The 72,089-nt window shown below is 39.4% G+C and overlaps 4 protein-coding genes across 5 annotated transcripts; 1 reads left to right on the top strand and 3 right to left on the bottom strand.

Moving 5' to 3' along the window:
* Positions 1-11,697: 11,697 nt before the first annotated feature.
* On the bottom strand, positions 11,698-36,643 carry LOC135463160 (ras-related protein Rab-13-like). Of its 2 annotated transcripts, none has more exons than XM_064740476.1 (8): positions 36,587-36,643; positions 17,767-17,950; positions 16,528-16,588; positions 16,369-16,429; positions 16,166-16,243; positions 14,739-14,846; positions 13,917-14,036; positions 11,698-11,932 (listed from the first exon to the last, which is right to left on the bottom strand). In XM_064740476.1, exons 1-8 carry the CDS (start codon positions 36,599-36,601, stop codon positions 11,816-11,818), a joined length of 744 nt encoding a protein of 247 aa, XP_064596546.1. In that variant the 5' UTR covers positions 36,602-36,643; the 3' UTR covers positions 11,698-11,815. The 2 variants fall into 2 exon arrangements, with proteins under 2 accessions (XP_064596546.1, XP_064596547.1); XM_064740477.1 differs by lacking the exon at positions 36,587-36,643 and adding an exon at positions 22,231-22,383.
* Positions 36,644-42,416: 5,773 nt separating this feature from the next.
* LOC135463108 (uncharacterized) lies at positions 42,417-52,596 on the top strand. The gene is made up of 4 exons (XM_064740427.1): positions 42,417-42,554; positions 50,158-50,402; positions 51,039-51,417; positions 51,879-52,596. Exons 2-4 carry the CDS (start codon positions 50,211-50,213, stop codon positions 52,253-52,255), a joined length of 948 nt encoding a protein of 315 aa, XP_064596497.1. The 5' UTR covers positions 42,417-42,554; positions 50,158-50,210; the 3' UTR covers positions 52,256-52,596.
* A 3,500-nt stretch (positions 52,597-56,096) lies between these two features.
* On the bottom strand, positions 56,097-59,683 carry LOC135463156 (uncharacterized). The gene is made up of 3 exons (XM_064740474.1): positions 59,396-59,683; positions 57,733-58,132; positions 56,097-56,842 (listed from the first exon to the last, which is right to left on the bottom strand). The coding sequence occupies exons 1-3, from the start codon at positions 59,573-59,575 to the stop codon at positions 56,373-56,375; spliced, it is 1,050 nt and encodes a 349-aa protein (XP_064596544.1). The 5' UTR covers positions 59,576-59,683; the 3' UTR covers positions 56,097-56,372.
* A 5,878-nt stretch (positions 59,684-65,561) lies between these two features.
* LOC135463138 (uncharacterized) lies at positions 65,562-70,352 on the bottom strand. Its single transcript, XM_064740455.1, has 3 exons — positions 69,980-70,352; positions 67,591-67,981; positions 65,562-66,747 (listed from the first exon to the last, which is right to left on the bottom strand). Exons 1-3 carry the CDS (start codon positions 70,145-70,147, stop codon positions 66,017-66,019), a joined length of 1,290 nt encoding a protein of 429 aa, XP_064596525.1. The 5' UTR covers positions 70,148-70,352; the 3' UTR covers positions 65,562-66,016.
* Between the last annotated feature and the right edge of the window lie 1,737 nt (positions 70,353-72,089).

The raw sequence follows: 72,089 nt of genomic DNA, 5'->3' as shown, positions 1-72,089 counted from the left end.
CCAGAGTCAGCATATCGGTCATATATAGTCTTTTTTCTAAGTCGGATTGTGTTTCTGTTTTTTTTCCCCACTTTAAATGTTATTTTACGGAAATTCCTAATGTGAAACGTCGAACGCTACATACATGATTGTATATAAGAAATATAAGAAACATCACAAAAGACAAAAAAATTAACAGGAGACCTTATTTCTAAAAGGCTTCAGAATACCCCAAAAGCAAAGATTGCATTGCGTTATCAAGAATAGAAAATGTGGGTAGAAAAAAGTCAATTTGATTTCTAGATACATACATGTATTTCAACACACTAATCTGTCGGAAATGTTCTAAAATCTAAGAGGAGGCCTTGGTTGTATCTTTGTTGTGTTGTATGTATCTCTGCTTAACGGACATCTCTGTGTCAAGACGGACACTGTGGTATACTTTCACCTGATAATTCCACCCTATTGTTACTATATATAGTCTGTCTTTATACCACAGAAAGAATGGGTTTGTGGCTTTTTATCAGTAAGTGTATTACGAAATGTTCAAATAAATATACATTCCCTGGCGAATACTAAATAAAATTACAAAGAAATAGCGCCAAAATCAAGTACAATTTATGAAAGATTTTGCGAAAATCGCCAAACAAAAAGTTTTATAAACCGCGCAAAAAGGCCACGCTTGATTTTTGTTTTGAGTTTTGTTTATATCTCCCTTAGGGATCTTGTAAGTTTGATAGGTTTATTGTTCAAGTTTCTTCAGTCCTTCCCTGTCAGGATTTTGGGAAGCACTGGCTACGAGGTCCACCGTAAAACATAATATTGAATGACACACAGCAAATTACATATATGAATGTAATTGTTGCAATCAACGAAAGGTTCCAAACAAACAAAAATTAAAAAAAATATGTTTTAGAAAGATGTTTGTTTGGTTTAGGTGAAAATTATTGTTGAACTTTTAAAATGCATCCTCTAAGCAAGTTAATCTAAAAATGACTCTTGTCATTACTTTTTTCTCAAGCTATTATTTGTCGATCCACTATGGCTGAGCCGTTACTCGGCTGAGCGGAGTCCAATTTTTTCACTATTGTTTCTGTAATGATTATTCCCTCACACAAATGCGCAGCTAGTCAGGCGGAATTTTTTTTAACCTGTCAATCCTTCCGCCACGCTGCGCACAAAGCCATTATTCTTGACCGTAAAGTCGCTCAATATTTCCTTGTCTTGAGTGACTCTGTCACAGAAATCGATTAATAGTCTTGTACATATACATACACCTGTATATCCCCGTCTCTGCCTGTAGAATAAGGGTGTTATACGGCCCCTTAACAAGCCTGCACACAGATAGGTCTCCCACCCTTTAGCGCCCTGATCGCTTTTCTTCGTATTGATTGACAAGCCTTGTTACAAATTGTCACACAGCTTTTCAGCATGGTTGTCAACAACGAAGCTAAATAGGTTTGTTCACGTACACACCACATAACCCTCCTATAAAAGCGTCACGGCTGGGATCAATTCGAACGTGTTTCTATTTGCTCGAGTCATCTTTTTTTTTTTTGGTATTCTAATTCCATCATGAAGCACAGACTGCGGTGGCGTAGTGGCGTAAACGTCTTCCGTATGAACTGTAGATACGGTGTTTAATCCTGAATCGAGTCACCCATAAGGCTTTAAAACCATCGGTAATCTTAGGACTAGCTCGATCGGTGGACAGCATAAGAGGTATAGGACAAGGAGCGGTTGGTCAGGTGTAATTACAATGTTACTGAGTGAAATCTCGTATTTAGTGTCTTCCTCATGGGGTTCAAGTGAGGGCAGCATTACAGGTACATGTATGTCGGCATTGGACAATGTTTGGACCTGCTTAATAAGCCTAAAATCTTGATAAACAGTGTGTAATCGAAGTAATGTTGAAACGACGTTAACCCGCAAAAAAATATAAAAAAAACACAAAAAGAAAACCATCATGAAGTTGTTTGTCCTAGTGATTTAAGGCCATTCATATGTGATATCTAACGGAAAATATGCATATGTTAAACGACTCTGTCTTTGTCCTTATTTAATACAGGACTAGAGACAATCGCATCGCATTTCAGAATGTTTGCAGAATATTTCAAGATTGTCGCTAATTAAATCTTTTCTCATGGTGTCTTTTTGTCCTTTCTGTCAATTGGGTGGTTGAATTTGCCACTTTATCACCAAAACTAACACAAAAGGCCATTTATATACCTCTACGGCACCTTATCCACACTGTAGCAATATCTGATACCATAAATATCAAATCAACAATTCAAAAGTGTATTATCACGCGTTTTCATCTGTTCAGTTATATAATTCATTACGTTTTCCAAAAAACAGCGATGGTTTGCCTTAGATAAACATGTAAGCTTTAGTGTGCATGATAATTTATAAATGTATCTGAGGAATTGAAAAAAAACATCTGAAAGATCTGCACATTTTAGCCCACGCCATTGTCTTTGCACATGATTAAGTCAATCTTAACATCCGATGTATATAGATGAAGTTTGGTGAAGAGTGTTCTTAACCTTCAGTTCAGTGCTATTGCAAATATATATATATACGAAGATATTGTCGAATACAAATTTACAGATAACTGACATCAGGCGTGATCGCGTCGACGGTCTAATGGTTTGAGCATCTACCTCTAGGACGCGTAACACCAAAGACTTAAAAAGTGGATCATGTTAGTACCTCGCTTGGCGCTCAGTACTGAGAGGCTACAACAAGGAAACAGGACTGGTGTCAGTATAATTTGACCTGAAGGGGTGTCATGTCTGGTCTCCTCGACATGATGCTTTAGTGGCGCCAGCACCATGGAAGATTGGACCCACCCTGCCACAAAAAGCCACAGTATATGTATAGGCACCTAGTGATTCCTCGTCGTCATATGGCTGAAATATTGTTATTTATTTATTTATTTGATTGGTGTTTTACCCCGTACTCAAAAATATTTCACTTATACGATGGCGGCCTGCATTATGGTGGATGGAAACCAGGCTGAGCCCGGGGGGAATCCACGACCATCCGCAGGTTGCTGCAGACCTTCCCACATTGGTGAGAGACTCCTGGGTCATTACGCTGCGCTAGCGCTCTAAGCAAATGAGCCATGGAGGCCCCGAAATAAAGTAAGACATTAAACCCCAAGCATACACACATACTTATCCCACATGAGACAGAACACTGCGTTTTTCATTGGACAACAACGGTCACGTGGGGTGCAGGTATGTTCTCAAACCCTGCAATCATGACTCGGATCCAAATCAGACTGACCAATTTTATCTCGTAATACACGTGTTTGACAATAAAGTCGACAATGAAAACCTGGTCCGAACCCTGGTCTGAACATCGGATTCACATGTGTTTGAAGTCCAGAATTCTATAACCCTCGAACGCTTTGGTATTACATATAATAAACACTAAAAAGACTATAAATATCGTGATTTACTACCGTTGGGGCGCGTGCTAAACGCTTATCCGATGACGTAAATAGGACGGAAAAGTCTTTTATAAAACGGGACGTTGTTTTCAATAACAGAAAACGAATGGATAGATATCACACGCCAGGTGTAACAGAACAACTCCTCGCGACATTGTTTATTTCATTCCATTCTGGGTTAAAGCTATTGTGTCATGACGTCATAGAAAGGTTAAGCATTGTTTTACTGTTTTTGTGCGTGGGGTGAAATGTGGGAGGACTTCCAGACTGAACAGGTAAAATCATATATGTTCATTGATTTTCATAAAAGTGAAATAACAGAAAATGGCATAAGGAAATCATAAAGCCACGGACAAATCTATTATTATCATGATCTGTCACAGCACCATTTGATTATAACGGAAATTATAAAGCCAGAGACAAATCCAATATTATCATGGACTGCTACATTGTATACAGCACGATGTGTTTTAAACAAGCCACAGTGTACGAAAAAACAATGCGTTTTGAATGCCGAAACATGCCTCAATTCGGAAGCAAACAGTTATAGAAACTACATGAGATTGATTTCCCGATTAGTCCGGGTTCACTAATTAGAGGCGTATCCACGTTCCCACGGCTAAGTTTGCTCTTTGCATCGACCCATGCCATGCTTTAACAATGGCGTCTTATTGACTTTACTAAGAGTCAAAATCAACTACAAATACGTTATGAATACCAAGGTTTAGCTTTTATGAACCGTTTCGATGTTTGCTCTCTAGGGTTATTGATCAGAGCTTAAAGACAGCAGGCAATGGCTGCTCATCAGATCTGTTCTTTGTCTTCGAAATATTTACTTGGGATATATATGGGATTCTCCTAGCGAATGAGTGTTTGCGCGGGTCATACATTGTTTTCAATTGTGTTTTGTTCATTCACGCATTTTGTTGATGGCTCGCTGAAAGAAATTGGGTTTAGTTGGATTGGAATACAGATTATCAGGTCAATCCACCATTCAACAAGACCATCCTTAATCAAGCATCTCATCAATCCATTAGGCAATCCATCATAATCCATCTGCCCGGTTTCCGCCCACCATATAGCTGGCCGCCGCCGTATAAGTGGAACATTCTTGAGTACAGCGTAAAACACCAATCAAATAAATAAATTAATTATTCACCAATCGCCGATTGCGCCGAATAATTCTTCAATGAGTTCATCGATCAATTCATCAGTCAATAAATTCATCGATTTTTTCCTCAATCAGTGCATCAATTAATTCATTAATTAGTTCATGGATCAAGTTATTAATTAATTCATCAATTATTAAATCAGACATTAAATTTATCAGCCGATCAATCAATCTGTCAATAGATCCAAACAACAAAAGAATGAATGGATCACTCAATCCAGTCTGCCAGGATTTCATTAAACCAATCAATCAGTCAATGCGTCCTTTAATCCGTCCGGGACTCGTCCTATTTCAGGTCCACTGTTAGCGGTCAGGTCGGCGAAGCAAAGCAGCACATGGGAGGATCTTGATGCCAGCCTCACTTTGGACCAAAACACCAGCTCGTGCGCCAAAACAGGTTACCACACCTACTCATGGTACGTTCAGGACACGGGCGCCGAGACCACAGTGAATAAAGTCATCATCAACGGTAAGCCGGTATCTTGTCTGTCGAAGATCTTAAGGTAGATAAAGGTTAATAAAGCATGATCAACGGTAAGCGGGTGTCTTGGCAGTCGTAGGTCTTACAGTAGATTAAGTTTAACAAAGTGTTATCAACGGTAAACCAATGTCTTGGCCATCGTAGGTTATACCGTAGAGTATACAGTTTAAGTTTAACAAAGTATTATCAACGGTAAACCAATGTCTTGTCAGTCGTGGGTCTTACAGTAGATTAAGTTTAACAAAGTATTAATAGCGGTAAGCCGGTGTCTTGTCAGTCGTAGGTCTTACAGTACAGTAAGGTTAACAAACTATTACCAGCGCTAAGCCGGTGTCTTGTCCGTCGTAGGTCTTCAGTATATTAAGGTTAACAAAATGTTATTGAGGGTAAGCCAGTGTTTAGTCGGTCATAGGTCTTACATTAAATTAAGTTTAACAAAGTATTATTAGCGGTAATGCCAGTGTCTTGTCAGTCGTAGGTCTTACAGTAGATTAAGTTTAACAAAGTATTATTAACGCTAAGCCGGTGTCTTTTCAGTTGTCGGTCTTACAGTAGATTAAGGTTAACAAGGTATTAATAGGGGTCTTGTCAGTCGTAAGTCTTACGATAGATTATGCTAAATAAATTAATCTTCAGCGCTATTAATCGTCAGTAAACTGTGGTATGAGTGGCAACAATGATTTGGGGTTGAATCGGGAGAATTCAGTCGCGAATGACAGGGATCAAAATATGGCAGCGAATCGCTAATGTGACAGGTAGCCATAGCTCCGCTGTGTCTGGGTCTTAATGTCCCTGTGGAGAGTGAAAGGGCGCGAGTCTACAAATTCCCCGCCCAAGACTGGGATTGATCACCCGTCTTCGTGGTTACAATCGCAAACCTTTCCCTCCGAACTACATCCCGTAGATATGTGACTTGCATATGCGTAATTTGACTTCGTTCCTTCTCGTGGCATACATTGTCGCCAGAGTTCTATTTCACGGCTTCAGTGCAATTTATCATTCACTTTGAAGCATAAGCATTGATAAACAATACCTGTGTGCGTGCAAGTAGGATTGTCACGAAATTCAGTCATTATTCATTATGGAAACATCGTTTGCGAGCTTGCATTTAATCATTATTCTAGTGTTTAGATGTGGTATTGCTTATACCTTTACCTTACCGAATCTACCAAAGAACCTGCTGCCCCGCTTGGCGCTCAGCACTGAGAGTTTAGAGCAAGGAAACAGGACTTGCTGGCTCGGTGTTAGTGTAATGTGATAGGGGGGGGGGTGTCTTGTCTGGTGTCTTCGGCATGATGCTTCAGTGGCTGCAGCACTTTGGTGGCTTGGACTCACCTCGCCACAAGAAGACACAGTCTATGTGCACACACATAACGACTCAAAAGAAATACTGCTGGCATATTTCCCATTTTTATGACGAAGGATTACCGTGTCGCGTCTTCTTTTGTAGGCATAGGGCTCAAGAACATTTTTATCACTGTTGGTGACAATGCCGTCTCGTCCGGATCTTTCCGGGGCTTCTCGGGAAATCACGACTGCAACGTTGTCAAGACGAAGATTGGCGACAATATCAACCAAGAGATAACGTGCTTTGTTCCTGTCACTGGACGATACATCACTTTGGAAGCGCTGAACGAAGAGGATCTACCTCACCAGCTGGAGATATGCGAATTCTCCTTCGAGGCACTTTAAACCACTTTTACACCGACAGAGCAGCGACAAATATGGCTATTTTTACAGCTGACTCTTTTCTCATAAATTGAAATACAACGATTTGCGGATTCTTTCAATTTGTATGTAATCTCGTGAAACCTCGCGAGGTTTAACTTGAACATATAACTCTTTTTGCGATACGATTACGACTGATAAATAGAGTTTTAAAATGACAGATTCAAATCTTTATTTCCAAAGTTATTTTTTATTAAAATTCAAAAACTATATTTTGTACATGTAACAATCAGCCATTCAATGACATTCTACCTTCGTTTGTACTCTGAAATGTATAATGTGGGTGAAACCATGCCAGTCGTTCGTGATTGTATAATTATAGTTATTTCAAGAAACAAAAAATATCTTATGTTAAAAAATATTTGTTGTAGTGTGTGGAATCTGTATCTACCGACATTTTGAATGACAAGGGCGAGATTTCTCTGTGATAGTAATCCATGTGCAGTTCTACGTTTAATCCGTCCAAGGAATAGATTTTTTTATAATGTGATTAAAATACGCAGCTATCCGTTTAATACTGACGGGTAACTTAAATTGGTAAAATATTAACTGATTGTTATAGCTCAGGATTCCCCGTCAAAGTTAGTGGGCAAATAACCAATATATATTCTATCAATTTCGCGTCGTGTGACATGAAGATTTTTCGCGTAGGCGTCTGAACAGAACCGTTACATTTATCACAATTGAGAATAATGTTTTGACAAAAATCTAGTTACTAGCTACTACTCCTGAATTATACAAAACGTACCCAGGCGGTTTCAGTTCAAGAGCAGAACATTTATGGAAAACCAAGAGTTATCTCCCCTTCTACCCCCCTTCTCCCCGACCTTCCCCTCATAACCCCACCCCGTCTCCCGCAACAGTGTTTCCTTTTGACTTAATACACCTAACTGCATTACATTATTACGGTTTTATGGCTAGTTACTCCCGCAACACAATACACCTAACTGCATTACATTATTACGGTTTTATGGCTAGTTACTCCCGCAACACAATACACCTAACTGCATTACATTATTACGGTTTTATGGCTAGTTACTCCCGCAACACAATACACCTAACTGCATTACATTATTACGGTTTTATGGCTAGTTACTCCCGCAACACAATACACCTAACTGCATTACATTATTACGGTTTTATGGCTAGTTACTCCCGCACACAAACTTTCAAAAGATGAAAACGTTGAAGGTTCAGTTTTAACATACAATGATTCTTACCTTTTCACACCGCTATAAACTTGATTTACATCGTTACAAATATACATACACTTATGTAGTTGTTATAACTGTACTAGTTATGAACAAACGTTTACTGTATAGGAACGCACGAATAAAAGCACAGTATACCATTCACCTATATCATTTATGAAATATACAAACCAAAAACCCAATGACACTCGAATTTGAAAATATTTACGTTTATTTTTTTTCCTATAAATTCTTTGCACCTTGATAATGCTCTGAAATGTTGTTTTGTCGTGTTTTTATAAACTTTATTCATTTCTTCTGTAGGGCGTTGTGGTCAAGGTATACAAAACCTTGAAACTGTGTATACATACGATTTTGTGAATTTTTTTTTATATAAACCAAAACAAATATTTCCTTTTTGAAAAGTTAAACCTATATATTAACTGCTTTGTTCCACATTGCACTAATAAACACAGGGTTATAAAAAGTAAAGAATGTTGTTTCTTTTCACCTTGGTTATTGATACATTGTTATTGTTCGTTACTGCTTGTTTTATTTATTTACCTATCTGTATTTGATTGGTGTTTTACGCCCTACTGAATAATATTTCACCTTTACGACCGAGGCTAGCATTATGGTGAGTGGAAACCGAGCAGAGCCCACGAACATCCACAGGTTGCTGGAAGACCTCCTTGTGTACTGCCGGAGAGGAAACCAGCATGAGCTGGATTTGAACTCACAACGACTACAGTGGTGAGAGGCTCCTAGGCCATTGCGCCGCGCTAACCATTTCGGCCACTGAGGCCTCAGTTAATGCTCATGATATATAAGGTACATATATTTGAAGTCTCGAATAAATCAAAGGGGTTTGTTTAATTGTACAGAATTACAGTAAAGGGGCCAATGTTCTAGGTGTTTATGGTCATGCGAATAACGCACATGGTAGTGAACTGGTTGTGAAATGTTAGGCCGTCATATCCACAGTTCTCTGGTGCAACACAATGTTTGGGTATAGCTGATGGATAGCAATGTACTTCAGAGCTTGCTAGAAGTGTACCTGTGGCAAGATATTGGCGCGCCGCTGAAGACTTCTTGCATGGCTTGATGATTTTGTATCTTCAGGGAAACATTCCCTTTTCGACAGCCTTTCAACCACTGACTGAGTAAAGTTGACAAGGTAACCGGACCTTGCAAGTGGCCTTCCAGTAACGTGGCAATGAGGTCACACCTTCGCTAGCCAAGGCAAAAATTTGTATACCGTACCCTTGGCTAGTGAATGTTACTGTGACCGGAGGTCATTTACCCCTTTTTATGTGGGTAAAATAGGTGTAGTGGGTGAGTTATCGGTCCTTGGTCTTGTGCGTGGTTATCGGCCCTTGCCTGTTGTCCCTGTATTTTGTGCGGCCATTGTTGTTCAGATGACTTGACCAGTTTTATACTCATGTATCTGCTAAATCGGATGTATACTTTTATAAAGACGGAGTAAATCTTGGATGGCTTAAGAAAAGAAAGCATGTGCTGCAACTTGTTCCTGTAGTGTGCTGTTTTTCGAGGATTTAGATCGCCAAGTCTTGTACTTTTGTTGACTGTAGGTCGGGCCCTAGGAGAATGTGAGGGTCCAAAGTTGAGAGAATATACAAGGAACTCTGAGGCACACTGGTGTTCTTCTCCACTTTGTTCAGACTTACCCCAGCTCCCTACATATGGGGGGCCAAATTAACATTTAATCGAGAATTATCGATATCACTAATTCATTTATTGATATCGATAAAAGATTTTACTGATATCGATAAACATTTATCGATATCAATAAATATTTGTCGATTTATTCATTTATAGATATAGATTATTCATAAATGAATTAGCGATATCGATTAATGAATTAGCGATATCGATAAATAGTGTTTCCGGTTCAGTTTCGATGGAAATGACTGCTCCCCCTATGTTGTTACGCTAGATAAAACAGAGGCTTATTTATGATGCAACTGATATTGATATATTACATTTAAATTACGTTTGTGTGATCAACCGTTTTCGACATAAAGCTTCATCAGCAAACTTCAGTAACAAGATGAATCTATTTATTTATTTATTTGCTCAAGAATATTTCACATATACATTTGCGGCCAACGGATTATTACACTTTTACACGAACAGGAATTTGTTTTCTACTACTAAAACACACTTCTAGTTTATTTCTCTTTCGTTTGGTAAACCATAAACTAATAATTTACACTATATTAGCCGAAGGACTACACGTACTTTACCAGTAAAGTTAACTTTTCCTGAGAAACGTGTATAATGGCGCGATGGTGCTGACTGGCTTACCTTTGCTTCTACGCGGTGTAGGCAAGTCAGTCTCCCCGCCAACCATTTCTGTAATGCCTACATTTGATGATAATGGTGCAGATCGCAAATGTGTACGGGCCTGTACCTCGCCTTGAAGATCGCAGAGTGTGTCTGTTGACAACGCTGAGCTTATTCGTGTCAAGTTTTCCAAATCCTGGGACAATCTATTGTTTATGTTATCCAAATTACCAATATTTTGTTGTAGTGTTCTTTCACCTCTAGTTATTGTGTTGTTTAGGACACGCAAAACATCGTCCACATCCGAAACACCCGCCATTTGAACTAATGCAAACAACGCCAATATGTCGCGAGTTGTTAGAAGGGAGCTATTATTATCACATCGATAAATAGCCATGTTTATCGATATCGATAAATAAATTAACGATATCGATAATGCATTTATCGATATGGTCAATTCATTTATTGATATCGATAAATATGGCTGTAAATTTAAATGCCTATTTATCGATATCGATAATTCATTTATCTATATCGATAATTCTCGATTAAATGTTAATTTGGGCCCTCATACCTACATCACCTTTTATCAAAACAACTGCACTTGGACACATACTTATCAAACCTTAATATCGATACTTGATAACTTGGTACGGTTTGCTCATTTGTTGTCAATTTAGATACGTTTATATATATTTCTGAGCAGGAAGGAAATGACAACAATACCAAAGTTGTTGTATTCTGCTTTTTGCTCAACGCTGAGCCAGTCCAAAAACCACTGTGAAGGTAGAAGAGAGAAGAGAACGGCAGCAAGAACTGGGTCAGATTTTACAATCCTTTTCCTGCATTTTTGTGAGATAAATGACTTAAACACCTTCATCTTGGTTGTCTGACTCTTCACAAAACGCTGTTCGGACATGTAAGATTACAACAAACCCTTAAATCACATCCAGTGAACACTAACTCCTATTACACGTTCGATATCACATGGGCGAGTATGACCTATGACCCACACATTTTCTGAAGTGATGAAAATTAAACAGCAAACATAAATAATATATAGAATATTGTAAATATGACATTTATTTCTCTCGTAATAGTTGAACCTTCTCCGTTGAGCAATAATCTAGGTATTTAAACGTAGTACTGCAATATCGATCATTTAAACGTATATACGTAAAACAATTTTTTTAGCAACGCATCACAGCATATCAATCACTACCACGCACAGGTGCACCTTGGTGCAAGTGTGATGAATATGTTGGAACTCACTGATATGCAATATGTCGTCAGAACTATATATATATATATATATATATATATATATATATATATATATATATATATATATATATATATATATATATATATATATATATCTTCGTCAAAATTGTCCATAGTATTGTCATGTGAGGAGCTGCTAATTTTTTTTTTTGAGGACATTCCTCATTTCACGGGGATAAATCTCCGGTTTAATGCTCAATGCTACACGTATCAAGCACCTAAGATGTACACGGACATTTCCTCTCTTCCGTTGGTGTTTCCTCCGGCTCTAGCTTGAAGCTAGTTTCCGTCCAGGAAGGTTCAACTTCTTCCTCAACTTTGGGCAACATCTTCAGCTGTAAAGTATTATTTAAAAATGCGAAAGAAATCAACAAGAATACAACAAAAATAAACTACCGGGCAAAACAAACGTATAACCCTGTTCAGCACCACAAGAAAGAAAAAGAAAGACAGACAGTATCAACATGATAAGCATTATAGTGCAATAAAACATTTTCCAAGTTCTGTTCAAAACTTCAAAGCCATATGGATATTACACTTGCTGTCAGGCCGAGTAAAGAAGGCATGGGGTAAATCTGAAAAAATTACACAAATGCAAGTAAAGGGACTCCCTTAAAAAGGTGTACCTAATGTCCTATCATGTCATAAGACAGATCGTTAGTAGCGTGTGTGAGCACACATTGCATCAATTAAAGCCAAAATACGTCTCCTCATGGAAGTCGTCAGCCGCCGGATGACGTCATCAGGAATTCTGTCCCACTCCTCAAATAAAGCCTGTTCGAGCTGTTGCCTGTTTTGTGGGGGAGGGACGCGTTGTCTCAGACGTCGATCAAGATGAGCCCACAGATGCTCTAAGGGATTCATGTCTGGCGATCGCGCTGGCCAAGGCCAGCGTTGACATCAACGGTGTCCAGATAATTTAGTACAACTCTGGCGGTATGAGGTCGTGATACCCCTTTGCTGTTAATGCACGAATGGCACCAGAACAGGTTCCAATATTTCATCTCGGTATCTTTGGCCAGTCAGATTTCCCTGGATGATGACCAATCTCGTTCTCACCTGTCCACAAATTCCGCCCCATACAAGCACCGCACCAGCACCAAAAGGGTGGACATGCAGCTGAATGCAGTTTTGTGCCAATCGCTCTCCCCTGCGTCGATACACACGAATTCGACCATCATTTCTGAAGAGGTTATATCGGCTTTCATCAGTGAACAGCGTCGCTGCCATCGACGTACAACTCTTGCCCAACGCAGCCTGTTTTGACGGTGTAGAGGAGTCAATGCCATTCCACAAAAGGGGCGATAGGCTCTAATACCACTCACGCGGAGTCGTCGTAAGACTGTGCGTCTGCTGATGGGGTGTCCCAGTGCCGTTTCTGCCGTTGACGTCGCCGTCACAAACCGTTTACGCAGGTGGATTGTGCGGATGTACCTGTCTTCGCCAGGCGTTGTAACACTTGGCCTGCCCGATCTTGGACGATCTTGTGTCCTGCCTGTTAGGCGGTAACGACCCAACAGTCTGCTGATGGTGGCTTGACTGCAATTGAATGTTCTGGCAATGTGGTGTTGGCTGGCCCCCATGTCGGCCATACCAGTGGCTCTATCACGTTCTCCTTGTGTGAGTCTCGGCATCTCTTAGATGTTTTTTATGGTATTGCACCCTTACTATGTGCTACATCGGTATTTATACGGCGGTCATTATCGAGAATTTTCAACAGGGTCCGAAACTCTGTTTTTCCGATTTTTCATGATGTCTTACACCAATTTCAATGAATCTCGTTAAAAAGTGACGTGTACACAGGGTGCTTATGTGCAAACGTATTCGCACAACGTTCAAACTTATTCAACTTTTTTTTCCATAGAAAAAACTGCATTTAAAAGTTATACGTTTCTTTTGCCCGGTAGTATATATGCCAAAAAATGTGTTGCAAAAACGCGTACATATAAAAATACCCACCAGAAAGAAAACGTAACCTATATAATGACTTGCGTCAACACCTGATCTCAAGGTATAGACTTTAAACCAACTCAGTCAGACATACCATTGGTCGAACATTAAGATCTAACTAGTTCCCAATACATTATTAACCAACAGTTCTCATATGAAAAAGAACAAAACAACACATCAGTCCAGCCTATCAAAGGGAGATAACCTAGTCAGGGGACAGTTTTGACGTCAGCTGCAAACTACAAGAATATACACGTCTTCCACGTGACAGTTGTTGTCGAATGAAAAGCTAAGTATTTTGTCTGACTCGGAATAATGAATGTCAGGTATACACTATACCACATACCACAAATCACACAAGTTTCTTACCAGTTTTGGATGTAACGTTTCCGTCAAATGTTTGGCGAGTATTTTGAATGCTAAGTAAACGTTGTCCCCAGTCACTGCACTCGTCTCAAAAAATTCCATGACTTGTTGCATTGCCGCTTCCTAGATGTGAAAACGCGTGTAACATTGCAGTGATCCACTCAGTTAAAGAAACAACAATGTATTGCATGTAAAGAATGAAATGCTTAATTTATTTATCACATTGGTGTTTTAACACGGCGCTAAACACATTTACACAATGATAAAACTCAACCAATCAAATTGCTGAAACTTAATATAGTAAGTCTTCGTTTCATTCAGTACCACGTTGGAGGAAATTAATTTCCCCGTGTTTGTGAGATACAGTTTGTTTTATTGTCTTTTTGCTCCCTGAAAATTGGATAATTTATCATCTAAAATAATTTTATAGGGGTGGGGTTATTTCCTTCTTGTTGGCCCTCCTAAAAGAAATCCTCTTTCTTTCAATACAGAGGCATCCGTGGCTCAGTCGGTTAGAGCGCTAGCCCAGCGTAATGACGCAAGAATCTCTCACCAATGCGGTCGCTGTGAGTTCAACTCATTTTATTCAAAGCTCTATGAAACAGATCCCTTGTACGGTTCTATACATCATAGATGTAGTTCAAGTCGTTGTGGTTTGAAAATTTCGCCTGGTTCCATGACCAGATTTTATTTTTGTATTCTTATTTTTATCAAGGGTCTAAAAAACGGATAGCTTTTACGGTTCTATACACCATAGATGTAGTTGAAGTTGTTGTGGTTTTAAGATTTCGCAGATCGTGCGTGGTTTCGCGAGACTGGTCATACCTCTTCTCCCCTATTAGTTGAGACTTTTCTCTGTGTCTGTAGGTCAGCCTTGTTCCCTAGTAGAACAACCGGCAGTGTCGCTGTGGACGAGGCATCGTAACCCAGCTCCTGGAAGGAAAGTAAATATCAGTATACACTATACATTCATATGGATGTAAGAATAAACAGGTAGAGAACAAGTACGAAAGAGTGTAAATCATAAAGAGTAAAATCAGAATAGACAGCGTGATAACTGGTCAATTGTCACGCTTATATGGTGAATAGAGGCGTTTCGAGTTCGAACTCTTTTATCGATGAAGGTAGAAAAAGTCCAAATGTATCATGTGACTTGTCAAAAATGTTAAGCAACCATTATTGATCACAGTTATTCTAACATGGGCGTCTGAAAAAAAGTATTATAAATTAGTAATTTAGAGTAGATGGATGATGGACGACATTGCGAAGCTGAACGTTTGTGAACTTGGGAAGTTCATAAAGCAAAAAAGTGTCATTTATGCCTTTGGAACAGGGTGAGAGAGGTGCTCGGTAAATTAATGTCAACAATAGTTGCCTAACATCTTTCATAAGTCACATGACAAAATAGGACTATTTTCGCCGTGTATGATAACAGAGTTCCAACTGGAAACTCCCCCTATTACGGCCTCTTGCTAATTTACCTCAGTCAGGGATTTTTTTAACTGTTCATGTAAATGCTTAAAAAGTAACATGCCACACGTCCCCTAACACCGTGGCTTAAGCAGCAATAGGTAAATAGAGAATGCAGTGATGGTAGTTGGAAGTATTAATACTCTGTGATGGTCAAGTCTACACTGTATTTCTAGTCTACACAATTCATGACTTCTTTCAATGGCATTTAGAAGTTGAATTGGAAAACATAAAAGACATATGTATCACAGCTTCTATTTATTCATTGATTCATATTGTACTTAACAACGGCATTAGTACCCATAAAACCCTAACGTCGCTCACTAAATAAATAGAAACTGTGATGCATATATTTGTTGTATGATAAAATTCATCACCATGACCGGGCCCTCGGACTGTAAAACACACCGCAAATTGTCATTCTGGATAAAGTCTTTACCAAAGTCAATATCCTTAACAATCCCAAAGCTTTTTCTCAAAAAAGTCTTTAACCCATGGTTTGTTAATGCCACGAACGGATCTTTGTACTTATTGTCTTTCAACGCCATCATTTTTCTTTCGTCAAAGTTCTATTTCTTTTTAAATAAATCAATACCTTTGTCATATGTCCTCATACGCGCCTTTATTTCGTTTTGTTTTTCTGGTGTTAGGTCGAGGAAGCAGTGTTAGCCCTGTCCTGGTATAACACCGCGATACCCTGTCAGCTTAAAGTGTGAACTTTTTCTTTGGCAATTATAAGATAAACTACGATCATGCCATGCAGCATGACGACTATTTCTTACCAGCCGTATACAGTCGCACCAAAACTGCACTGCAGCCAGGGATTGCACATCTGTGACGTCATACACAAGAACGGCACCCTTGAAATAAGATATAAAATGTAATTAAAACTGAGGATTCCTTCTGTACGATCTAATGAAGTATCCGACGTCATACACGGAACTAGGGAACAGTATTAATTATCATTAAGCTGGAATAGACTTACGTGTGATTCCTTATAATAGGACCGTGTTAGAGATCGAAACCTTTCTTGTCCGGCCGTGTCCCTGAAGAAAGAGATGTTTTATAAATGACTTACATGTATTGGTATAGATTATTTTTTTAGGTGCGAGTATTTTCACAGTGTTAAATATGTGTTTCTTACCACAGTTCCAGTCTGACCTTTGCTCCCTCTACATCGAATGTGTGAGTGATAAAATCAAATCCTGAAAAATACAAGATAAAATCATCATTCGATCCAGTTCAGCCAACCAGGTTAGCTACAGGTAAGAAAATATTTATTCAGAAAGGAACATAGTACTGCTTAATCGGGGCACCGTTCCCGCCCAGTTATTTGGGCTCAGCCGCATAGTCCGTAATGCATTCTTGCCTGTACGATAACATTTTCTTGGCAAACTTGTGAGGTGTTGATAACGCATTGCAAGAGGATGCATGACAAAATTTCGGCTCTGACCAGAATCACCATTGTTGATTTATTTATTCATTTGACAAAGTTTTCATAAACTTCAAAAACCATTCACGATTGTGAGTGGAAGAATCAAGGAGATCCATTTGGCAAATGCCCAGTACCAACTCAGAGAGTTCATCTAAGATTAAGTCGAATGGACGAGAGTTGGATTCGAACCCCTGATCCACTCACTCGTCTTTCAGAACCCACATTAACTGTTCGGCCCAAAAAGTTGACAGTACAAGTCTGCTTATTGAAACATTCAGCATGTTTTGTTTGCTCGTCAAACGTCGAGCATCATGGCATACAGCACAACTCTATCGAGACATTTGTTTCATTCAATCCCGGAATATAGGAATGGTTTTCATTTTCAATAACTTCAGCCCTGCCTCGCTTTTGTCAGGAGTATTGTCTCGAATCTCGTGATAAACCTTACGACTGACCAATATGTGAAAAAAAAAATCCTAGGATATATATAAATGTAAATATCTAAATGTATAAGCAAACCAAAACCAAATTAAAATTTTTATATCACGTTTGATATCAGATACATTTTAAAACATACATGTAAGGCGTATATTTTCTCTATTTCAGTTCTGTAAGACGGGTCGGAAGATGGACGTCACGTGACCACCCTTACGCGTCTAAAACAAAATGGCCGCCAAATGTTTAAGCATTGGAGAAAAGATCCCTTTTTGCCACTTCGTTAGCGCCCAGTAAAGCCTAATTGTGCAAAGTAACATCACGAAAGCTCTGCAGAAATACTCAGAGTATTTGGAAATCTTAAAACTATACAAATACAAAGGATACATGATCGCTGATAGCGATTCAGAAATAGGCATTTTCCTATGCAATAACCGCAGATAATAATCTGTAACCGTCTTACAGAATATTTCATATACCGATAAGCAGCTCGAGCCCAGCAGAAATGCGCACCTATTGTTGGCATCGGTTGTTTGTCGAGTGGCTCTCCCTGGAGGTAATTCAGCAAGGCCGTTTTACCGACGAATGTCTCTCCCAGTAACACAACCTTATAAGAAATGTCGTAGTCTTTCTTTTCCCGCCACATGACGTGACTATATGACCATGTTTTTTGACATTTACGAATTTTACGCCGTCGCTGTGAACAAAAAACAAAAAGTACACACACCTGTTATTAAACAATAGGCATAGATTGCAAAGTCAATCATTTATTGATGATGGTTTACCTATTTTATTGGTTTTTTAGTTTTTATAGAATATTTCACTTATACGGCGGGGGTCAGCATTGTGGTTGGTACCTGTGACGGCCCAGCGGAAACCCACGATCACCCGCAGATTGCCGGAAGATCTTCATATACAGGTATATACGAGATACGAACAAGCATGAGCTGGGACTCACAGCGACGGCATTGGTGTGTCGTTCTTTTGTCTTTTACTCGTGCACGTGCAAGTGAAATTTGCATTGCGTATTTATGACATCAATCAGAATTATCTAGAAAGCTAGCATGTTAGAAAATGTGTGCAGATGCACGAGAAAAAGACTTTATGGGTGTGTATTGCAAACCTATCCGTTATGAAAGGGGGACACCTGTCTAACATGACGAAACAAGCCGTTTTGAGAGATAAATGCCGCTTGCATGACATCAACTACTGAACCGTGTAATGGATATGCCGTAACAATTGTTGCAGTGAGAAAAAACTCAAACAGAAGATGTATTTGACAATCCCCAGTTTATGAGATTTGGAGTTCCGTGTTTAAAAGTCGGAAATTATTAAACATTTTTTGTTGTTGTTTTTGTTAAAAAATAGTTTTCGTTCTGTTACTTTTAGTAACTGATAAAGTAACTAAGTTGGAAAAGACATAGTTATTTTTCCGACATATTATAAGGACATGTGAAGGGCGATAACTCCAGCGACCTTGGCAAGTTTACCTTCAACTCCATATTTTTTGTCATTTCAACAAAGCGAAAATAGTTACAACGACTATCACATCGATTCATGAAACAAACAAAAGATCTCAAACGATCTCAAACGAGCGACCTGTACAATTCTTCATGATGTGTTGGCGTGTATTCGCGACAAAGGCTCTGTTAGTCTACCTCATTTCGGACTGATGGTGAGATTATAACTTTGTGTAATAAAACTTCGAAATATCAGGCAGACCGACTTTTGGAGAACAGATCAGAGGGACACACAATTGGTTGGGCGCCGTGGTGATTTATGCATTTGTGCCGTAAAAACTGGTTCTTATAATTAAACTGAGGCTAGTTCTTTCCAGGGAGGTTTAAAAAAAATTCAGACCACTTGTTAAAAATGCATTGTTACTAGTATCTGATGATAACGCCCTTTAAATTTGATCAGAACAAAAGAGTTCACAGCTTTGGGCCGCCTTGTTACAGGAGAGAAGGAGTTTTGCGACTTCCCCATTCAGGGAACGCTCAGATTCGATACATTTTTGTTCATCTGCTCTTCTTCAAAATCTTTCTCTTATCTATCTGATGGCTTCCAAGTGAACCGACATAGCAAATGTTAAAACGCTTTCGCGGTACGTGTAACAGAAGATCACTCGGTAAACTTCAAGCTACGCCGATGCGAGACATAACGATCTTGTAATGACCAATAAAAACCAAGAATCACTCCATGAGGTATAATAATATTGTATGATGTACAGCGATAAAGCCCTCAATTAAGCCAACCAACATCACGATTACATGGTATATCATGATACCTCATAGGGTTATTCTCCGTTTCCATAGATCGAGAGACGGTCACATGATATTCATCAAAATGTGATGTACGACGATCACGCGCGCCTAGGAACTCAACGTCACGCTCACAAAGTAACATCCCACGTTCACGAGGCAATATCCAACAATCTCGTGCTAATATATAACGATCACGTGTGTTGATTCCACGGCAGTCATCTCCCTTTGTTAGCTCTCCGGCGTCTGCTTGTTTGTAAAGTCAACGACGGTTTTACGTTTATACCCCCGTTGTCGACGTACAAGTCCGGAGATTTAAACACAACCCGAAAAAGTACACCTTTTTTCGATATACCGGTAATAAAACATATGGTGCATGTTGTTCGGATGGGATATAAGGAATTGCCAGCTCTCGACAAGTGATATTCAACGAGGGCTTCGTCCTCGTTGAATATCACTTCGTGTCAGCTGACAATTCCTCATATCCCATCCCACAGTATGCACTATTTGTATAATACCCCACGTTCACGAGGGAATAGCCAACGATCTCAATGATTGCTAACATCCAGTCAACACGAGCGTTAGTTCTACTGCAGTTACAGCGCAGCGTAATGACCCAGGAGCCTCTCACAAATGCGATCGCTTTGATTTCAAGTTGCTGGCTTTCTCTCCGGCCGTACGTGGGAAGGTTTTCCAGCAACCTGCGGATGGTCGTTTTCCAGCAACCTGCGGATGGTTTCCCCCGGGCTCTGCCCGGTTTCCTCCCACAATAATGCTGACCGTCGTTGTATAAGTGAAATATTCTTGAGCTTGGCGTAAAACACCAATCAAATAAGTAAATATACCGCAGTTACCTCCCGTTTTTGCTGTTTTACGTCTGCTTTTTTGAAAAGTATACCTTTACCAAGGATGTAACCTTTTAACTTTAATGTATACATGCCGACTGCACGAAAACACGAGATGATGTTTCCTGGTTCCTGTTCCGATAACGGCTCGATAAATCATCTATATTTTAGTCCGGGCGAACAGAAGTACAGGATTTTATTTATTTATTTGTTGGTCACAAGTTTAGAGCTTGGTTGTTTTAGAGTTTTGGCCACAAACAGTAAATCATTCCATGTCTGGTGTTATCAAAAAGGAAATGTCTGTCACGTGACTTTACATAGCACGTGCTGATTCCCAGGAAGCCCAAGTCTTCAAGGCCAAATATCCCCAGTGTACCACGTGACCTGGCTGTCACCGAGACATGTACCAGTTTTTCTGTGTTCAGTTTAGGCACATACATGTCTGACTTGGTGTAGGTTTTCACTACAGTCCCGGAGACTGAATTTGTACAGTATATTTGCTCCCATACGCAAATGACTTGCAAAGCACAGTGAAATCCGGCCTCTTGTCAATTTACCGGAGTCAGGGTTTTATTCCGACTGTTCAAGTAAATAATTCAAGGGTATACTCTTACAAGAAGACAGAACAAGGGACTATAATTGTCAGTTAAATAATTTCATTCTCATCTATACTGGAAAAACCCCTCCACAAAGTAACGAGAATGTGCCTATGTCATAGTGTAGCTTTTATACATTATAGTCAAAATTTTTTTCACCTATACGATGGCGGCCTGTTTTATGTTCTTTATGGACAAAGGAAACTCGAGTATCAGGGGAAAACCACAGGCCTTTGGCAAGTTATTGATGGACTTTCCCACACGTGGTGAACAGGTAAAGTCTTCAACAAACGTACAAAACAGCTAAACGGACGTCCACAACCGCTTATTGTCACGAACGCCCTACAAACGATGGCTCTTGCGAATCTATAATAAAGCACAGCCAGGCACGGTAGGTTTATGTATATATGTAAAGCTTCAGACAAACATTGCATGACTTCGTCTCGTAGTCTTTTGTGCCCTTTTTCATCCGTCCCTCTATACGTAGGACTTACCACGTCTGGTGACCCACAAGTACCAACAACAAAAGAGTACTAGCACTCAATAAAGCTATCTGGATCAACCGATTGTTCGTGCAAGCGTAACACAGTTACGAGCTTAAGGCTCTCTGACATAGTATCCAGTGTATAACATTACGCATATTTAGATATTGTACACTAAACTTTTGGCATGAAGTCGCATAGGGCCATCCGTAGCAAGCTGAATGAAATAGGCATGTATTAAATGAATACGGTAGATCTCTACTAGTTTATGGTGTTACGATAAATCACATTCGAGAAGGCTTTTCGGAAACATTTTCATGACATATAAGCAATCCCAATATCGGATGTCGGAATGAACTTAAGTTGTCGTAGACATTAAGCCTATATTTTTAAACTTGAGCCAGCATTGAAGCACTTGGGCAAACCACTGGTGATGAAAATAGAGAACCATACAGAGCTTTACGGAAATATTCACTTTACCTAGTTCATTCTTATCCTCTCCATATAAGGCTCTATAATAAGGTATTGTTTACCATAAGTTTATACCCCCCCCCCTTCCACAGTTTCCCTTCCAAATACATGTACAATCGCTGTCGTTTTCGAAGTACAATGGTAAGGTACAACGTGTACGTTCAACGTACACTTCGGATACTCAACAGCGTACATTCTCGCTTAAGTGTTACTGGTTGGAGTAGAAATAAACAGAAAATAGATATTATGTACAGATACATACAGAATACATTGTTAACCATTTGTAGGACGGACCACCAGCCAGTTTTAGTTCTCTACATACCTTAGATATGAAGCTTGCCAAAAAGCGGAAATGCCTGTTTAAATTAAGACGTTGGTTTACAGTTTTGGCCACGAACACTAAGTCATTCCATGTCTGGTGTTATCAAAAAGGAAATGTCTGTCGCGTGACTTTACATAGCACGTGCTGATTCCCAGGAAGCCCAAGTCTCCAAGGCAAAATATCCCCAGTGTACCACGTGACCTGGATGTCACCGAGACATTTACCATGTTGTCTGTGTTCAGTTAAGGCACATACATGTCTGACTTGGTGTCCGTTTTTACTACAGTCCCAGAGACGGAGATTGTACAGTGTATTTGTCTCCCATAAGCAAATGACTTGCAAAGCACATTGTATGTATCCTTTTTAACAACAAATATAAGCTGTCTAAAGCTTTGGTTTTAGTGTTTATTCCGATGGGAAAATGAAAACAAACACAAATGAAACCACAACTGTTAAGCAGGTTCTAACTATCCTACAACACATGTTATAGACATATGTGCGTTTTCTCCAAACATATTGCTGGCCGCCGTGGTATAGAAAAAATGTTCTAGAGTACCGGTTTGGCGTAAAACACCAATCAAATAAATAATTAAACATTGCCATTGTAGTTACCACAAAATTACCATACGATGACTAGGTGTATCAAGATTCTGGTCAGAAGATAACGTAACTAAAATGCTACTTTTGGAAAATGGCAACACTTCACTACATCTGTGGATAAAAACGTGGTGGAATGTTACCGTTAGACACTTGGACAATGGCAACACTTCACTACATCTGCGGATAAAAACGTGGTGGAATGTTACTGTTAGACACTTGGACAATGGCAACACTTCACTACATCTGTAGCTAAAGACGTGGTGGAATGTTACTGTTAGACACTTTAACAATGGTAACACTTCACTACATCTGAAGCTAAAGACGTGGTGGAATGTTACTGTTAGACACTTGGACCATGGCACCACTTTACTACATCTGTACCTAAAAACGTGGTGGAATGTTAATGTTGGACACTTGGACAATGGCAACACTTTACTACATCTGTGGATAAAAACGTGGTGGAATGTTACTGTTAGACACTTGGACAATGGTAACTCTTCACTACATCTGTAGCTAAAAACGTGGTGGGATGTTACTGTTAGACACTTGGACAATGGCAACACTTCACTACATCTGTACCTAAAGACGCGGTGGGATGTTACTGTTAGACACTTGGACAATGGCAACACTTCATTCCATCTGTAGCTAAACACGTGGTGGAATGTTACTGTTAGACACTTGGACAATGGTAACACTTCACTACATCTGTAGCTAAAGACGTGGTGGAATGTTACTGTTAGACACTTTAACAATGGCAACACCTTACTACATCTGTACCTAAAAACGTGGTGGGATGTTACTGTTAGACACTTGGACAATGGCAACACTTCACTACATCTGTAGCTAAAGACGTGGTGGAATGTTACTGTTAGACACTTTAACAATGGCAACACTTCACTACATCTGTACATAAAAAGTGGTGGGATGTTACTGTTAGACACTTGGACAATGGCAACACTTCACTACATCTGTAGATAAAGACACGGTGGAATGTTACTGTTAGACACTTTAACAATGGCAACACTTTACTACATCTGTACCTAAAGACGTGGTGGAATGTTACTGTTAGACACTTGAACAATGGCAACACTTCACTACATCTCTAGCTAAAGGCGCGGTGGAATGTTACTGTTAGACACTTAAACAATGGCAACACTTCACTACATCTGTAGCTAAAGACGTGGTGGAATGTTGCTGTTAGACACTTGGACAATGGCAACACTTCACTACATCTGTAGCTAAAAACATGGTGGAATGTTACTGTTAGACACTTGGACAATGGCAACACTTCACTACATCTGTAGCTAAAGACGTGGTGGAATGTTACTGTTAGACACTTGGACAATGGCAACACTTCACTACATCTGTAGCTAAAGACATGGTGGAATGTTACTGTTAGACACTTGGACAAAGGCAACACTTCACTACATCTGTAGCTAAAGACACGGTGAGATGTTATTGTTAGACACTTGGACAATGGCAACACTTCACTACATCTGTAGATAAAGACACGGTGGAATGTTACTGTTAGACACTTGGACAATGGCAGCACTTCACTACATTTGTACCTAAAAAAGTGGTGGGATGTTACTGTTAGACACTTGGACAATGGTAACACTTCACTACATCTGTAGCTAAAGACGCTGTAAAATGTTACTGTTACATATGAACAATGGCAACAATTCACTACATCTGTAGCTGAAGACGCGGTGGAATGTTACTGTTAGACACTTGGACAATGGCAACACTTCACTACATCTGTAGCTAAAGACGCGGTGGAATGTTACTGTTAGACACTTTAACAATGGCAACAATTTACTACATCTGTACCTAAAAACGTGGTGGAAGGTTACTGTTAGACATTTGGACAATGGCAACACTTCACTACATCTGTAGCTAAAGACGTAGTGGAATGTTACTGTTGGACACTTGGACAATGGCAACAATTTACTACATCTGTACCTAAAAAAGTGGTGGGATGTTACTGTTAGACACTTTAACAATGGCAACACTTCACTACATCTGTAGCTAAAGACGTGGTGGAATGTTACTGTTAGACACTTGGACAATGGCAACACTTCACTACATCTGTAGCTAAAGGCGCGGTGGAATGTTACTGTTAGACACTTAAACAATGGCAACACTTCACTACATCTGTAGCTAAAGAAGTGGTGGAATGTTACTGTTAGACACTTGGACAATGGCAACACTTCACTACATCTGTAGCTAAAGACATGGTGGAATGTTAATGTTACACACTTGGACAATGGCAACACTTCACTACATCTGTAGCTAAAGACGTGGTGGAATGTTACTGTTAGACACTTGGACAATGGCAACACTTCACTACATCTGTAGCTAAAGACACGGTGGAATGTTACTGTTAGACATTTGGACAATGGCAACACTTCACTACATCTGTAGCTAAAGACGTGGTGGAATGTTACTGTTGGACACTTTAACAATGGCAACAATTTACAACATCTGTACCTAAAAAAGTGGTGGGATGTTACTGTTAGACACTTGGACAATGGCAGCACTTCACTACATCTGTAGCTAAAGACGTGGTGGAATGTTACTGTTAGACACTTGGACAATGGCACCACTTCACTACATCTGTAGCTAAAGGCGCGATGGAATGTTACTGTTAGACACTTGGACAATGGCAACACTTCACTACATCTGTAGCTAAAGACACGGTGGAATGTTAATGTTACACACTTAAACAATGGCAACACTTCACTACATCTGTAGCTAAAGACGTAGTGGAATGTTACTGTTAGACACTTGGACAATGGCAACACTTCACTACATCTGTAGCTAAAGACGTGGTGGAATGTTACTGTTAGACACTTGGACAATGGCAACACTTCACTACATCTGTAGCTAAAGACGCGTTGGAATGTTACTGTTAGACACTTGGACAATGAGAACACTTTACTCCATCTGTAGCTAAAGACGTGGTGGAACGTTACTGTTAGACACTTGAACAATGGCAACACTTCACTACATCTGTAGCTAAAGACGTGGTGGAATGTTACTGTTAGACACATGGACAATGGCAACACTTCACTACATCTGTAGCTAAAGACGCAGTGGAATGTTACTGTTAGACACTTGAACAATGGCAACACTTCACTACATCTGTAGCTAAAGACGCGGTGGAATGTTACTGTTAGACACTTGGACAATGGCAACACTTCACTACATCTGTAGCTAAAGACACGGTGGGATGTTATTGTTAGACACTTGGACAATGACAACACTTTACTACATCTGTAGCTAAAGACATGCTGGAATGTTACTGTTAGACACTTGGACAATGACAACACTTTACTACATCTGTACCTAAAGACATGGTGGAATGTTACTGTTAGACACTTGAACAATGGCAACACTTCACTACATCTGTAGCTAAAGACATGGTGGAATGTTACTGTTAGACACTTGGACAATGGCAACACTTCACTACATCTGTAGCTAAAGACGTGGTGGAATGTTACTGTTAGACACTTGGACAATGGCAACACTTCACTACATCTGTAGCTAAAGACGTGGTGGAATGTTACTGTTAGACACTTAAACAACGGCAACACTTCACTACATCTGTAGCTAAAGACGCGGTGGAATGTTGCTGTTAGACACTTGGACAATGAGAACACTTTACTCCATCTGTAGCTAAAGACGTGGTGGAATGTTACTGTTAGACACTTGAACAATGGCAACACTTCACTACATCTGTAGCTTAAGACGCGGTGGAATGTTACTGTTAGACACTTGGACAATGGCAACACTTCACTACATCTGTAGCTAAAGACGTGGTGGAATGTTACTGTTAGACACTTGAACAATGGCAACACTTCACTACATCTGTAGCTAAAGACGCGGTGGAATGTTAATGTTACACACTTGGACAATGAGAACACTTTACTCCATCTGTAGCTAAAGACGTGGTGGAACGTTACTGTTAGACACTTGAACAATGGCAACACTTCACTACATCTGTACCTAAAGACGTGGTGGAATGTTACTGTTAGACACTTGGACAATGGCAACACTTCACTACATCTGTAGCTAAAGACGCGGTGGAATGTTACTGTTAGACACTTGGACAATGGCAACACTTCACTACATCTGTACCTAAAGACGCGGTGGAATGTTACTGTTAAACACTTGGACAATGGCAACACTTCACTACATCTGTAGCTAAAGACGCGGTGGAATGTTACTGTTAGACACTTGGACAATGGCAACACTTCACTACATCTGTAGCTAAAGACACGGTGGAATGTTTATGTTAGACACTTGGACAATGACAACACTTTACTACATCTGTACCTAAAGACATGGTGGAATGTTACTGTTAGACACTTGGACAATGGCAACACTTCACTACATCTGTAGCTAAAAACGTGGTGGAATGTTACTGTTAGACACTTGGACAATGGCAACACTTCACTACATCTGTACCTAAAGACGTGGTGGAATGTTACTGTTAGACACTTAAACAATGGCAACACTTCACTACATCTGTAGCTAATGGCGCGGTGGAATGTTGCTGTTAGACACTTGGACAATGGCAACACTTCACTACATCTGTAGCTAAAGACCTGGTGGAATGTTACTGTTAGACACTTAAACAATGGCAACACTTCACTACATCTGTAGCTAAAGGCGCGGTGGAATGTTGCTGTTAGACACTTGGACAATGGCAACATGTCACTACATTTGTAGCTAAAGACGCGGTGGGATGTTATTGTTAGACACTTTAACAATGGCAACACTTCACTACATCTGTAGCTAAAGACGCGGTGGAATGTTGCTGTTAGACACTTGGACAATGGCATCACTTCACTACATCTGTAGCTAAAGACGCGGTGGGAATGTTACTGTTAGACACTTGGACAATGGCAACACTTCACTACATCTGTAGCTAAAGGCGCGGTGGAATGTTGCTGTTAGACACTTGGACAATGGCAACACTTCACTACATCTGTAGCTAAAGACGTGGTGGAATGTTACTGTTAGACACTTTAACAATGGCAACACTTCACTACATCTGTAGCTAAAGACGTGGTGGAATGTTACTGTTAGACACTTTAACAATGGCAACAATTTACTACATCTGCACCTAAAAAGTGGTGGGATGTTACTGTTAGACACTTTAACAATGGCAACACTTTACTACATCTGTAGCTAAAGACGTGGTGGAATGTTACTGTTAGACACTTTAACAATGGCAACACTTCACTACATCTGTAGCTAAAGACGTGGTGGAATGTTACTGTTAGACACTTGGACAATGGCAACACTTCACTACATCTGTAGCTAAAGGCGCGGTGGAATGTTGCTGTTAGACACTTGGACAATGGCAACACTTCACTACATCTGTAGCTAAAGACGTGGTGGAATGTTGCTGTTAGACACTTGGACAATGGCAACACTTCACTACATCTGTGGATAAAAACGTGGTGGAATGTTACTGTTAGACACTTGGACAATGGCAACACTTCACTACATCTGTAGCTAAAAACGTGGTGGAATGTTACTGTTAGACACTTGGACAATGGCAACACTTCACTACATCTGTACCTAAAGACGTGGTGGAATGTTACTGTTAGACACTTGGACAATGGCAACACTTCACTACATCTGTAGCTAATGGCGCGGTGGAATGTTGCTGTTAGACACTTGGACAATGGCAACACTTCACTACATCTGTACCTAAAGACGTGGTGGAATGTTACTGTTAGACACTTGGACAATGGCAACACTTCACTACACCTGTACCTAAAGACGCGGTGGAATGTTACTGTTAGACACTTGGACAATGGCAACACTTCACTACATCTGTACCTAAAGACGCGGTGGAATGTTACTGTTAGACACTTGGACAATGGCAACACTTTACTACATCTGTAGCTAAAGACGTGGTGGAATGTTACTGTTAGACACTTGGACAATGGCAACACTTTACTACATCTGTAGCTAAAGACACGGTGGGATGTTATTGTTAGACACTTGGACAATGGCAACACTTTACTACATCTGTAGCTAAAGACGTGGTGGAATGTTACTGTTAGACACTTTAACAATGGCAACACTTCACTACATCTGTAGCTAAAGACGTGGTGGAATGTTACTGTTAGACACTTGGACAATGGTCACACTTCACTACATCTGTACCTAAAAACGTGGTGGAATGTTACTGTTAGACACTTGGACAATGGCAACACTTCACTACATCTGTAGCTAAAGACGCGGTGGAATGTTACTGTTAGACACTTGAACAATGACAAGACTTCACTACATCTGTAGGTAAAAACGTGGTGGAATGTTACTGTTAGACACTTGGACAATGGCAATACTTCACTACATCTGTAGCTAAAGACGTGGTGGAATGTTACTGTTAGACACTTGGACAATGGCAACACTTCACTACATCTGTAGCTAAAGACGCGGTGGAATGTTACTGTTAGACACTTGGACAATGGCAACACTTCACTACATCTGTAGCTAAAGACGTGGTGGAATGTTACTGTTAGACACTTGGACAATGGCAACACTTCACTACATCTGTACCTAAAAACGTGGTGGAATGTTACTGTTAGACACTTGGACAATGGCAACACTTCACTACATCTGTAGCTAAAGACGCGGTGGAATGTTACTGTTAGACACTTGGACAATTGCAAAACTTCACTACATCTGTAGGTAAAGACGTGGTGGAATGTTACTGTTAGACACTTGGACAATGGCAACACTTCACTACATCTTTAGCTAAAGACGTGGTGGGATGTTACTGTTAGACACTTGGACAATGGCAACACTTCACTACATCTGTACCTAAAAACGTGGTGGAATGTTACTGTTAGACACTTGGACAATGGCAACACTTCACTCCATCTGTACCTAAAAACGTGGTGGAATGTTACTGTTAGACACTTGGACAATGGCAACACTTTACTACATCTGTAGCTAAAGACGTGGTGGAATGTTACTGTTAGACACTTGGACAATGGCAACACTTCACTACATCTGTAGGTAAAGACGTGGTGGAATATTACTGTTAGACACTTGGACAATGGCAACACTTCACTACATCTGTACCTAAAAACGCGGTGGAATGTTACTGTTAGACACTTGGACAATGGCAACACTTTACTACATCTGTAGCTAAAGACGTGGTGGAATGTTACTGTTAGACACTTGGACAATGGCAACACTTCACTACATCTGTACCTAAAAACGTGGTGGAATGTTACTGTTAGACACTTGGACAATGGCAACACTTCACTACATCTGTAGCTAAAGACGTGGTGGAATGTTACTGTTAGACACTTGGACAATGGCAACACTTCACTACATCTGTACCTAAAAACGTGGTGGAATGTTACTGTTAGACACTTGGACAATGGCAACACTTCACTACATCTGTAGGTAAAGACGTGGTGGAATGTTACTGTTAGACACTTGGACAATGGCAACACTTCACTACATCTGTAGGTAAAGACGTGGTGGAATGTTACTGTTAGACACTTGGACAATGGCAACACTTTACTACATCTGTAGCTAAAGACGTGGTGGAATGTTACTGTTAGACACTTGGACAATGGCAACACTTCACTACATCTGTAGCTAAAGACGTGGTGGAATGTTACTGTAAGACACTTGGACAATGGCAACACTTTACTACATCTGTAGCTAAAGACGCGGTGGAATGTTACCGTTAGACACTTGGACAATGGTCACACTTCACAGAATTAGAGACTGCCTAGATTTTTTTTTTTTGGAATTTCTGTAAATCAGTCGTGCACGTGCTCTTGAGATAAAACTTGACAGTTACCACACAACCACAGTGTAAGAGCAAGATTTATAGTTTGTTTTTAATTGTTATTGAATTATACAGGTACGTGAAAACGAAATTATAAATTCTTTGTTTATTACGAAGACTGAAGAAAGTATGAACAGTTTGACAACAGCAACGCCCGGGCACTTTTACGTGCACTCTGGTACACTGATTGACAATCAATGATACATGTACATACGGAATACATGTTACAGAATCTTTACATCTGAACTTACCAATCATGATTATATATGTTAAATCCTATTTTCTTGTGTCTACACACATTGTTTCATTATGTTTCAGGAATTTACCACTCAACGTGGTTCGGCAATAAAGACGTCATAAATGCAGAACTATGCATGGTTAGCTAATCTGAATAGCCCTCTGGGGTGAGGCTGCACAGAGACCATTACATATAGATAATCTATTAAATGAATTATTTGAATATTTTCGATGGAAGAGTACATGGCCAAGTTTACAGAAAAAGACAAAGTGGAGAAGAACTGAAGCAGCAGCTGTAAATTGTGTAAAGAACACACGCAGGTGAGAAAAGGTGGGAGTAAAAGTGTTGTTCTTATCGTTAGAGATTTTCGTCTTTTGCTTGCCGAAAAAAACTTATGAAAGTCACAGAACTGTTTGCTGTATACATGTTATAAAGAAACACGTATACAGAGTAAAGGTTAATATGATGTTCTTTCTCAGTTCCCATATTTCTATTTTTTTTTTATTTATTTATGTGTTTGTTTGAGAGTTTTACACTGTACATATAGTCAAGGATATTTTACTCATACGACGGTGGCCAGAATTTTGATGGGAGCAAACTAAACAGACCTTCACACATAAGGACGTAGAGGACTGTAAACATTGAATCTCTCAGCTCAACTTAGTATAGTATCAAATGCATATATGCTTATGCATGGTGTGATTAAAGCATGTGGTTTTTTATCTTTACGGATACACATTCTGGGCTGGGTAAAAGACGGACACCAACACGCGCTGGGGAAATCCGGATACTCTATTTTCATTTACATGGTCGTGAAAGACGTCTTAGTAATGTGATATCTGTCTAAGCTGGCATTCAGTTTTAAGTACACCTTGGCATTCCAGATGAAACCGACATCCAATACCGCCTCAGATTCCAGCGATAACTTTGTTAGCTGTGACGCAGAGTTACATGTATTGTTAGAAAGTATAAAAATTGTATACATCTATGACAATTAATGGTTCGAATCCGGCTTATGCAACGGTTCCTGTGCTTTTCATTAATATTATTACACACGGATGAAGCATTTTATATTTAGAGTGTTGCGAAAGTTTTGTGATTGTCAGTTGCTTTTATTCATCAGTGTTCAGTACGCTTTCCACCACCCACACAACTAATCGTGTCGTTTTCATACATACAATATTCTTTATACGAGGTTAAACAGCGTTCAAAGAATTTAAGATATGCAGGAAAGATTACTTGTGTTTATTGAAAACTTCCTTTCTGATAACTGCTTACGTACGAGCTCTGAGTAATCTACAAGTAGCACTACAAATCTGGAGGGCACGGGGGGCAAATGCTGATAACTTATGACCTTGAAACACCGACCCATTAAACAAACAAATGTGATAGATTAGATTGTAAGGAACTGTAGGAATCTCCACATTACCTGTCTGTATGCTAGACACGCTAGCCAAGGACAGTGCTCTTCATACGTGAATTAAAGGGGCTATTCCCTAATGAAATCAAATTTTCTGCACTTACCACAAATAGCTCAATTTATTGCATTCCAGTAAATATCAGACTAGTAGCATTATTTTTTTATTGCATTCCAGTAAATATCAGACTAGTACTATTATTTTTTATTGAATTCCAGTAAATATCAGACTAGTACTATTATTTTCTATTGCATTCCAGCAAATATCAGACTAGTACTATTATTTTTTATTGCATTCCAGTAAAGAGCAGACAAGTACTATTATTTTTTATAGCATTAAATGGTTCTAAGGATTGAAAGTGTTACAATGTTACCAGCTTTATAAATTTTGAAAGCTTTATTATGGTTATTGAACGGTGACACGTGACAAGCCCCTATTTTATTAACGGCAAAGATCACTCTAAAATGAAGTATATATCAGACGGAAAACCATGAAAAACTCTTGTGAATTTTTTCTGACCGAGTAAAGCTGTGGTAATAAACCAGATTCTAACGTGGTCTGCTTTGACCCAGAAGGTATCAACTGCGCCACATCTATACTTTTTGCCTCAAATAATTAGTTTCAAGGTCAAAGGAGCGAATGCATCCATACACCCATATGTATATGCCTTTTGATTGATACTGTAGGAGACTGATGTGTGTTAAGTAGCAGAAAGCCTTACGTGACGTCACTTTGGGCACTTTGGGCACTTTTTCCCACTGTGGGCAGAAAATCGCACGACCCTGTGTTTGAATGGTCAGATGTCGATGCAAAGACGTTGTATCCATCTGATTTATAATATATATATATATATATATATATATATATATATATATATAAATTAAAATCGATATTTAAATTGGTGTAATTTCGCTATATTTTTAAAAATTCACTGTGTGAGTACTGACTTATCATATTTCCCGCAATGTATTATGAGAAAGGCAAGAAGTACCAACAGAATGCATAGCTTAGGGTTTTGTTTTTACGAACCAGTCACAAATTGTGCCTGGCTTATTTATCCAAGACACATATTGAAGAGATGGGTCGCCATGGTAAATGCGCTTGGCGTAGTGTTGCCACAGCTTTGTAAAAATGGCCCAAATAACAGGCTATTTCGGTATGTCCTCCTTAACCTGAAAGTTGTCCAGTTATATTACAAACCACGTGGCGCACACAACAGCGCAACCATTAAATTACACTTCACTGAAGAAATGGGGTCTTTCGCAATTTTATTTTTAGACTCTTCTTAAAATGTTTCCACCGAATGAAAAGATGTCTTTTTCTATAAAGAAGACTTATCGTCTCGAGTCAACATGCACTGAGTGTCGTCTAAGCACATGAGGCGTGATGGGGTAAAACCCGCCTTATCGTAGGGATATGACATAAGCGAGGTTTAGTTCAAGCGGTATAGGGACGGCTACAATAGGCAGTTCGCTCGGTGCGTGTCGCCCCTTTAAAAATACTAGTCGACTGCAAATATTACATTCTCTATTTCATGTCATTGTATAACATGAAGTGGACTCGTCATATTTTTATTCTACTCATCGAATTCGACCAGTCGTAACAACAAATCGCCACGTGCAAATGCGGCTTATGAAATAGACAAATCGCACTGAGTTAATGCGGCTTTAGGCCGAATGTAACCCGTTTCATCCAATATAAAATGTTGTACAAGAATAACGGTGAACAATCATGGGAAACCATTCCCGCCTAGAGAAAGTCGCCCCTAAAAGTTTGTCCCTGAACATCTCAGGAGTACTTACAAACAGCAAGGTATAGATGAACTAGCTCGAAGGCTAGTTCATCTTGGTCACAGTTCTCGGTGCATGCAGCAAGGTTTATAAGTTCTAAATCCGCTCATGTTAATATTGGCATCCGTACTAACTCTGGAGACTGGTCTTAAGCTGTATAGTTTTACAAGAAAACACGATTTTTCCATTGGACAGGTTTGACACCCCTTAACCATTATATGTCCATTTTAATCTTTATATATATGTAAGTACAGATTATTTCACACCAGTTAGATGAGTATTGAAATATACACGCATTTATCCCATCTTTGCGTGGAATAAGCTCCTAGTCAAACATTAAACCTGTAGCCGATAGTTTGATATTTTAAGTATTCGGACGAAATATGCACACATTCACAAGGTCATCAATAAGATATCTGGAGGACAGTGTACTGGGGCCCTCTCCTTGGATTGCCAGATCTTTGTCAGTCAGGAATGAATAATAAAACAAAATCATGGTTTCATTAACTCAAAGCTGATTAAACGGAAACAAGACATCCTTTGTGGCGATTTTGTCTTGGTCAAAAAGGTTGTCTTTTGTACTCAAACAAGGTGAACACTAAAACACAGTTATACTATTACTGTATTATAGTGGCAAGCCTATGTCTCTGTATATACGGTTCCAGCGAGGAAGGAGGCGCTATAGGCTACACACAGATGTTTACTCAGATGTAAACACTCCACACATATCAGAAGAAAGCTAAGCTCAAAACATTATACTAGAGCGTCCACTTCGGGACCGGTAGATCCAGGATCAATCCTTGATCGAGTCACCCCTAATGCTTTAAAAGAGGAAGTTGTAACTTCCTCGCTTGGTGTTCAGCATAAAGGGGATAGTGCAGCGACTGGTTGATCCGTATCAGTATAATGGCTCGGGCGGGGCGGCTTACTTGCCTTCGGTAAGTCGTCTCAGTGAAGCAGCACTAGATAAAAGAGCGGTGGAAATCCGTCCTGCTACAAGGAGGCACATTACACGTACATGCACCCTAAGGATTCCTTCGTCGTCATATGACTGAAAAATTGTTGAGTACGACGTTAAACCCCAAGCACTCACTCACTCGCTCAAAACATTCTAAATAATGAATTCATATTGCGCGTGTTATTCGAAGGGCAATAGTTATACATTTAAACTGTTGTGAAAGAATAAGTCAAGCTGAAGAACACTGTACTAACAGTTCTCAATTAAGAAAAATTGGAAAACAATTTACATTGTAATCCTGAATAATCCTGGATTCCGCTGGTCGATTTTTAATACAGCTGTTTAATAAAGCTGTTTTACAAATCGGTTTTCGCCTTCACATAATTTTATAAGAAAAAATGGTTTTAACTCGTGATTTTGTTTATGCATGACACTCTACATACCGCTAGGCTGGAAGGCCATAAGGTTACCGGTACTCAATTGATGAGAACTGACAATCTTCACCGTGATACTTGCATCATAGGAAAATATAACTAAAAGGTTTCCAATAAATGGGATGTGCGTCCAAGCCCGGGCTTAGTTATGAAATTTATAGATTTCCCAACTCTCACTGTTTTTGGACTTTTGCGCTTGTGTTGCTATTTGCATTGCTTAACGTTCGCTGACGACCAGATGTCTCTCTCCTACCAATATGACGTGCATATTTGTCAGACGTAGGACAGTAAGTCAGTAACCTGACGAAGATGGTTAGTTCATTCGTAACACTCTTGTTTCAGCCATTCATAATACTGAACACAATCGGATATAAGTGAAAATTTATTAGTATGATCTTAAGAAAATAATATAAATGAAAAGATTTCGCTTACATATTATTCACAAATGACAATTTATTCACTGCTAAGCATAAATTTTCTCTTTATTACTTGTTGCTCCTGTTTACCAAAATTGTATAAAATGACATATCGTTGTTAGCTAATATAACCTTTAACGGCAAGAGAATACCAACTATTGCGCAACGGAATACTGCGATAATTCGTGTGAATACTGTATCAGCTGTGTTACAGCGGCTATTCTGTGGTTAATGGCTGTATAACAAAATACGTGTCCTTTTTGTATAACTGCTCAACTGGGAGCCTCCGTGGCCGAGGTGGTTTGGTAGTTAGAAGCTTCTACCCAGTGCGGTAGCTGTGTTCAACTCAACAATGCGGGCTCCCTCTTCGCTGTCGTAAAAGTGAAGTATTCTCGAGAACGAAATCATCCCAGTAGCTAAGTTCCACTGTTTTCAACGGCTGTGTGGCAATAAGCTGGCAACGTCTATCACTTGCCTTACCCCGTCATAGGGCACACGTGACACGTGGGACAGTGTATGGATAATTTGCCAGAGATCGGAGGGTTTTCCCGTTATACATACCTATCAATCTAGCCGCCGTTATAGACGTGAAATATTCTTTAGTACGGCGTCAAACACCATCCAGTAAAATAAATAAATATATGATACGATTAAATTAATGTACAAACCTTTGCCTTGTTCATGGCTCCTCTTCTCGTCTCAGTATCACATTTACCACAACTTATCCTGTATTATCACTGTCAATCCTGTTCGGATTGTTATCCGAAATGGGTTTTCATGTATGGCTTAAAACCTACTTTTACTTTCAGTTTACATGTTATGTAACAGGTCTTCGGTAATACGACGCTACATGAGAAGATGTTCTCATGAAACGCAATACTTAGCCTCAGCTAATCTTGTTGCAAGATTACAACAGTATCGGTCAAGCACAACGATTCATACTTGCACATTTTCACTTCGATGTGAAAAGTTGCACAAAATAGTTTCATTTTTCAGTTTCATCCTGATTAACTGAAGAGAATTTAAACCAAGTTTTGAAGCTTAAGGATACTGGCCATGCATGTATACATGTAAAACTATCTGATAAAATTGCATAGTATACATAACATAAAGCAACTAAAATGAGATTTCTATATCGCCTTTGAGAATATATGTCGTCTAACTTGCGCTAAAGTCAAAGAAGAAAGTATGTTCTTTTCGCTCACTTCACAATGCCCGGAGAAAATCAACAGCCTACTGTCGTTTAATCTGCACAGTCTCAATACAACCCCGTCACTGAAAGTAGTACTTGTAAATTTCCCTTGGTTGAGAAATATAATGAGGGGCCGTTCAGTCAGCATAACGCTATAATCGCACAGCTTGTATAGCGCAGCTCCCAGCTCCTGCTATAGGCCTATTACCAATGCTTGCTGAGCGTCATACCAAGACTACAGTAGTATGGCCTAAACACACACACTCGCACACCCCCGTTCATAATATTTAACTTTTCTCTGTACAGACAGGATGCTACTTAAGTTCAAGCCTGTGTAAGAGAGATAAAGTGTCAGTATTTGTTGAGTGGATGACACTTAAAGGCAAAACCAGAGCAAAGCATACACATGTAATAAACCAACGGTGCACGCGATTAAAAGCGCAGAGAACTATTCATATATGTAGGCCGGGTGCATTAGGACACATTTTGTTTATTTTGTAGATAAATGACTATCCATTTTTAAGTCAAGAGCCAGACAATACTTCCTGGACAATATAACAGACTACAGCAGACAGTGTAATACCAGAGTACGACGGTGTGAGTGTTGATAAATTGATCACTGGTATAACTGATAAAATACGTCGTCTTGTCCATTTATCTCCGGCTGTACGTGGAAAGGTCTTCCAGCAACCTGCAACTAACCACTAACAACCTCCAAGTCAAATACCAGTATATATATACAGCCCAATCGTGCCCTCACTGTTACCATTCTTTTTAACAACGATACTTTTCATTCCAGTCTCGTTTTCGCCACGATATTGCTGAAATATTGCCGCTGTGGCGTTAAGACATAATCATTCATTCATTCCAGTCCAGTGGAAAGCAATTGTGACGTCATGACTTCCCAAAAAGATTGAACATTCCTAACCAATGTGTGTGACATCGGGTTGGCCTACTTCAAACAACTACTTGAAGTAATAATGTTTGTCTACATGAGTTTTCTTGCTTGACAGTTGGGAAAGGTCTATTAGGGGTAACTCGGACAAATTTCAGATAAATTGGTATACTTATTCTAAAATTAGCACTGTTACTTTTGACAACATTTTAAATCAAAATATAAATTATATGCCAAATTATACAGATGCGCAAATATCTGTGCACAATCTACAGATTCTACAACCTACCGTCGACAGCTTCTACAGAACCATCAAGCATGACCTTGTTTGTCCCTGAACAAGGAGCATCAGGTTCGCAGCACGCGCTCTCAGAGCCGGATTTCAGTGGATACTATTGAAGAGCGACTCTTTCTATACACGAAGTTTGCATTGCATTCAACCTAATAGAAAGACACAAACATATATGGTTACCTTTAAGTCTATCATTTTGAATACCTGTTGAAGGTCTTTGGTATGTTCGGCCTACTCCAAACGGCTGTATCCATGAACTTGGATGATTAAAATGCGGCAGTAAATTGTAAGGCATTGATAAATAATATTGTTACAGTTTTTCCCAAACGTAATACGTGTTTGTCTCGAACAGCTGGCCGTTTTGTTTGCATTTTAATAAGACACATTTTTAAAATCTATTTGTGTTTAGTGTTTACGGGCTCAATAATATCATTTATTCAATCGTAAATTTAAAATCAAAATTAGAAGAAATCATTTTACCGTCATTTGGACAAGGTTAAGGTATTTAAACCGATGATAACTTTTCCCCAAAAAATCTACGTTATAAAGAGTCGTAATTGTATATCCCGCATCCGCGGGTATTTGTTTATCTATTTGCTTCACTGAAACGCCTTACCGAGGGCTAGTAAGCAGCCCCGACCGAGCCATTATACTGATACGGGTCAACCAGTCGTTGCACTATCCCCTTATGCTGAACGCCAAGCGTCGCTCAAATGACGGTGGCTAGGGTTATACTTGGAGAAAACCTGGCTGAGCTCGGGGGAAACCCACGACCATCCGCAGGTTGCTACGACCGGAGAGTGAATATTTTGTTATGAAAGTATGTCGCACGGTATTTCTCGGCTTGACTAATTCTTTTACAACAATCACAAATATTTAGCTATTCCTCTCTGAATAACACACAATCACGATTTTCTTAGGCCAGCATGAGATGGACTAGAACTCACAGTGACCGCATACCTTTACCCAAGCCGTATCGGCCATTGTTTTGTTGTAATGCCAGGGTGCCACGTCACCAGTTTGTCAACAAATCACAAAAAGGCAGCGATGGAACTACTCAGCTTGCGAGGAATACCTGGTGGAAAGGCACCCGTAATGGCGAATGGGTTTTCTGGCGTGGTTTATCTCCGTTGGAAATGTCAGCGAATTTCGTAACGTGATATCCAGGATGTGGGTAAAGGAGGATATATGTATATAAAGTCATGAGCGTGTGTTAATCGCAAAAAATAGCCCCAATCAACCCCTCGAGAACCAGATTCTGAGTCTCGGACATTTGTCGCGAGCATCCGAGCGTATAAACCGCCACTCGTTACAGGTATTGAGATGTCCACACTATAATCAGTGAACCTCATTATCCAGCATCCTGTGAATGGAATAAAAACATAATACGCGGGTGTAGCTTCAAAAGGATGTGGTCGCAATAACTGAAGTAAATGTCTGGTTGACTGGTTGAAGTATCATACGCAAATCAGTTGGCTGCGAACTTTATATTTGTGAAGGAGTCTTCCCTGTCATAAACAAGAATTTGTGTTAAAAAAAACTGCAACTCATTTCAAAATTGCACACCAAAAGGAAAAGTTTCGTCACAGACAAAAAGAACAGTTGTACAGCTACTCGTCAGAACTAATAAGACAAGCCAATGCCAAGGAAACACACATATAAAATAAGTGTTTCGTTTTAAAACACATTTATGTTACAGTTTGCAAACACAGTAAACATGTGACGTTTACTATTTAATATAGTATACTAGAGTACTTTATAAATACACTCAGGTATGTATGTAAGCATGCTTAGAGTTTAAATCGTGCTTAGCAATGTTTCATTCATATAACGGCGAGGAGTCATTAAGTGTATATACTGTGTCTTCTGGTGACAGGGCAAGTCCATGCCGCCAAAGTGCTGCCTGCAAATGAGGTATCATGCCGAAGACACCAGACATGACACCGGGTCAACCAGTCATGTTCCATACCGTCATCTCTCAATGCTGAGAACCGAACGAAGCAGCAGAATTTACCATTTTTAAAGTTTTGGTATGCCCTTAGTTTGATCCCGAGTCAAAGCGATTTCAAGGCGGACGTCCTAACTATTGGGCCACGGCTGCGGTGTCGTGAATATGGTTATAAACCCTGTATTCAGATTCAGCTGACACCGGAATGGTTGCCGGATTGCTGGGCTGTTTCCCATATATGTCCCAAATGGTCTCCGTTTGGTTCCCGTGTTTTTCCAACGTAGCACCCATGTGGCTCGCATGTTGTTCAAATGTAGTTTCAGTGGGTTATCAAGGGAATTCATTATATTAAAATATTTATGAACGAGCCTATATTCCAAACAAATATAAAGGTAACTTACAAACAGAAGAACCGGTAAATCAAGATCATGGAGTTACCAAATTTACACCATTTTCATCGTGATCAGATTGTTAAAAATCACTTTTCACAGAACTGACTGGTACGTTCTTTTACTTGAATGTATTTTGTTGATCGTGATAACTTTCGTTCTTTTACTTGAATGTATTTTGTTGATCGTGATAACTTTCTTGCATTCGGGTATACATTCTGAGGGACTACAAACCAAAACAGTCCAAGAGGCAAGGCCCAGAATTTCAGCTACTGGTAATTACCAAGGTTGTAAAATCTATTAGCTATTTTTGAAGCTGGTACATATCTAGTTCATGTTTTGATGTTATAGCTCTCGCAGATGGGTAGCTTTCTGCCCTTTAATAAACGTACTTGTTGTTCAATGTGCTAACTGGTACATTGCTATTGGTCATCATGAATGCGCTATTTGAACCCTCAATCAACCCAGGAGTATTTACCTTTACGAATATTTCCTTAACTAATTGAACTTCGAATATTTCCTTAACTAATTTAACTTCGAAGTAGACATGTATACGCTACATGTACAAGGAATATTACGGAACAATTTAGTTCTTAATCTTAGTGTTTGGCAGAACTTTCAGCTATAAGTATTATTGGTGGAAAGTCAAACATTCTGATCAAAGCTTTACTCTAACACTGTATTTTTCAAACATGTAGATCACAGTTAAGGATATGACACGAACATTGACTTACCTGAGCTAATCTACCTTAACACACCCTGATAATGGGCGTAAATAAAAGATGTACACACCTGTGCATATCAAATGTTGATAAACTCTTATCAACCCAGGTGAAAACCTTTTAAAGCTTACATCTAATTGTACAGGTCAACTGAATATTCAGCTAATAAGTGAAATATGGACAAAATCTGGACTGCTAAATTTTGTTTGTTTCATAAACAATCCAACCTTCACCCTTTCAAATTTGTCTTACTATATTATAAACTGAGAGTCCGCAATATATTAACGCTTCTCTTGCTTTTTGTAATTTGAGCAATGCCTTGTTAGGGTGATTTTTCATTTATCAAAATGTGTGATAAAGCTACCATTGCAGAAAGGCTATCATGTTTTAATTTATTTCTAATGACCCTATAGACATGTTAGTACCAATTAGGTTTGGCCACCTCATGTGGTACCAATATTAAATCAGGTTCATGCGCTATGTGTGTGTTGGCAAAAGTAGCAAGTAAATAAAAATAGCCCTAGAAAAGGGAAGTTATTACGTTTAATGTATATATTTTATGAATATATATTATCGTGCTTTTTTTTTTGTCGTGTTTATATTTAAACTACTTTCTATTGCACCAAATATTTTTTTTTAGATTAGTCGATCATGACAAAGCTTCTTAATACGGAACCATTACTAACCATACCAGCTATGATTCATCACATCCAGGAAGACGAAATCTTAATTATTATTTATTACCGATATTATGATATTGCTGTACCATTTTTCCTAAATAGTTAAACCAGCTTTGGAGTAACGTGCCATGTTTAGTATAGCTCCTTGAAGTAACCATTCACTGCCTGGCTAATCCGGATATAATTGAGGAATTGTCCAGATGATAAGTCCTACACGAATAGATGACTCACCCGTATTCTTTGACACTCTACTAACTCTAATTCCATTAACTGTAAGTAGGTCAAGGTGTGATTTGCCGTTGCTGGCCGCGCCTTGTTAAAGCAGACTGGGGCTTTTTTATCTGCGTCGCCCTGTATGGTATAAAAGGTAACGCGTGGTAGACATGAGGACTGGATATTTAGTCAAAGGCATACATACGACAATCAGCGAGAGTGTCAGCACTGAGTCGTCAGGTTAAGGCATTGCTGGCCCTGAAGGGGTAAAAGAGCAGTATCGACACAAGAATATCCTTTAACCGGTAAGTCTTTATACCGTGGATTTTTAGCTTATATTTATTTTCATTCTTACTTTGTACTGTTCAGGTTAATACTTACATAAAAATTATTAGAAGGTCTTTCAGCAACCTGGATGCGGATGGTCGTGAGTTTCGCCTGGTATCTTTCAACCAAAAATGCTAGCCGCAGTCTTATACGTGAAATATTCTTGAGTACGGCGTAAAATCAATAAATTAATAAAAACAATACCTTTCCCCTGTTCAGAGCGCTTCCAAAATGTGTTATAGTACACCACTCTCTCCTTTTAAGCTGCAGTGTTTGCGAACTGTATAACTTTACAAGCGCAACTATATAGAAACAGTGACGTATCAAACAGATTTTGACATTCATCTAAACTTCTGCTTTCACAACTTTGTTACACCTTTGTATTTTTTTGTAAGAATATGTATTACGGAAACTTGCTCACAGTAATTCTTACGTGCACATCCACACTTACATACGGAGCGAGTAGTATTGTCCCTTGAAAATCTGCAATTGTCTCCAACCAGTTCCTAACAAACAGAATTAAAATGGTAAGATTACAAGGATTTTGTATTGCACTAAGGGTACCGTGAAAGCATCGCTGTTTAGTTGCACATCTGGGGGGAAATATATCGATAGATCGTTTACCTGATTTACTGACTGAGTAGTGACTCAGCAATGGTTTTGGGTGTCGTGCTATTTTCAACTTTTTATGCATTAACATTTCAACAAGAGGCCATGTTTCACCGGTTACTTGTGACCATTTGCAGGCTATCACTCTTTCGTCGCTTCTCTAGTTTTACTCTTTATGCTGTACGTCTTTACTTATGTTCTCATATTAAATGTTCTTATGATGTCGTTGTTTGTATAAAAGAGTTACAGCAATTAGAGTACAATTAAATGCATTGTGTCATCAAGACAAGGACTGCACGAAGTATTAGATCATGCGCAGTCATATCATTCATGTACAAGTGACATCGTGAGTGGGAAGGTCTTCCAGCACCTTGCGGATGATCATGGGTTTCCCCCAGGCTCTGCCCGGTTTCCTCCCAATATAATGCTGAGCGCCGACGTATAAGAGAAATATTCATGATCATTCACCAATCAAATCAATAAATAAACTAGTGACATCAGCGCTATGAATTCTTCCTCTTCCTCCTTCACGCTTATCTCCAGTGGATTAATCTGTCGAGTCATGTATTTTACGCTATACATAAAGTGGACTCCCTCCCCCAGCCCAAGCGCCACAACCAAAACACCCTTTGATCGTGCCACATGCACTTATCAGTAAATAAATGTCTGTTTGGTCCTTGGTGACACGGAAACATGTGCTATGTTTGACCGTTAGTGTACTACTCTCTCTCTCTCTTTCTCTCTCTCTCTCTCTCTCTCTCTCTCTCTCTCTCGTTTGTTACATTACAATTGTTGTTACATTGGATCCAGTTATCGGCAAGATGACCCAGGAGCTTCTCACCGATGCGGAAGCTGAGAGTTCATGTCCAGCTTCCTCCCACGTTGTAGGTGGGGAGCTCTGCCATGTTTCCTTCCATCACAGTGCCGTACAAGTCAAATATTATTGAGTACTGCGTAAAATACCAAATAAATAAATAAATAAATAAATAAGTTATTGGCAAAACTAAAATTGAGATTTCTTTGGTATTATTTTATATTGAACATCGTCTTTGTTTACCACGACACGACATGTGTCGAAAGTATTATACAGGGAGCTTGTGCACAATGAGAGGGGTGCAAATCTGCTTAGAGAGATTACAACCAAATTCAGGCTGCGTGACATGACTACTTTTGCACAAAACAGCAAGAGAAATGCATGTATTCTGTTATCGGCTTTCCCCGACGACAACCCTTGATCACGACAACATTTACATTAGACTCTTTATTCACACGCCTTTATACTGAAGACGTAAGCCGAACAAAAAAAAGGGCAAAGAAAACGAAAAATTGAATTATACGTACATAGTACAGAATAAAATGGGTCTTACTACCCTGGTAGCTACGGTTCAAATGTTAAATACCTTGTTTTAAACATTTTTTTTACCGCAGTGTGTTATGGTGTCAAGTGTACAGACGAGAGAAGAATGGTGGTATGGTGTAGGTCAATGCATATACATAACGAGTTCTAGACATGCAATACATTTTGTATAGCTGCATGATTGTGGTTTATGCCCGCAGGGGTCTGCATAGTGCAATTTCCAGCATACTCGTGATATTTTATCTATTTTATTTTTTACAACTCACGTTTTTTTTATGATTATCTTTTAAATGGATAATCTGCCTCCTTACGATTTTTTTGCATTGCAATCGTCATTCTTTACAATACCTTAAGTCTGGAACGTTGTGTAGGCCGACCATTATGGCGACCGCAGTGGTGAAATATCATATAGACTGAAATCAATACCGCAAAATCTTTTATCACTTTTGTGCTCGGTTTTTGTATGGCCAATACAACTCTCCCCCGCTCTTTGAAAACTGGTACATCTGTACATTTTTACAGCAACAGGCAATGAATACGCGAATATGGAACATTTTCCACCCACTCCGCTGTGGTATAGTAGCTTAATGGTTGGCCAATTATATTTTATTACGTTGGCGTGGAAAACCGGCCATGCACACGTCAAAGAGCTGTCAAACTCCACAATATAAGGTATACAGCGAATAGACATCCATGGCTACATTGTTCTCAGGTGATCGTTTTTGTGTGACATATTTATTACCTTTCAACTGCATTTGAAAGTCATATTGTAAATGCTGCTATATTTTGATTTTACACTTTATATGGGGTGGTATAGTGAAATATTCTTAGTACGGCGTAAAACACCAGTCAAATAAATCAAATAAAATATATGATAGATATTTGTATGAATAGTACGGCGACAGTAGGTAGTTCTGAAGGGAATAGTAGAATATTAGATAAGTCACCCTAATTTGCTCTCCGGCAAAGGTGGGAAGGTGTGCTGGCAACCTGTGCATGGCTGTGGGTTTCCCCCGTGCTTAACCTGGTTTCCTCTCACTCTAATGCCGGCCGCCATTGTATTAAGTGACATATTCTTGCGTACGGCGTAAAGCTCCTATCAAATAAACGATATAGATATGAAACGGAGGAGCTAAGTGAATGGAGGTTGAACGAGGGTTCCCTCGACACTATGTTTGGTCTGTCTTTTCTATTGTTTTGTGAACTCGTTAGCGGAATGGGAAGTACATGTACTCGCGGTAATCGTGAAAGGGAAAATAAGAGAATGAGATGACTTTGTTTTGCTTTAAGTGGGATGACATAGTAAAGGTGTGATGCAGAATAACCAGCCTATATTTCTGTATAACTCTCTTTGTGAGTGTGAAATGTAAACTTTTCGCACAGTATCAAAATAGGAGAGCATCGCAGGCTAAACGAAAGTGCCCCTATAGGAATAGAAAATGCATCGTTTTCTGTTGTAATACTGCTAATATTTGTGTTTAAGCCAAGTGTTTCATGAGGACGTGCGTGACATACTACAAGTCAGAGGAAATTAAGCATAGCTTTAGACCTCTTTTCGAAAGGCGAGAAAAAGTTTCTGAAGCTCTCTATTCTAATTCTCTAGTATTCGTGAAATTGCTGACAAATTAATGAGACTACTTAATTCGTTAATGAGGCTAATACGTGACGAAATTAGCATCAGTAAACACGTAAACGGGAGATGCTCATACAAGCGAATAAATGGCAATAATCCACCCTATACATTTATTTACGGTACTTGCTTTAAAGACGATGTGGCATTGCCAATGAATTTCCGTCAGATCGCTAAGTCGCTTAGAGTTAAATGTCATTTAAACATTAGTCATAAACAGGTGTATAGCACTTATCAGTGGGTATAAAACTGGTCAGTCTTTTGATCTCATGAACGGTGTAAATACGCCCCCTCAGTTCTGCAGACTTTTTAGACGATTTCTCACTAGGTATTGAAATTCTAGAAGCCGGTTAAAGTGACCAGCTTTGAACGTATTACAATGAAAAACATGAGTCAGGAAAACATGCGTAGCACGGGCCATTGTCTACAGAAGTGGAAAGCAAAATGTTTTTCTTTCCCTTGCACCCGCCCGTCACTACTGGCGGATTAGCATATTCTAGAAGTTCTACCACTCCAAGTCGTCTATACTCTGGACTGGTAGCTATTCATGTCCACAACAACACTATATTTGAATCGTTTTATATGACGAACTTCGCAGCGAGAATAATAGGATAAATTATGAGTACAAGAAAAATACTCAGCAACCGTTAATCGGTCAATGTACCTGATCAACGCAATGAATGACGTCAGCGCTTATGATTTTAGGCTGTGGGGGATTTTGAGATCCTAAGATAATTCGTCTTTTACACGTATATATACACGGTTGCATGTACAGGCTTGTCGACTAAACGCATGGTTAGACAGTCTGTTTAGATCGGATAACTCTACGTTGAGACAGTTATTTTACGCGACCATTCATAACTATAAAGAGGAGATGCGCGTGAAACGATGATATAATAATGAAAGTTATATACATAGCAAAACGTCAGCTAAGACCATTCCGGATTGTTGTACACGAAGTTTACATAGCCTGGACATGATATGTGTTACTGCAGTGTCTAGGCCAAAATTTATGGTATCGGATTCTAGACACAAGACACTTTGTCTCTCTGGCGAGGCAGAAAGCTCGAACCTAGAGCACGGTTTAATTTCAAGTCGTTTGTCACGTTCTACAAACATTGCCGCCATCATATGAAAAATACTCTTTAGCGGGGCGTTTAACTGGAACAATAAATACATAAATGAAAATGTGTTATATTGTTCAACACTTTGTTTTTGCCGTTTGATGAACGCATTAAGCGCCTAAATCGCAAGGTGTACACTGAGCAAATGCGTTTGATTCAGAAAGATTATTATCCATGAACAAAACATATTCAGATGACGCCTAAAAATATCAAATTTGTTTTGGTATAGTTCAACTGAATAAATATCAATTTGATATCATAATCTACATGATGAATGATTGGTTTAAATCGAGGTGGTCATGTGATACCTGTTTTCAAATCATTGAAGTACGCCTTTGTTTTGGTGCACTTCAGATGAATAAACATGAGTTCAATTTCATATAGTCTCCTTGATGAATGATTGGTTAACACCTAGGTGGTCACGTGGTCGTGTTTTCCAACCAATGAAGCGTGATCTTGCACACTGCAGCGATGTTGACTTGATCGGATAATCTCAAAGCATGGTCAGAAAGTAGAGCATTTGAAAAACTGGACAATGGGAATGACGAACTGGGCATGTATGCCTGTAGGCGTCAAATGGAGTTGGTGTCCGGTACACACTGACCGGCTAAGAGTGAATAAATTAGTCTTATAGATCAAGGAAAACAACGTGAGGGCTTGGTATGCGGGTGTGGCCTAGGGTAAACAGAATGTCAGTACTGTCCGAATTTTGGCCACAACAACCATGGGCATGCCTATAAAAGGGAAGTCCCGACTTTTAGTTTGTAAAGTGGACCTTTGACAGTCGTGTTGGTATTGTTGTGTGTGAGACAGGCCACTCAGGCAAAGACTGTAGAGCAGGGCATTGTATTCCCAGAGTCTCGCAAATTTGCACTGCTAATGTGCAATTGGCGGCACTGTTGTGTGGAATTTATAGAGTTTTGTTAGCAGGTAAGTGCAGAGTTTTTTTGCATTATATGCCTGTAGAGAGCAGAGTAAAACAAGAAATCAGGAAAGCAGTTGAAAACTGCTGGAATATTTCAACACTGTACTGGTGGCTGTGTATGCACACAGTGCGATAATGCGCTGTATATAAAGTAACACAAAAATATTCACACATAAATGTGTAGTAGTGACTGGAATGTGGAGAGATAATAAGATATGTGTTGGATGATTCCTTATAAGGTTTTCCACAATTTCTTCCACTGTACTAGTGTACGGCATTGATTCTCAGATTCAATGCAAACTTTCTTTCAACAAGATTTTTTGTTTTGCGGGAAAAATCATCTCGATTTTTGGTTTCTGGTAACAATCCTACGCGGAAGAAATATTGATTTATTTTTATTATTTGATTGGTGTTTTACGCCGTACTCAAAGATATTTAATTTATACGATGGCGGCCAGTATTGTGGCGGGAGGAAACAGGCCAGAGCCCGGGGGTGGGGGAAACCCACCACCATCCGCAGACTGGTGCAAGACCTTTCCAATTTCTACCGGATCGAGAGAGATAAAGTGCATTTTTATTCTGTCCTATTTATTGAGCTCGACACATACATATGCTCCGCATTGTCCTTTACTACTGTGATATGTCATAGCCCTGTTCACGTGGACAGCCACTCGTGCAAGTAGGCGTACACACCATCGTACGCTCCTTGCGTCCAACAACATTTCTTGAGGTAACTTTTCAGTCCCAGAGAATCTTCCCACGCTTAATAAAATGCCCCATTCACCTCCGCGCTCAGTTGGACGTCAGAATTGAGAGTGTGCCTAGAAGTGTGTTAAGGCTTTAACGTCGCGAGTTTACAGTGTAGCATTATGCACCCACACACAAATGACGGCCTCGCTTGGTAGTTCGTTTCAGTGGGTGCATTCACTGAGTGAGCCACGTTTAACAGAGTGGAATAGAGCCAGCGCGAAGCATCGTACACAGAAGGTATATAGAGTTGTAGGAGAGCGCAGTATTATAAAGTTATACTGAACTAACCTCAGTGTAAAACCCCGACACTCCTTTCGGCTATGCTTCACACGCCAACCCAGGTTCCAAATATATAAAGCTAATATCCTCATGTCCATGTCATATCATATTACAAACCCGGTGCTTCGATGGAGCGCTTTAGAAAACTATGTGTTACGTTTTGATACGACTCACGACACTTTGTTTGTAAGTTTCTCGAGCGTAGCCTTGTATCGTCTATCATACCGCACACTTAGAAACTATGGTTTATAACATGTCCTTTTCACACTGAACTGAACTCCGGCTCATCACCTTTTTCTAACTTTTTCTGCTTAAGCCATGGTGCTAAAGGGCGTGTAAACCTCAACTACTTAAGTATTTACATGAACAGTTAAAATAAAACCCTAACTGATATAAACTGTTAAGAGACCGTATTTCACCGGTTACGAGTGATCAATTGCCAATTATCACACTGTCGTCGCTTCTCCAGTTTCATTTTCTATGCTCTACGTTTTTTATTTAGTTCAATCGGGATTCGATCCAAAACTGTAGGTTATAAGCGAGTCAGTATTAGGATTTCACGGTCCTTCGCGTCGTATTAACCGATGGGCGTATGTCTGGTCGACCAGGTGTCACTATATTGCTATTGAGGTGTCATACAAAATCACTTCGAAGTTGTGTCTCTGTGAGTCGACACTGTGAACCTGCCGGCATCATGTCTAATCTGCAGCAAGAAACGCCGCTTAGTTTGGTCTAAGACGACCACATCCTGTCTAGAGCACAGTCTGTCAGCAGAACCTTTAAAAGTTATCCAGTTTGAAAAGTACATTTAAAGTACATTTACTACGTATAAAATTAATTGAAACCATACTGGTAACGATTCGTAAAAAAATTCTACATGTACCATTTTTTTTTCTTTCTTTTACAGCTAAGGTGGAAGTCTTTTAAGTAGAAGTGAATTGAAAACAACAAATAAAGGAGATGTCGATATCAGGTCTTTTTGTCTCGACTGTGCTTTGCGCATGCGCACTGTCCGGAGTCAAAGGTCATGGACGCCTGATGTCTCCCCCCTCACGTGCATCACTATGGAGAGATCCTCGTTATAAAACTTTGGCTTCTGCACTGCAAATCCAAGACTATAACGACATGGGCATGAATTGTGGAGGATTCTGGGTAAGTTGAAAAAAAAAACAACGAACTCACAACACATTGATGTTGGATGAAAATGGATCCTGAAAATTAAAATTACACAGATCATTTTGCTCGGACATTTTCTGTTAGTTTGTTGGTGCTTGTGCTCTCCTGAAAGCTGTGCAAACAAACACGTCATATAAGTGAAATAAGTGGCCGATCACAACTTTGTGGAGTGGTTCAACACATCAACCTTGATGTTAGGTTTGTTGTATGAGATGTTGATTCATATTTGTCTTTTGACACTAATCTATACGTTACCTTTTAAGACTATACCTCATCATCATCTGGTGTATTTGTTTAGGCGGCACTCCGATACAGGTGAACTGTTTATTTATTCATTTGATTTGTGTTTTTAAGCCGTACTCAAGAATGTTTCGCTTGTTTGGGGACCAGCATTGTGGTGGGAGGCAAAGGAACAGAGTCTGGGGGAAGCTCACCGTCATTCGTAGGTTGATGACAAGCTTTCCCACTTTCTACCTTTACCTTCGTCCTAAATCTCGTCCTAACCTCGTCCTAATCTCGTCCTAATCTCGACTCACTCTGTGACGTTATTGTCACATAGATCACAACGTGGATAATGAAAATGTTCAACTGGAGTTATTTTTGGTTTTACAGAGACAGTGGGGCCTAAATGGCGGGAAATGTGGAATCTGTGGGGACCCATGGGACGTCCCTGATAAACCCCACGAGTTTCCCAACGGAAAATACGCAAAAGGCATTATAGTGGACAAATTCAAATCAGGTGATATCATGCCGGTCAAAGTTCAGCTCACGGCCAATCATCGGGGCTGGTTCGAGTTTCGTCTTTGCCCGCATAACGACAATACAAGTGAGGCTACTCAAGAATGCCTCGATCAGCATGTTCTGAAGATAGCTGGAGGTAGCTCCACGAGAACTACGGTGTACTCGAATATATATAATTACAATATACAGCTACAACTACCAAACGATCTGACATGTGAGCGGTGTGTATTCCAGTGGAAGTACCAAACGGGTAAGTATTTAATCGTTTGGAGGTTTGTTCTGTTCTTTTCGAAGTTATCCAACAGTCATGATATACCCTCCCCCCCACCAACAATACCTGAGTTTGTAACCTTGATACTACCTGGTTTGACGCTAAGCATGGCAGGAATATCCCAAGTAATGTTTGGATCGGGTGACACTATAATGTAACTGGGTGGTGTCATGCTTGGTGTCTTCGGCATGGCGTTAGAGGCGACACGATGACGACATTAGGCCCTGCCTACTTCAAGCAGGCACTATGTTGATATGATCGAAATAATGAGTTAATCCTCAAGGGGTCAGTGAATAAATCATATCGCAAATCAGTCATTCATTCATTTAATCCGCTATCAGGTGTGTCCTATAGACTAAGCATATTTATGAATGTTTGCTTGTTTTCTAACATTTTGTTCATATTAAACACTGGAAAAATGTCTTTCTACGTCTCTACAGGCAATAGCTGGGGTGTCGATCCGATCACCAAGAACGGTTGTCTCGGGTGTGGAATCAAACATGAGCAATTCTATGCATGCTCAGACATCGCTATCGAGGCGTCCGAAACAAGCGGTGGCGATGATGGCGGTGACAATAATGGCGGCGAAGGTAATCACGGAGGTGCAGGAGGTGATGGAAGTGATAATGGCGGCAACGACGAAGAAGGAGGTGACAATGGTGGCAACGGTGGCAATGGCGGCGAGGTGACCAAGCCACCGTGTAAAGGCGCTGGCAAATTGGCGAACATACCGGAAGTTGCCGTCCAGTGTAAAATAACATGCGCATCCGGATGTTGTCCACGAGAATTGTGTGACGACGCGTGTCGAAATTTGTGATGAGGAGCGCTCCAGGACTGTCCACACTCCTACAGACCCCGTGCTGTGTGATCTGTGATACCTGTTTTTCGTACTTCGTTGAAAGGCCCTCCTTGTGACATTGTGGCGTGTTTTAATACTATTATTCCGGAAATTTTCAAACATAGAAACTGGCACCATCTAACCTGGAGCGGCATAGTAGAAGGGTGTTCAAAAAACCTTGAGACTTCTTAAGTGCGACCATGCCGTCCGTACACAAATGAGATGAATGGCCCCTCAGCCTCTCATTAGAATAGACACAATATCGAATGCTAAACATATGTACAACTCAAAACCGGTGAGGTGATATTTTGAGCTTTAATTAGTGTACTTACTTCGTCAAATATATATATATATATATATATATATATATATATATATATATATATATATATATATATATATATATATATATATATATATATTTTACGAGAAACGCAGGCAAAAATATGCCTTTGTTAGTTTTATACGATTTAGATAAATGTTAACTTTCAAGCATGTAGACCATATATCATATCCCTGTCGTGATGGAAAAGAATTATGGCATATGTAAGTAATTTACTTTCAGGTTTCATATTTGCCATTACGTATTATATAGTTATTCTCAGTGCAATGTCTGTAGTTCGAGATTGTGTTTTAACTTTTGTTCGCTATTAGATGCTGACATTAATTATTTTGCCATTTGTGTTTTCATTATTATTAGTAGTACACAAATATTTTTATACACAAATATGATTATTTTTCGTTTATACTTAGTGGTTAACAGTTCAATCATTTTTATGTTGGGCACATACTTCAAGATGTGTAAGAACTGATCGTGTGTTTCTTTTTAGATGTAAATCTAACACGTATAGGTTTACACTTAGTTTTTCATACACAGCTATCCAAATCTAAAAATCAGTTGTGTTATACATAATTGTAAAGTTTGAACTTACCTTAGTTTTTCATACATAGCCTCCCAAATGTAAAAATCGGTTATGTTATATACAATTGTATAGTTTAGACGTACCTTAGTTTTTCATACACAGCTTCCCAAATGTAAAAATCGGTTATGTTATATACAATTGTATAGTTTACACGTACCTTAGTTTTTCATACACAGCTTCCCAAATGTAAAAATCGGTTATGTTATATATAATTGTATAGTTTACACGTACCTTAGTTTTTCATACATAGCCTCCCAAATGTAAGAATCGGTTATGTTATATACAATTGTATAGTTTACACATACCTTAGTTTTTCATACACAGCTTCCCAAATGTAAAAATCGGTTATGTTATATATAATTGTATAGTTTACACATACCTTAGTTTTTCATACACAGCTTCCCAAATGTAAAAATCGGTTATGTTATATATAATTGTATAGTTTACACGTACCTTAGTTTTTCATACATAGCCTCCCAAATGTAAGAATCGGTTATGTTATATATAATTGTATAGTTTACACGTACCTTAGTTTGTCATACACAGCTTCCCAAATGTAAAAATCGGTTATATTGTACACAGTTGTAAAGTTTAAATTTATTTTAGTGTTGTATACACAGCTTCCCAAATGTAAGAGCTGATCGCGTGTATGTTTCGTTGCAGTGCGTACATAGGCCTATTGTTATTAGTGCCACATAGCTTTGCCAATTTAAAAACTGGACTCGCTGTATATATATATGTAAAAAAGACTACTTTTGCCAGCGTTTAATGCACAGTTTTATACACGTAAAAACAGACCATGTTTGTATTTAACAGTAGTGTTCACGCCTTATAGTTTTATACAAGCTCTTTTATAAATTTATGGATTCATGGCGTTAATATTCAGTGGAATAGTGTTAGCTAGTATTTTTAAACCCATTTGCAACAGAAGATATACAAGATTGGCGAACGTTTCCTGCCTGGTGTTTTTCGGGCCTGAGCTGAGTAAGCTGTTGTTCATTTCTGCCTTTGTGATGACGTTTTGTGGGCAAACTGATGACGTAGTACTCATTCATTATACGCAAATGATAGTATAACCAGCTTGGAGCCTAATCGCCATTGCGTGGGGAAGAAATACTCCGTTTTTTAAAGTGCTGTAACGTGTGTTTAACGTCTGACGTTTAGCCATCATGTCGACATTTATTGAGGATGTATAGTGGTACATACTCAGTTTATGATACATGGCAATATAAAAACCGTAAAATGATGAAAATAAATAAATAAATAAATAAATAAATAAATAAAGGAAAAAGAGAAACAAGTCTCAAGGGTTTTGGGTGATTATTTCCAGGTTCAATCACCAACATCACTGCAGTTTCCACATCTCTAAGTTGTCCATCTCAAAAACTTTCTAGTACAGGTCATGACTGTGTGGTTAAGATGTTTGTCTTTCAAGCGCTGGAACACACGAGGCCTGGGTTCAACCCCGGCCTTGTACATGCCTCATCGATATCATCCCGCTGTATGTCAGTGGTCTCTGTGCAATGGAGCCGTCGACTGCTAGATTGAATGGTTGGTTGGTCTTACGTGAACGTCGTTTGAAATCATTCGTTTTCCACCAGTATGCCATGGGCCTCAATGCCACTTGCTGGAAAATTAATTTTAGATCTACCCGCCTTTCAGACTAGTGAGGCTTTTGACAAATCTGACAGCAGATGAGTGTTTTTTTTCTTTTTCGTGCCAGAAACAATTTTACGTAAGAGATACTTTATATGGCCTGCCAGCAATCTGCGGATGGCTATGGGTTTCTCCTGGGTTCTGTCCGGTTTTCTCTCATCACAATTTTGACAGCTGCGGCATAACGGAAATATTCTTGAGTATGGGCCGAAACAAAAATCAATTAAATAGATAAATAAAACTTTGTCTTGTTAATTTAACCATTTCTCACAAGAACAATTTTAATATCTTGATGGTATCGACTACTTTACTAGAATTCGTCGCTTTAACGGCACCTGAAATGCATTTAAGGATGTATAACTTAGGCACGAAGCTTATCTGAACTCTGAGGACTGATAATTTTTTATGTTGATGAGTTTATGAACTAACTCATACAAAAAACATTTCGTGACGGAGTTACCTCCCCTACACATCTGCAAACTCCGTGGATATGTTCGGCGTTTTTCAACATTACAACCTCATACTTCCTCTTTCAGGCCCTACTATCAAACCATTTTCTTAAAATGAATTTATTTAAAGAAGCTTCCTCAGTTTTCGTGCAGTAGAATATGCACACATGCATATAAATCCGTCCAAATTATTTGTGTCATACACTTTGATAGATCTCTTGAGGCTTATGTTCATCTTAGTTGTGCATGTTGGACATGAATGTCTTCTTAGACGATTCTATTTAAAAAGGAGATATATATTTATAGAGACTAAATGGATTCAAAAGAAATAGTAATTAGGGCCATGTGTTATGTGTTGCTCAACTTATAATATTCGTTATTTGCTACATTGCCAGATTTTCTCCGGCCTTACATCTTTCAGCAAGAAACCACCTTCTGCGGGAAACTAGTAAACACATCTTCGAGAAGAAAGCCTGACATGTTATTGAAGTATGATGATAGTGAGTGAGTGAGTGAGTGCTTGGGGTTTAACGTCGTACTTAACAATTTTTCAGTCATATGATGACAAAGGAATACTCAGAGTGCATGTAATGTACCTCCGAGTCGCAGGACGGATTTCCACCTCTCTTTTATCTAGTGCTGCTTCACTGAGACGCCTAACCAAAGGCAAGTAGCCTCCCCGTTCGAGCCATTATACTGGCACGGGTCAGCCAGTAGGTGTACTATCCCCTTCATGTTGAACGCCAAGAAGTATGATGGACGAAGCAGACGTAAATTTAAAATCAAGCACTGAACTTTATTACACTATCATAAGACTTATACAAACAGGTACACGTGTATTTATTCGTAAACCTTGATATGGTTGTTTCGAGGCGTTTTGAGAAAACAAATCTGTTTTCTTTATAATCAGCAATTCAAACTATTATGGGTAAACTGTATGAGTGATAGTTCAACAGTTTATCACGAAAAATTGGCGTCCTAATATTTGCAATTTATGTTTTTTTTCACTTTATTCGTAAAAGTCTGTGAAATCCACAGTTGCACATATCGATACAATCGAAGTGCCAATCATGGTGTAGCATGGGCTACTAATAACACGCAGTACTGGTTACAAAAAGTTTTTGGACAACCAGAGGGTTGAACGCACAAATCTCTACACGTGGACGTAAAGGTTTCCTGTAGAACGTCTTTACCATGGCAACGCTGGTATAATTCGTCAAACGACAACATCGTTGGGTGCGTTGTAGATGTCTTTCTTGTGGATTTCGTGGTGGAAATTCGAGGAGACGAAACAGTAGTTTTACGGGAAGTCGTTTGGGTGGCCACTGTCGTGCTGATTGGTGTTGATGTTGTGGAAGTTGTCGTTGGTACTTTGGTTGTAGTTGTTGTAGTAGTTGTTGTTGTGACTGCTGTTGTTGCTGCTGTTGTTGTTGTAGTTCTTCTGCTTGTAGTGGCGGGGACAGAAACTCCTGCCCCACGTATAGATATATCAGAGCATCCAAAGAACTCCTCTTGATAGGGCAAACCAGGGTTATGTGCTACAACATTAACAAAGTTGGAAACAAAATTGATTGATTTCTAATTGGAAATTTCCACCTAGATGAAAACCTAGATGATTTCTTGTTCTAGCTTGTGTGAATGGCCACTTCCAAAGCTCATCACCGATATACGTATTTTCGGCACATTCTACAAAGTGTGTGGTTTTGCATTGTAGGGGTCGAACATGATCTACATTATCTTTTCATATGAAAAACATTTCAATGCTCGTTTCAAGTACACAGAGTTGTGCGACTTTCTGGGAAACAAAAACTGCCAGATAGAATAATTTTGAAGAAATAGGTCGTAGATATTACGGTAAAATTTCTCGAATTTACAGCGTCTACTTGTGTACTGCATCTCTAATGCACACTGCAAAACAGCAAAAAAAGTTTTGAAAATCATTTGCAACTTTTACTAGCATGGATGGAATAAGCGAACAATATGCTTGTAAGCAGTCGAGGTATTTCAATATTACGGTGTCCATTGTATACCTCATATGTTCATAGACTTCAAAACATATCTATAGATTATTTGCAAACATTAGACAAGCATTATTTCACTTACGCCGAAATCTCGCGGGAGAATCAGCGTAACTCATGCATGATGCGTTACCGCTTGTCTCTTAACTCTGGATTTTTCCTTTTGAGACGAGTGATATCAACAGTTATTAACCCATATCGGAAGATAAATCATCCGTCTGTCTTGTATATGTTTATAAAGTACGCTCTGAATTTTTAAACTTGAATGCGTCGGTATCAAAATAAAGAATACACGTACAAGGCAAACGATGTAACTTTCGTGAGGGAAACTGACGAAAATACCCTGGTTCTCGCGGTATGTCCGCAACTGCCCAATACCACTTATTCACACGCTGAACGTTTATTCTTACCTGTGATATATCTCCACTGTAGAACACACTGCTGACATGTGAGATCGTCTGGTAGCTTATATTTTATGCGTGCAACATAGGGCGTTGGCAGACCGTTAACGTATCTTCCTTCCGGGATATCGGAGTAACGTGTTTCTCCAGGGTTGTCTGCCCTTGTTAACAGATGCTGGTCCAGACATTCCTGTGTGATAGGTGTATGGGCATCATTGTTGGCACACAGCTTGAACTCAAAGTACCCACCATGAGTAGCCGTCAGATTGACAACTATTTCTATTATCTCCCCTTGTTCGTACGTCCTGGTGATGATACCGTTGGCAAACTTTCCACCAGCCTCGTTTTCACGTGGTCCGTCGAAAGGATCACCGCACAAACCACATTTACCCTCCAACTTTATTAAGTGCTGCAACAGATAAGACACGCCCCTTGCGATTACTCGGAATTTCTTTTAATCGAATTAAGGAATTCAATTGCAAATTATCATCTTTAAAAAAGGCTTAAATCTTTTTAGATCAATGTCTTCTTTCCACCTTATAATGATGATCGATGTCGTATAAAAGTCTTGAGTGCGGCATGAAAGAATTCAATAAACGAAACAAAATAAATAAATATTTAGAACCAAGATGTCAACAAACATAAATTACTGCCAGAAAATACGAGAATGTAAAGTTTCCTTCAAACGAACATGACGTTGAATTGATACTTTGTTTTCACGGGTTAAACTGATGTTTCGTAGACGGGATTTTTTGGCAAAATAATATTGAGTAGCCTCAATTGAATCGATAACCCTCTTTATCGTAAAACCTTCACTGAGAAAACCGCCAACAAAATGAATAAATTCTCGCATAAGGTGAGTGAGTGAGTGCTTGGGGTTTAACGTCGTACTCAACAATTTTTTAGTCATATGACGACGAAGGAATCCTTAGGGTGCATGTACGTGTAATGTCCTTGTTGCAGGACGGATTTCCACCGCTCTTTTATTTAGTGCTGCTTCACTGAGACGACTTACAGAAGGCAAGTAAGCCGCCCCATTATATATCGCATAAGGAATAACCTCTATAATAATAGCCCCCTCGGTAGTTAATAACCACTTATGTAATGAAATACACATTCCAACAGAGCAGACCTCCTTCATAAGTAAATACAATGATCCCCCCTTAAAAAGGACAGTACATTTGTAAAGACATTGCATCTCGCTGTGGCGAACAATGTATAAAACTTAACTTAGTTAGATCCCAACTTAGATTCAGGCTTCAGCCGACATGTAATTAACTGGGCCCAGTTGTTCAGAGCTCTTTTAACACGTATTACCAGATTTAACTTAAACCAAGTATTCAGTTTTGAGCATAGTTAAAAAATAATGGAAATAATGGAATAATGGAGTAACAGTATATTAAATGTGAACTAAGTCTGCTTCTATTATATTTTTTACTGTGGACAATTACATATTGGCGGAGGGTTTGGCCAAAATTTTAAGAATAAAGATGACTTAATACCAGTATTAGCCAATAACATCTGGGCCCAGATGTTTGCCCTTGGGCTGTCCTGTATGCAAAACTTCAACCGAATCCGTCCATAACTTTTCTAGTAAAGTTAATGACAGATACTCTGACAAATTAAGGTCGACAAAACCACAGTCTCCTTGGAGGAAGTAATACCTACTTACTGGCAAACCACCACAGTTAAGGGCATGATGATCGTAATTAGCCGGGGTATTGTATCCCAGCGTCCACATGGAAGAGCGAGCTGGCGGTTCTGTCATATAGCCGTGCGAAGACACCGGAGGTAAACACGTCATGGCAGTTGCGAGAACAACGCACGCAATTTCTCGAAGCAGATGGACCATCCTGAGAGGGAAATTCTATAAAGAACACTTGCGAAATGAAGCTATGCGCGTAACAGTTGTGAAGCCAGGAAACTAGTACTGATCACGCAAGAACGGTAACACCAGATTTTCTTTAGATTTACTTTAGAACCATTTACACGATTAACACCCACAGTCCCATATGTTTTTCAGGCGGATCCATTTCGATGGGACAATATCTTTTTATATTTCATATTTACACACACCTAGACGGTTATTATACACCTTCAAGGATGTATCCCATTCGAGGAAACACACTGCTTGATCACAGAATAAAACATGATAGTCAAATCCTTATTCATGATCTCTCATAAATGGTTTTTCCACATACGGATTGGGGGTAGAACCTGAAGAGGAATCCCCAAACCAAATATACTGTGAATCATTTCACTGATTTCAAAGGTAAAGGATGAAACTGGATGTGACCACATATCTTCAAACAAATTTTAAATGCTTATTGTGAACGAATGTATCATAGGCAAATAGCTTAATGTATGATCGCCAAACCATGCACGAATCCTTAGTCACACTTTTACCGTTATGCAAACATTCAAGGGTGTTCGTATTTTTGGCCTTTTATTTTCTTAAATACTATATATACAAACTCAAAATGAGTCCGTGGCATGTGTCATGTGACAGGATATTGTCCTCACTTATTATGTGGACTTTCTGCTGAAAAGATCGCTCAGTTACCTGTCCCCAGTGTACATCCGGTTTGCATGACTTCTTTGAAAATCTCATATCGTTTCAGCACATTGCATGTTAACTTGTTTAACGATGAAAAGGTCAGTTCAAGGTAAAATATTTGACAGCTCATCTTTTTTATGGATAATCGAAAATGTCTCTTAAAATAGCATGTAGGTCTGAGGATTGCAGGTAATTATTTAAACTATGCCACCTGATTTGACAGAACATGAAGTGGTACAGAACATCGGTAAAGCTACCACTTGTACATATATTTATAAATCTCATAATATACATCGGGTCTTACATCAAAAAATTAATCCACATTAATCCCTCGGAATCTTCAGAATTAAAAAAAAATCTGGCCCCGAGGTCACGAAGTTATCTTAGTCTGAAAGCAAATTTCAACCATTCAAATTGGTAAGTTCCTTTCTGTTATTTTAGCTGAAATTTGTTTTACAATAGTTTACCCAGAATTTACGTTGTCAAGCAATATTTTGATCTTTGTTACGCAATAAATAGCAATGTTAAAGAAGTTTGAAATTTTCTAAAAGTCTAAAATCGCTTCTTCTGCCTGTACCTCCCTTCTCTGTCCTAAAGGTGGTAACAAACTACAGAAAATCACAAACACAAACGCAACTGACGAAATTGATCAGCTGGCATTTTGAATTAAGTGGCTTTCCTAAATTAATACCCTCCTTCGGAGAGAGTTGGATTTGAACTCAGAACGAAAGGATTGGTGAGAGGCCCCCTTGTTACTCTTTTGCATTAGCGCGCTCCCCATTCAGCCAAGGATGCCTCCTGTCCATTAAAAAAAAGAACACCAATACTTAAGCTAAGGTATTCAAGCACTATGTGTGTCGCCTTCGTGGCTGTGCACATTGTACGGACTTCATGAACTTGCGGATTTCATGAAATCCACTCGTTTCACGATTTGATCAATTCTTTCCGGATGATGCCGAATGAGAGTTGACTAAACTAATAACAGTATCGGTCTGCTGTGGATGAGTTGGTTACAATTATAACGCGTTAGATGTGACGTGGATGAAATTCTTCACGAGTAACTAACTGACATGAAGTTGAAATTAATGCGCGATTTTTGTAGCGCACAGTTTTTACATGTTCATTTGAAAAGACCGCGTTTCAGGTTATTAGATGCAGGAATAGACACAGGTATTTAGCTGGGAAGACTAAAATATACTCTGATTTACGCACAGGAAAACCAGAATCATGTGTCAACCTAAAGACATTGCTGCTCAACAATAGACCAGTTGTAATATTCAGGTGAAACTAGAGTCGATATATAAATTTATATGGTGACATCCTCTCCAGTCGTACATGGGAAGGTCAGTGTGCAAGCTATTTAATCCTCAAATTTAGCCTAAACCGTGCAGCCTATACCGTGCAGCCTATATCGTGTAGGCTATATCGTGCATCCTATATCGTGCAGGCTATGTCACGTAATTTATCTACTCATCGTCTTTTATGTAATCCTCAGTTTACCATGATGACAGAAAAACGTTACCGCTTTTATTGGTTTTCTACAAAATGCGTTTAGAACAAGAGGCCGTATGACTTCCTTCTCCGTGTCCTTATATGCCAGGAACTTTATCTACGTATCAGTGTAAAGAGAGTATATTCGGGAGTATAGTGTAAAACACCAATCAAATAAATAAAACAAATAAATCATTAAGACAGATAAATAACTGAAGTGGTTTTGTTCAAATAACAACCCTTTGATGTCTACAAACTGCAATAAATAATAGTGTTAAGGTAACCAATGTCTACTTTACATGGGTAAATGTTTCATTTCATTTCATTTCTTTCACCAAATATATGTAACTAAATAAGTAAAGTGGAAAAAGCTGTGTTGTTGCGAGGCTGTGGTAATTGAAGATAATTGCTTTTTACTGAGATGACAGATTATCGCTCTGACATTTATGCTATCCCATTTGTAAAGGTTATTTAAGTGCAGTTGGGCCGGAAAATCTTTCTGTTTTTAGCCGTTATGCTGAAGTTAATAACTGTGCAGCAAACTGCATTGATCCCGTTACAGGTAAGAACTGTGGTGAAGATTAAGATTGGAAGACAGCTCTAGGATTACATCCCGGAGCTTTTGTTCCACCGGTTAAAAACCTAAAGTATGTGTTCTACCGCATGACAACCTGAAGTGTTTGTTCCACCGCTTGACAGCCTGAAGTGTTTGTTCCATCGCTTGACAGCCTGAAGTGTTTGTTCCACCGCTTGACAGCCTGAAGTGTTTGTTCCACGGTTGACAGCCTGAAGTGTTTGTTCCACGGTTGACAACCTGAAGTTTCATTAAGATACTTCTCTTATTATTGTCTGTCAGCGTCCGTCGGACATTCCAGGGCGATATTTGAGCTGCTATGTCACTCCTATCAGTGCGTTTAGAAACTAGAAAGACACGTCCAGTCGTATAGATTTCAGCCTTTCTTTTTTTTATCCCATTTTCGAAATAATTGTACTAGACAGTGAGGTTGATAAGTTGTGTGTCATGTGGTGTTTACATTTGGCAAGTGCGAAGCTGGTTTTCAACTTCTTTGGCGCGATCCATTTAGACTGCAACATCATCCACCGACGGGATTAGGTTATTTAACACTTGGAAGTCATGGATATTTTCAAAGGGCAATAAACACAAAAGACCAACATAGAAGGTCTGACACTAAGTAAGTGTGTGCCAGCTTATTATTGTCATTCTAATGATCTTCAACTTGTTGGTTTTACTTCTTATGTATTCTATCTGTGTCATAAGCTTGAACAAAAGTCAGCACTAGATGAAGCATATACCGGTAACGATATCCTGTATCAAATTTTAAAAACGTGGCTTTTATTTTTGTGGTGTTGCACCACAAAAATATATCGCAGTTCGAAGTAAGCAAAATGACACTCGTTTAGTAAATTGGAAGCACCGCCATGTTAACAAATTTAACCAATCTGGAACGACTTATTTCTATATGCCGGCGAACAAAACTGTTTCCGCTGACGTCACTGGAATCCTTTTTGATGTTTTCCCCTATTACCCTGAGGTACGAGTAACGCGACATCGTATTTCCGGGTCCGCTATCATGGTGAAACACACAGCTTCGGATAAGAATTTTTGGTTAAATGTTAAAAGTTGATTTATAAAACTACCAAACACGTCAGAAAAATGCCATTTAGATCCCAACTCACCCATCTTCATCCGGTAAATCATCCGGTAAATCATCCGGTGTTGTTTAATTTTTTCATGGGGGCCTCCGTGGATCAGTTGGTTAGCGCGTTAGCGCAGCGTAATGACCCAGGGTCCTCTCACCAATGCGGTCGCTGTGAGTTCAAGTCCAGCTCATGCTGGCTACTTCTCCGGCCGTACGAGGGAAGGTCTGTCAGCAACCTGCGGATGGTAGTGGGTATCTCCCGGGCTCTGCCCGGTTTCCACCCACCATAAGGCTGCCAAAGTCGTATAAGTATAATATTCTTGAGTACGGCCTAAAACACCGATCAAATAAATAAGTAAAATAACTTTTTCATCAAGTTCGTTTAAGGGCAAAGATATCACTAGCATGAAATACGTCAGATAAAAGAGAAAATAAACAATGTGCATGAAAATAGTTTGATATATTTTTAGAATATTTTTTAATCTAGACAAACGGATTTGAAACTATTCTGTGGCGGCCTTTTTTCACCGTATTAAAACCAGTGAGGTAACATCAGCTTTTCGTCTTTTGACAAATCAGGATTAATAGATTACTAGATTTCAGCAATTAAAATGTAGCTACATTTAGGGCTATAAATGCAATCACCAAATGGACATTTGGATAAACTATTTCAAGCTAACAAAAGCATAAACTGGAATTGAACACAGCTATCTCATTGGTGAAAGGCTCTTGGGTCACTTCGCCGCGCTAGCGCGCTAACCAACTGAGCCCCGGTGGCCTCGATCTGTGAAAAGGATTTGTGATTACGGTATATCCACCAGATTCTCAAGAATTGTTCACATGGCTGGCTTGGAGGAACCGATTTACTCGGCATCATTTGATGAAACCAATGTTCATTAATACCGGATATAGGGTGTATTCATTCATTTTGAAGATGCTCAAAGGGATAATTAAAAAAAAAAGAAAAAAATCAAGACTCGTACTTAAATGTTTGTTTCAAGTGAGTGAGTGCTTGGGGTTTAACGTACTCAACAATTTTTCAGTCATATGACGACGAAGGAATCATTAGGGCGCATGTACGTGTAATGTGCCTCCTTGTTGCAGGACGGATTTCCACCGCTCTTTTATTTAGTGCTGCTTCACTGAGACGACTTACCGAAGTCAAGTAAGCCGCCCCGCCTGAGTCATTATACTGATACGGGTCAACCAGTCGTTGCACTATCCCCTTCATGCTGAACGCCAAGCGAGTAGGTTACAACTTCCTCTTTTAAAGTCTTAGGTGTGACTCGATCCTGGATTGATCCTGGATCTACCGGTCCCGAAGCGGACGCTCTATGTTTGTTTCAAAAGTGAAAGTGATAGATACATGGTTACTCAGGGTCGAATAAGGAAACATACGGTCTCACTTTCCGTTTAAATTAAACTTTTTTCCTAGACAGTGTTTAATGGTCTTTCATATATTATGTTCGTCAGTTTAGTGTTTTCTTTGCCTGTAACTATGATGTTTACATGTGCACAAAACAGCAGACAAAATCTCGTATAGGCGAGGTGATTTATTCACAGATATTATTAAAGCATACACAAATGAGTTATTTTAGACAATTTCTGTTTAAAAGATGTTTAGTCCCAAGACATAAGTGTTTCAAGGTGTATAACCACAAGACATAAGTGCTTAAAAGATGTTTAGTCACAAGACACAAGTGCTTAAAAGATGTTTAGTCACAAGACATAAGCGTTTAGAAGTTGTTTAGTCACAAGACATAAGCGCTTAAAAGATGAATAGTCGCAAAGCATAAGTGTTTAACAATGCTTAACAATGCTTAAGTAACTCTACTGGTAGATAAATAATATAAATCTCTGGGTTAAAGCAGATGTTGCAGAAGGTTCCACAAGAATGAGTGTGTTGTAATTATTGTGCTGTTTAGATATTGCTTTAGATTAAATCATTTTATAGATATAGATTTAATAGACTAGATTAATTTATAGACATAGATTTAATACATTAAATCATTTTATAGATAGAGATTTAATAGATTAAATTATTTTATAGATAGAGATTTAATAGATTAAATTATTTTATAGATAGAGATTTAATAGATTAAATTACTTCATAGATATAGATTTAATTATTTCATAGATAAAGATTTAATAGATTTAATTATTTCAAAGATAGAGATTTAATAGATTATATTATTTCATAGAGAGAGATTCTACACTCACTGAAGGAGAAAAGCCGTAGCGATAATACGCTGAGATTATATTTACCCATCGTTGATAATTAGATAAAAAAAACTTTATCTTTCAGCACATAATAGTGTATTTTGGTTTTGTACAGCATAGATTATTCGTTATTGTTTATTCCAACCAAAGAAATAATTTTCGGTTAAAGACATTCCTGGGAAATCAGCTAGGTCTTCTAGACAATCAGAATATTTGCTGCTTTAACAGTAAAGCGGATGTATATTGTTTACTGCTCATTATAAATAGACTTATATTTTACAGAAGATTGTTTTCAGCCGGATTCTGATATCTTTGTTTGAGTTTAAATGGTATTCGGGCTTGCTGTATTTACAAGAAGCTGTTTTCACCGTCCAGGAGGGCAGCTATCACTATTACATCTGTCTAGCTGCATAGCTCTCTGGTGGCATTTTTCGTTACAAAATGCTTCTGGGCAATTCGCTTTAGTAAAGCACATATTGCGACAGAATTCGTCGTAGACCCCATTCAAAACGCCCTTAGCCTGACACTCGTTTCTTGCGACGGGCGGTCCTGATGGAGTACTAGTTATAGGATAAGGTGTAACCGGAACAGGTGGCGGCGGTTTGACGGTCGTCGTGGAGACTCTGGATGATGCAGTTGACCTGGTGCTAACCGTTGTTGATCCATTGGTCACAGGTGGCGGCGGTTTGACGGTCGTCGTGGAGACCCTGGATGATGCAGTTGACCTGGTGCTAGCCGTTGTTGATGCATTGGTCACAGTGGGTGGCGGTTTGACGGTCGTCGTAGAGACACTGGATGATGCAGTTGACCTGGTGCTAGCCGTTGTTGATGCATTGGTCACAGTGCGTGGCGGTTTGACGGTCGTCGTGGAGACACTGGATGATGCAGTTGACCTGGTGCTAGCCGTTGTTGATGCATTGGTCACAGTGGGTGGCGGTTTGGCAGTGGATTTTGTCGTGGATGAGACGGTGGATGAGACGGTAATAGGTGCTGCTCCATTGACAGTAATGGCAATGTCAGAGCAGCCAATGAACTGTTCTTGGTTACCCAGTCCCATCGCGCATGTCCCTTGTTTATCACATCCCCAATCTTTTCCTAAAAGAAAAAAAAAACAGATTAAGTCGGTATTCTTACCGTTATTTATTTCTTTATCTGATTGGTGTTTAACGCCGTACTCAAGAATATTTCACTTATACGACAGCGGCCAGCATTTCCTACAGTTAGAAAAGATGTTTAAATTTATTTATTTATTTGTTTGATTGGTGTTTTACGCTGTACCCAAGAATATTTCACTTATACGACGGCGGCCAGCATTATGGTGGGTGGAAACCGGGCAGATCAGCAACCCACGATCATCTGCAGTTTGCTGACAGACCTTCCCATATACGGCTGACGACGGCTAAAAATAGACAGAGTTACGCAAATATTAAAAGAAATCACAGCACTAGAGTGAATGTGTACATCTTTTACATGAGAACTTCTTCACACAGTGTATTAGAATCTTAGAAAATGGAATTTATTTCATCTGTTTAAGTATATGATCTCCTGGCAGTATGTCCTGAAAGTTGGATGTTCGGGAAGTCGGTCATAAAGAAAACAGTGTAGCCTGTTCGCAAACAGTAGCATGGACTGCATTACTGCTTGGAGTATGTTTGAACCGCATGCTGGCAAAGTTGTTGTAAAACAAAATACTGTCCACGAATTCAAACTTGTATTATGAATAATTATGACGTCACCCGAGGCAAAAAACGTCACTTGTAGAGCTTGTGATGTTACGTGCCACTAACGAAAGGCAGATCGAAAAGCTATTGTGACTAATTTTACAGGAAGCTGGTTATATAAGCGATAAGTTAAAAGAGACAGACGATGGATCCGTATCAGTTTAGACTTTCAAAGATGGCAACTAAAGAAATCATATCATTTTTTCTACCCACTTACCGGTATTGTACACCCACTGCAGGACGCAATGACTACACTGCAAGTCGGCCGGGAGCTGATATTCCATCAGAATTGAGGCAGGGTTAGATAGCCCTCCCATCGGCACATCGGTAAATCGGGATTTATCCGGCTCGTTAACCATTCGAAGAAGATGCATCTCGAGACATTCGTGGGTCACTGCTTTTGTGACGTCGTTGTTGGGACAAATTCTGAACTCGAACCATCCTCCGTGAGAGGAAGTAAGATTCACGCGTATCGGAATTGCTCCCCCTTGTTTGTAGGTACGAGTTATCACCCCTGTCGCGTACACTCCACCGGCTTCGTGACGTCGTTCGCCATCGATTGGGTCGCCGCAGACACCACAAATACCCTTGTTCTGAACCCAGTGTTTCTGTGGGGAAAATAAGAACATTTCAAACGCATTATTACTACACAAAGTTTCATATGCAAAGTTTTTAAGGATACATTAGTCCGGTTTATGGAAAATGAAGAATCAAAAAGATGTTAACTTTTAGAGACATGTTTTATATTTCATAATTACCCCAGTATTTTATTCATATTTTCCGTGAAGTGTAGAGAATATTCGGAAATGGCAGGCTGTCCCCTAAACAAAGTCACCCAAACCCTGAATTAACAGATAAATTTTTTCAGATTACGTCATCGGAAATATACTTTGTATTTCTGATGAAATTAACATAGGGATGCATGACCTTGCAATAAGCGGACGTGTTTCCTGGCTTTTTACCGTCGGCTTTAACTGACAGATAGTGGTTGACTACGTTGACTATTTAGGTCATATCACGACGGTGTCTCCTTAAGTTATGTTCATTCACCAGAGGCCGGTTGAATTAAAAATCAGGCCAGACTTAAATCTTTATGGCAGCCTTGGCCTAATACAAAACTAATGGCGCACAATAGTTAAGACTTTATATTTTACGCCGTTTTCTTGTGACAGAGCGAGTCCATGGCGCCAAATTGCTGCCGCTAAAGTGCTGCCGCCACGGAAGTATCATGCCGAAGACGCCAGGCATGAAACCCCACGCGGTCACAGTATAGTGACACCGGGCCAAACAGTCCCGTTTCCTTGCTCTACTAATCTCTTAGTATTGAGCGCGAAGCCAAGTAGCAAAAAGTACCAGTTTTAAAGTCTTTGGTATGATCCGCCCGGGTTTGATTCGAGGTCTCTCGACTTCGAGGCGGACACTGCGACCATTAGGCATCCCAAACGGTCGCAATGACCCAGAATGCACTCACCAATGCGGTCGCTGTGAGGTCAAGTCCAACTCATGCTGGCTTTCTCTCCTGTCATACGTGGGAAGGTCTGAGAACAACCTGTGGATGAGCTTGGGTTTCTCCCGGGCTCTGCCTGGTTTTCGTCCCACCGTGATGATGGCCCCTGTCGCATAAGTGAAATGTTCTTGGGTAGGGTGTAAAACACCAATCAGTTAAATAAATAAAGTATACCTGAGGTGACAACAACTGCTTATTTTGTAATTGTCTCGCGATATATTAGTTAAACTGACCAGAGAACGTATTTCACCTTTTACAGGTGAAGATTTGCCTGCTATCACTCTGTCGGGTCTGCTCTGGTTTCACTCTTTGTGCTGTACAGCTTTCATCATATTGTATTCCTGCATAAACCAGGCTTCTGCTGATGGACTAAGCTGATGGACTAAACATACCGGAGGTTCGTTCCTTTACATTTTAGAACAATGGTGATTAATAAGAAGCCGTTTTTCATTAACCACGTGCAATCTATCACAATGTTTATTTATTTATTTATTTATTTGATTGGTGTTTAACGCCGTACTCAAGAATATTTCACTTATACGACGGCGGCCAGCATTATGGTGGGTGGAAACCGGGCACAGCCCGGAGGAAACCCACGACCATCCGCAGGTTGCTGTCAGACCTTCCCACGTACGGCCGGAGAGGAAGCTAGCATGAGCTGGACTTGAACTCACAGCGACCGCATTGGTGATGGCTTCCTGGGTCGGTACCCTGCGCTAGCGCGCTAACCAACTGAGCCACGAGGTCTGTTCTAGTTTTATTTTACTCTCTATGCAATTTGTCGCCTAAGTATGACCCTACTCAGAATTTATATCCCAAGAGAACTGCTTACCATTTAACTGCTGTAGCCACAGCATACCTCACCTTTGAAGGGCTGAAACAAATTTCCCACAGACTGTGGGTAGTAATGTGCCTGACTTTATACCGCTAGGTTGGGTTTGTGTGGCTATATTTCATGTGTCGTCAATCTATACCATTGGAGAGTGGTTGGTTGTACATTTTTTCTACCGTTGCCTTTAATCATTGATTATGTTTGATTTTCAAATTCAGTAAAACTATGAAATGTTACAGTCTCAGATAATTTTATTATGATACTTACATATATCCCTCCACAATTGATGTTCATATCATCGTAATTTATTGGTGTATCGTATCCCAATCTCCACATGGAGGCACGCGCCGGAGGGTCTATCATGTAGCCATTTCCGGTAACGCTGTCCACGAAGAACACAAGAACAGACAGAAACAAAGCGTGTGTAACTTCCATGTTTTTCGCTTCCTTTGGCGAAAAGGAGTCCCAGAAAAATACACACAGGCGCTTAATGTGGAAGGGAAAACAGCCCAAGGTGGTTCCACGATGTTGTCTCACTTCTCACTTAGGGCTGGACAGGACTAATCTCTACGAGGGATCGCTTTAAAAATAATTTACTTTTTTACCTATAGTTTATTCGAGATATCGAGGAAATCGTTAATACATGTAAGTTAACGGTTGTGAAGGCTATAATGAGAGTATGTGTTTAAACATAAAATGTTCGTCGTCGACACCCTACAATTTCTACACAATCAGATGTCAATAAAGGTGGCGACTGTGTATCTAATGTGACGTTTTTTCATACACGGATAATATGTGAAGAAAGCCCCCTTTTGAGATGTTTTAGGCCAGCCCTCTTCGAATCTAGGTTTGTTTGACGTTCACCAACTCAGGTACAAGTACGTACTGAAGTGAAACTAGAGATAAAATTTGCAAATGTTGGCAATATGACATGGTACAGCACCGCAGCAATGTATTTCTGACAAAAACTACATACATAAAATGTAGTAAACATGTCATTCTACGAGTACGTGACGTTCCTGAAACACTCCATATAGGAACAGAATATTGGATGCAGTTGGTTTTACAGTCTAGAACCAAATGCATGATCTGCATTGCCATAAGCTAAAGTTACAGGTACTTATGTCTGGTTTTCTTGCAAATATATCAGAACCTTTTGTTATCAAAGTGGAAATAATTTTTCTCTTGTTGCTTATTTGCTTTTAAATATGTAGACATCTGGTTGAATTCGCTTACCTTGTGTACCTTTTGAATGGTTATTGCTTAATATTTCAGAACGTGGATGTTGTGACAACCCTTTTCGTGATAGCAACAATATGTTCCACAGCTACTTTAGATCAAATGTATAAAAAACAAATGTAAAGAAATACACGGGTATTTTCTTTGATTTGAACTTGATGCCAATAAGAGTACGAGAGAACACACGAGATACCCACGTTTGACCGGCGAGGAAGCAGCCATTAGCTGAACTCACAGCGATCGTATTTGTGAAATGTACCCGAGTCATTCTGCTGTGCACCAGAATCAAATATATCCATCCTTTTGGCCTAGGGCTGCTATCTTGAACGAAGTATATCACACGAAAGCTTTGTTAGCATAACAGTACAGTTCTTGCATGTTCTGGGTCGCTTAGCTTGTTAAAATCACACATAACTAATGTACGCCCGCTTAGCAAACTCTTTTTATGTTGTGGCAAACTCTGCCTATTCTCCTATTCATACCTTCTCGCGTTTCAGCAAACATAAAAAGATTCCGCCTGTTTGCTGATCCAGAAATAATCCTTTACTACTCATAACTGGTTTTCAGCAACGGTGGCTTCAACAGAGTTTACACAGGAACTTGAGTTGTTCGGTCCACACTGTTCATCTATGACCTCGGTTTATGGTACATGTAAAGACAGACTAATGTTGATGCAGTTCGGAGTCTGGGCCCTGACTGTTAATTTTCACTAAGTACTACCACTAATGCATGGCCTAGCATAAGTTGTGATAGTGTTACAGCCGTCTGCAGCAATGTTTAGACACAAATGCTACATTCAATCCTGAAAGAGGCGATACCGGAGAATTGTGGAAGACAAAAGCTGTCAGCGCAAACACACTCAGATTTTTGTCATTATTTTAGAAAAGCCCAAATAACTACCTTAAACAAAGCGTCAGCCTCTCTAAAGTTGTAAAGCGCGTCGCATCATAAAACTTAATAATAATTTCAACACTATAAATGGTACAGCAGGAGTCTGATATTACCTGGAAAGTAATATTTGAACTATATACTTGGACAAGGCAAAAATATTGACTTAACGAATGTGAATTTCTTGCCAAAAACCTGCGGTGCAGCCTGGTTAAACTTTAAAAAAATTGACATGTACATTTTAATATTT

The sequence above is a fragment of the Liolophura sinensis genome, chromosome 2 (assembly GCF_032854445.1).
Source record: "Liolophura sinensis isolate JHLJ2023 chromosome 2, CUHK_Ljap_v2, whole genome shotgun sequence".
In the NCBI taxonomy this organism is placed as follows: Eukaryota; Metazoa; Mollusca; class Polyplacophora; order Chitonida; family Chitonidae; genus Liolophura; species Liolophura sinensis.
This window is presented reverse-complemented; position numbering and strand designations above follow the sequence as displayed.

What these genes read in the sequence shown, in the direction of transcription:
- LOC135463160 (XM_064740476.1), bottom strand. An exon ending in GGTGCGACTGTATACGGCTG is followed by an intron (nt 14,847 to 16,165) that starts GTAAGAAATAGT and finishes CTTTCCTTCCAG; the next exon opens with GAGCTGGGTTACGATGCCTC. An exon ending in CAACTAATAGGGGAGAAGAG is followed by an intron (nt 14,037 to 14,738) that starts GTATGACCAGTC and finishes TTTCACATCTAG; the next exon opens with GAAGCGGCAATGCAACAAGT.
- LOC135463156 (XM_064740474.1), bottom strand. Translation starts at nt 59,575, where the DNA reads ATGGTCCATCTGCTTCGAGAAATTGCGTGCGTTGTTCTCGCAACTGCC. An exon ending in TTAACTGTGGTGGTTTGCCA is followed by an intron (nt 58,133 to 59,395) that starts GTAAGTAGGTAT and finishes TATCTGTTGCAG; the next exon opens with CACTTAATAAAGTTGGAGGG. An exon ending in ACAGTGGAGATATATCACAG is followed by an intron (nt 56,843 to 57,732) that starts GTAAGAATAAAC and finishes TTAATGTTGTAG; the next exon opens with CACATAACCCTGGTTTGCCC.
- LOC135463108 (XM_064740427.1), top strand. Translation starts at nt 50,211, where the DNA reads ATGTCGATATCAGGTCTTTTTGTCTCGACTGTGCTTTGCGCATGCGCA. An exon ending in TGAATTGTGGAGGATTCTGG is followed by an intron (nt 50,403 to 51,038) that starts GTAAGTTGAAAA and finishes TTGGTTTTACAG; the next exon opens with AGACAGTGGGGCCTAAATGG. An exon ending in CCAGTGGAAGTACCAAACGG is followed by an intron (nt 51,418 to 51,878) that starts GTAAGTATTTAA and finishes ACGTCTCTACAG; the next exon opens with GCAATAGCTGGGGTGTCGAT.
- LOC135463138 (XM_064740455.1), bottom strand. Translation starts at nt 70,147, where the DNA reads ATGGAAGTTACACACGCTTTGTTTCTGTCTGTTCTTGTGTTCTTCGTG. An exon ending in TCAATTGTGGAGGGATATAT is followed by an intron (nt 67,982 to 69,979) that starts GTAAGTATCATA and finishes TTTTCCCCACAG; the next exon opens with AAACACTGGGTTCAGAACAA. An exon ending in GCAGTGGGTGTACAATACCG is followed by an intron (nt 66,748 to 67,590) that starts GTAAGTGGGTAG and finishes TTTTTCTTTTAG; the next exon opens with GAAAAGATTGGGGATGTGAT.